Below are 70950 nucleotides of genomic sequence, written 5' to 3'. Positions count from 1 at the left end.
AGTCCCGGAATGGACCCATCCCCTCAATCCCGGACCCCTCCCCAATCCCAGCCCCTCCGCAGCCGCTGACCGGACCCTCCCTCAATCCCAGCCCGCCCCAATCCGGATCGGAGCCATTCCCGGACCGGACCCTTCAATCCCTTCTTGGGGCGGCTCCTGCCGCTTCCAGCCCATTTTTGGGACTCCCAAGCGGCTCCGGGGACCCTCCCCATTTTGGGGGTGTTGGGGTGGCCCCAAGGCCGCCCCGGGGGCCGAGGGGGGATGGAAACCCCCAAACCCGGGGGGCTCCTGGGGGTCCCCAGTTCCTCCCGGCCCCGCCCCGAAGCAGATCCTGGCCAATCAGAGCGCGCGGCGTTGATGACGATTCAGTTCCCAGGCAGGAACTCGGCGCTGGTCCCGCCTGGCGATTTTCAGCCAATCAGCGCCCGGGACGGCTCTGACTCATCAGTTGCCAGGCAGAGCCCAGCGCCTCTCGCAGCACCGGCCAATCTAAACATACAATCGAACACACCTGAGTAAAAGAATTCACACTACAAATATACTAAACACGAAACCAAACACCACTATAATGTCTCATACAATTTAACCAAACAATTAAACTTTAATAATACCCTTAAGTACTCTAAAAAAATTAAAGTTGTTTTAAAAAATATAATTGCAGATGGGTGGTGTTATATGGATATTAGTTTTTGGATTGTTTGGGCCAGCTGATTTTAAAAAAAAATTATTTTTATAGGAATTTAATCAGCTGAGAAGGAGCCACTCTAGAAACAGAACTGACTGAAAATGAAGGGGACATAAATCAGTAACTCTGAAAGTTTTCTTTGCTATCAAATACATCCCACCACTCCAAACTGGGATCCCACTTCTCCCAATCTCCTCCCAACCCCATCTCACCCTGGCAGCTGTGGAATCAAGTGAGCTTTCTGTGGGATTGAGTTTTTTTCAGGTCAAAACATGAAATTTGAGGTGGGATTGTGCCTTTATAGGTTAAAATTCAGTTGTTTTTAGTGGGATTGAGTGGTCTTGTGATGACAAATTCATTCCTCTTGGCTTTTGGAGTGCAAAGAGATGGATAACACTGCCCAAAATTCCCCCAGAACCCACAAATCCTCCAGAAGTTGAGTTCATGGTGTCCAGGGAGAGTGCAGCTGCGGGTGCCAGGAGCAAACGAGACGGGGCTTGGTTTCACAAAGCTCCGGAATCCATTTCTTACCCCCAAAAGACAGGGCAAAGGCAGGGCTGTGGGGTTTTTAGAGAAAACTGGCAGAGGGGCAGGGCAAGGGAGAAGCCTGTGAAGAGCAGGTTTGGCATCCACCTGGACCTGCAGAGACCAACCCAAGCACCTGCAGCAGCGTGTGTTACCCCCCTTTGGAGAGAGGGGTGAGGAGAAACATCTCTGTCCATCTGTGAGCCCCAAAGCTCTCTGTGGGAGCTGTGAATTAAAAGGCCTTTACACACTCACTTTTCACATCTTCCCTGTCTGCTGTGTTTCAACTCTTGGCAAGATGCATTTGCCTCCTGCTTGCTGGGAGCTGCTGTGGCCCAGGGCCAGCACAGAGCTGGGCTGGGTGGGCCAGGCAGCGTGGTGGAGAGTCTTGGCTGATCTTGGTGTGTGCCTGGCCTCAGAAAAGGCTTGGAAGGTTTGCCTCCCAAGTGCCCTGCTCACTGGCTCTCCCTGTGCATCTTGGAGAGCACAAGGGAGGCATTTCTGGCAGCTGGGCATCAGCAGGCCTTCCAATGGGGGCGTGTGGTGGAGCGAGCCCAGCTAAGATACCCTGAGAGGAGCCCAGGGCTCCTTGCTCCTCTCTGCTGGCCCGTGAGCGTCTGTCTGCTCTCGGGATGGCCCTGGCTGTGTCAGGGCTGCTGCGTGGGCACGAGACAGCCGGTCCTGTCCCGCTGGGTCCCAGCAGTGCCTGGCAGCCGTCCTGCATCCACGTCAGGATGCTGGCCAAGAGAGGCCCTGGAAGCTGAGGCAGCTGATTTGAAGCTTTTGCAGGTGCCAACAGGTCAAGGCCAACAGTGTTCCCTCAGGATACAGCATTCCTGAGGGGCTTCCCCGGAGCTGCCTGATGCCACCCACTCCTTCTGGCAGCAGTTGCTTTCCTGTGGAAGGTTCTACCTTCCCCAAGAGCACAGAGGGAGCTGGAGAAAGAGCTTGCCAGGCTGCTCTCCATCCTTTACCAGGAGCCCTGGGTGAGCGGAGTAGTCCCAGCTGAGCGCAGATGTGCCAATGGAAGAGCCGTGCCAATGGAAGGCTCGGTGGGAAGGATGATCCAGGATCCATAGGCCTGGCAGCCTGAGCTTGCTGCCGGGGAAGGCCTTGGAGCAGATCCTCCTGAGTGCCATCCCATGGCATGTCAGGGAACCAGGGGGTCTGCGGGAGGGAGGGAAACTCTGCGGAGGGATGGGGACAGCTGGGGGTCCTGGCGGGATGCTGAGGGCTTCTGTGCGGTGTTTGCAGGGTGTTGGTGTTGGAGGTGTGTTGGGGAAGGAGCTGTCTGGGAGGTGAGAGGTCTAGGCTGGAATTTGAGTCCATTTGAAGGCAGCATCTGTGACTTGGCACAGCTTTGCTTATGGGACGCAGAAGGAATATCTGTGACGGCTTCTGTTCATGGTCCTGATTCTGCTGCAGGGAACAAGAGGGGAGAGCTGTACTCTGTTGGCCACTTAGATCTCTATCCCGGGGCAGGGTTAACCATTTTGCCATCTACTCATTGTTGCCAGCAGTTGCTCCAGGTGTTCCTGCCAACAGCCCCTGCAAGACGGAGCACAGCCCCCAGTGCCCCTGGGCTTTGGCTCCCTCTGGCACAGAAGCCCCCAGGGGCACAGGTCTCTGGGGCAGGAGACGGCACCAGCCCTGCCAGGGCTTCGGGGGTGGCAGGTCTGCTTGGGCAGGGACTCTGCCTCACCTGCTGGTGCCAGCGCTCCCCAGGCCCCAGGGCTCAGAGCAGCATTCCTGCCCTGGCCCACACGTTCCTTGTCTGTGTCACACTTGTGGGTTTGGGATGGCCACGAGCCGGGATGTGTCCCGAGGAGGCCGTGGCAGCTTCTGTGGAAGACCCTGTGCCCTTCCCAGCACGGCTGTGTCGGCAGCCCTGGGGGCTCCTTCTGCTGCCCTGAGCCCACAGAACAGGGCAGCGTTTGCTGATGGGCTGAGCCCTTCCTAAAGATCCTGCTGGGCTGTCTCAGACACTTGAGGCCAGGGATTCCTTCCAACCTGGGCCACTTTGGGTGGGCAGGGGGCAGCCCCAGGGCAGGGGGCAGTGTTTCCAAGGGCCCTTTGTGACACGGTGCAGCATGGAATGGAGCCCGGTGTCCAAGGGCCCTTGCTGACACGGTTGTCTTGGTTCGACAAGACAGGAGTCTGCGAAGGAGGGCTAAAGCCTCCTGTGCAATGGAGAAGGTAAACCCCCTCCCTCTGAATTACTAGGAGTTTTAAATCAAAAGGCTCTCAGGCAAAGATGTGGGAATGGGAGTAACAATTCTTTACTAGGAGAAAACTAGACAACAATTTAAAAAGGCAAATGCAATCGGTACAAACAAAACCAGTGAAAAAGTCCAGAACCTGCGGAGTCGGGGTGCCAGTAGCAGTCCTGCTGGGATGATTGCTCCCCTTGCAGTGGTTGATGAATTGCAGCTGCAGTGGTGATCTTTAGAAGGGTATAGTTTTCCTCTGGAGATCTGGTGGCAGTGGGGCCGGTCTTCCTCTGCGCCGGGGTTGCCTCTGAGCTCTGCTGCCATCGCCTCAGCGTGCTCCGGCTGCTTCGCTGCGAGTGCCGCCGAAGAGAGCTGCTTCTCTGGGAATCCCGCGAAGAGAGAGCGCGAGCTGCCTCTCTCCCCAAAAGCTACCCCTTTATACCCCAATAAAAGAGTGCTTGGCTTCCCCCTCTGGGTGGAACATCTCACAATAGGATGGTGTTATGTTACCAGCCCTGCATTGAATCAGTCAATGGCCCACTAACAAACCATCACCTCTTAGGAGCAAAACCGGTTCTTGGAAAAGATAACAAAACCTGCCCAACAGGTTTGCCTTCAACAGATGGCAAATAGAATACAAGCTTATCTTACAACCCAGGACAACGGTGCAGCATGGAATGGAGCTGGGTTTCCAAGGGCCCTTTGTGACACGGTGCAGCATGGAACGGATCCAGGTCTCCAAGGGCCCTTTGTGACACGTGCTGACATAGGAGCTGGAAGTGGCAAGAGCACGCCACAGTGCTCGGAGCAGGTGATGGGACAGGACGGGACAGAGCGGTGCTGTGAGGAGCCCCCGCACAGCGCGCTCGTTCCTGCCCTACCCGGAGCTTTTCTGAGGCATTGTTCCTGCAGCTGACCTCGAGGCCAGACCGCAGGACTCTATGACCTGTGGCCTTCCAAGGCTTCAATTCTGAAGGTGCCCTCGAGGGCAGAGCGTGGGACTTGCTAGCCCAGAATTTTCCGAGGCATCTCTCCTGAGGGTAGCCAGAAATCCAGTCAGTGACATGGGGCAGGGAGCCCTGAGAGTGCCCAAGCTGACCTGGATGGAGGAGGAAGAAGGCGACCCTGCAGCTGCCCCAGCACAGGAGACTGAAGAGGTGGTGCTGTTCCATCCAGCACAGAAGGGTGAGTGGCAGAGCCAGGCCGCAGGTCTGGTGCCTTCAGCCAGCTTGGCCCCATCCCATCCCATCCCATCCCATCCCATCCCATCCCATCCCATCCCATCCCATCCCATCCCATCCCATCCCATCCCCTCCCATCCCATCCCATCCCCTGGGGCCATGCCCATGGACAGGATGGAATAGGGGCCGAGCAGACACCCCACAGCCGTGCTCCGTGCCCTGGGCCGTCGCGGGGCTGTCCCTGCCTGGGCAGCGCAGGGCTGGGCTGTGTTCTCCAGCCTCTCCCGCAGCCCCTCAGCTCGGGCTGCGCTCGCTCTTTGCCAGGTGCAGCCGTGCAGCACACACGAGAGCAGGAACACACCCGTGGCCGCTTCTGCAGAACAGCGCAGGTACCTGCAGCCATCCCCACCTGGGCTGGGCCTGCTGTCACTGCTCAGCCCAGCAGCACGCCTGCAGCACTCCATGGCTTCTTGCCCTTCTCCTACAGCTCATTTGCAAATTCATCAAGAGAATTTGGCAGGAAGAGACCAGCGCCATGGGCCCTGGGCTCCGAGCATACTCAGAGCTCCTCGGACATGAGACCAGTGCCGCCCTGCTGGATTTGCTTGTGCAGAGTGGTGTTTCCAGAGCAGAGCAAGTAGGCAGCTGTGGCCAGGCTTCAATTCCCCCATGAGTCACACGGCTTCCCAAGCCAAAGTTCTGGCCCCTGTGAGCCTTTGAGGCCATCGCAGTGCAGTGGGAAGGGAAACACTTCTCTGGGGACCCTGGGAACACTGCTCCCTCTGGCAGCTTTCCAAGTCTCCCTGTGCCTTCTCCAGGTGCCCGGCATGGTGAGATACATCCACCAGTGGCTCATGGCCAATGATTCTGTGGAGCACAGGCTGGACAACGCCCTGCTGTATCTCACAGAAGCGCAGCCAAATGACGCAGTAATGACACTCCTGCGTGTGGCCCCATCCTGTGACAGGTATGGGGCCCATCTGCCCAGAGGGCTCAGGGCTCACCCCAACCCATCGCCCTGTACAGCCTGTGCCAGGTTTCTGACCAACAGAGAGTCCCAGGGCCCTCTGGCTGCTCCCTCTGCCAGCCCTGGCACGTCATCCCCGAGCCTGCTGCCATTCTCCCTCGCTGCCCCACAGGGGCCTGTCCCCACAGGGCTGGGCTGCCTGGCTGCTGCTGGAGAGGGGCAGTGGGCAAAGGCAGAGCCGTCGGTCAACCCAGGCCCCTAGAGATGCCCAGGCCACGGTGCTGTGTCTGAGATCCCCTGAGACAGAGCTCTAACCCCACAGAGCTGCCATGGCCATGTGGAAGACCATCATGTGCACACCCTGGACTGCAGAGCTGGCACAGCAGATACTCCTAGATGTGCTGGGGAGCTGGCCAGAGCACAGCACGTGCACCTCCGATGGGGACAAAATGGGTGTCTTTGTTCTGGCTGTGAGTTTCTGCCTTTGCTGGCCCCAAGGCCACCTGTCCAGCAGTTCTCCATCCTCCTTCCCCTACTGCATCTCCCTGCCTCAGGCGCTGGACTAAAACCTGGCCTCGGGGCAGCTCCAGGGCCACCAGGCCCGCTGCTCCCCCTGTGGCTCTCCGGGCCTCTCCCTCCCGTGCTCGGGCCCTGCCACACAAACACCTCGGCACTGAGCCCTGTCTCAGGGGGCTTTGTCCTTTGCAGGCAACTGTGGTGATGTGGAAGATCCTCCAGGAGTCCTGTGTCCCAGATATAGTGATGGAACATTTCCCACAGTTATTTTTGCATCTGCTCTTCCAAGTGCTCTTCAGAACCAAAGAGATGCCAGAGGAGGTCGATACCTTCTGGAAGGGATGCCAGGAAGAACACGGCCTTGCCACTAGTCCCAAATAGTGCTCCATCCCAGTCCTTCTGTCCCTGCCACACAGCCAGGGCAGAAGCTAGTGTTCCCAGTGTGACCCGGGTTTTGATCTGCACTCAGGTTTGCAGTGAGGACCCTGAAGTCCCTGCTGTGCCGACTGCACTATGAGGATGTGGTGTTGTCAATGGAACGCAAGCGTGGCTGGGACACGCTGCTCTGTGCTGACACCCACATTTATGCCGTGGGTCTGCTGGCCAGGTGAGACCACCTTCTCCCCACTGCTCCCGGCATTTGTGCTCTGTGTCTGCGATATCCCACTCAGTCCCCATGGCCATGGGCCAGAGGGATGAGGGACAGCCTAGCAGACTGGGAAAGGCTGGGAGAGGAGGGTGCCCAGTAGCAGCCACATCTCAAAGGGCCCAAGTCCCCCTGCAGGGTGGGGAGTAGAGACAAGAACTGCATCAGTCTGTCCTGGGAGGGGCTTCCCCGCACCCTGGCTCAGGGTCTTAGTGTCATAGCAGCGGGCCCCCAGCCGGGTAATCATTATCACTGACTCCATGTATTGCAGAAGTCTGATCAATAATTAACTTTATTAGGAAACCTATTGTTCTTATAGATAGTTATGATATAGGTAGATTTAATTGGTTTTCTAGTCTAAACACTATCACCATTAGTTAATTAAGAAAGCACCCTTTGGTAGACAAATCTCCATAACATATACCACATGTTCACAATACGAGGTGCAGCATGTTAAGATAAGAATGTTTTTTCTTTCTTTCCTCTGATCTTCTCAGACTTTCTCAGGCGATGCCTGGGAAAGTTGTCTGTTTCTCTCTGAGGCCAGAGAGCTGCTGCCAAATCTTAGTGCCATTTTCCTCCTTGCAGAGAGATGCACAATGAATCCACCTGCTTGTGCAAAAGCATCTCATGCTGTCTCCTTGAGTTTCTCAGCAAAGAGATGCTGTACTGGCACTTCCCTGCCCTGGCATTCCTTGTGGAGGTGAGTCTGAAGGCCGGCGCTGCCTCCCAGCTCTCTGCCCTCTCGTAGCCGCAGCTGCCTGGGATGGTGCCCACGCCCTGCGCTGCTGCCTGGTCCCCGCCCTGTGCGGTTCTGGGCTCCTGCCGGCCGGGTTCCCTGTCACTGCCCTGTGCCTTTCAGGTCCTGCATTGCCTGGACTTGAGTGCATGCAGTGACAGCATCATGGATCTCTTGTCGAGGCACTTGCTGAGTGAGTGCACAGAGATGCGCCGCCAGGTTCTGAGGGCCCTCCTCTTGCTCAGGGATAATCCCTCGCTGGTAAGGAGGGGGCAGCAGCTGAAGCCGTGCAGGCAGCGTGGTGCTGGGGAACACAGTTTCTGGTCTTCAGGCACTGGGGCAGCCGCTCCCAGCTCTCCTGCCTCCCACTTCAGCTGCCCGAGGGCTGTGGGACAGGCCTTTGGCCTCTGGGCCCTGTGGCAGCAGGGTGGCCTTTCACACACCTTTGCTCCGCACAGGCCAAAAGAATGTGGAGCCTGACCGAAAGCCTCGGGGAGCTCCTGCAGGAAAATGATAGTGATATGGTCAGGATGGCCATTGTTCTAGTTAGTGATTTGTTCCTGGACAATGACGCCCCAATACCCAGCCTCATCACCCTGCAGCTGGCTAAGGTGCTCCTGCCACTCTTTGACCATGTAAGGCTCTGTGCCCTCAGCCACGGCCACTGGCTGCTGCCCAGACACTTGGTGCCCTGTGGAGATGCAGGCCTGCACCAACGTAGGCCAGAATCAGCTGATGCCAAGGTCTTGTTTCCTTCCTGTTCCACAGGATGATAGCCACGTGCAGCAGCTCTCCATGTTTGTCTTTCGAACCTTGCTGTCTGCTGTAGCAGAAGAAGGAAAAAAAGCCCCTGATGACACAAGTGTGTAAGAGCCTGCTGCCACTCTTCTTCCACTGCCATGATGAGAATCAGAGTGTGGCAGAGGTGAGGACTCGCGGGCTGCTGCTGTCGCCCTGGGAGGGGGCTCGGCTGCCTCCTGCCCTGGCGCCTGGCAGGCTGCATCCTCCTCCTGGCCCTGGCACAGGCATGATGATCCTGGGCTCTGGGCTGCGGGGACATTTCCATGTCTCTATTGCTCTCCAGTCTTCTCAGGAAACCCTGCTTTGTGTGGCCAAATTCCTGAATAGGAGAGACCTTGAAAAACCTGTAAAGAAGGAGAAAATGTGGAGGTTCATTGAGATCCTGGTAAGGAGGGCCGGGAAGCCGCAGCCCCAGCCTGGAGCAGCCCCTGAGCGCGGTGCTCGGTGTGTGGGCTGGCAGCTGTGCCCCTGCGCGCTGCTGCAGCCCGAGGCCACGCGGGCTCTGCTCCAGGCTGTGCTGTCAGTGTCACATCACAGACATGTCAGTGTCACATCACAGACATGTCAGTGTGACATCACAGAGATGACCGTGTGACATCACAGAGAGCTTCATGGTATCATTGAGATGTCAGTGTCACATCACAGAGAGCTGTGTGAAATCACAGAGATGTCTCTGTGACATCACAGGAGCTTGCATGACATCACAAAGATGTAAGTGTGACATCACAGAGATGTCAATGTGACATCACAGAGAGCTGTGTGACATCACAGGGATGTCGCAGCGACATCACAAAGATGTCTAGATGACATCAAGTGGAGCTTGTGTGACATCACAAAGATGACCTTGTGACATGACAGAGAACAGTGTGACATGACAGAGAGTTGTGTGATATCAAAGAGATGTCCGTGTGACATCACAAAAAATTCTGTGACATCACAGAAATGTCAGTGTGACATCACAGATGTGACCGCGTGACATGACAGAGAGATGTGTGACATCAAAGGGATGCCAATGTAATATCACAGTATTTTGTGCGACATCACGGATATGCCAGTGTTACATCACAGAGATGTCTGTGTGACATCACAAAAAGTTGTGTGACACCACAGAGCGCTGTGTGACATTAAAGAGAGTTGTGTGACATCACAGAAATGTCAGTGTGACATCAAAGAGAGTTGTGTGACATCAGAGAGATGTCTGTGTGACATCACAAAATACTGTGTGACATCACAGAGATGACTGTGTGACATCACAGGAGGTTGTGTGACATCACTGAGATCTCAGTGTGACATAACAGAGATGACCGTGTGACATCACAGAGAGCTGTGTGACATCACAGTGAGTCAATGTGACATCACAGAGATGTCCGTGTGACATCACAAAGAGCTGTGTGACATCACAGAGATCTCCATGTGACATCACAGAAATGTCTCTGTGACATCACAGTAGGTTGTGTGACATCACAAAGGTGTCCATGTGACATCACAGAGAGTGGTATGACATCACAGAGATGTCATTATGACATCACAGAGTGTGTGAAATCACAGGGAAGTCAATGTGACATCACAGAGAGCTGTGTGACATCACAGAGATGTCAGTGTGACATCACAGAGATGTCATTTTGACATCACAGAGATGTTCATGTGACATCACAGGAGGCTGTGTGACATCACAGAGATGTCCATGTGATGTCACAGAGAGCTATGTGACATCACAGATATGTCAGTGTGACCTCACAGATATGTCTCTGTGACATCACAGGAAGTTGTGTGACATCACAGAGATGTCAGTGTGACCTCACAGAGAGCTTTGTGACATCACAGGGTTAGTGTGAAATCACAGAGAGCTGTGCCACATCACAAAGGTTTCAGTGTGACATCATAGAGATGTAATTGTGACATCATAGGAGGTTGTATGACATCACTGAGCTGACCGTGTGGCATCACAGAGAGCTGTGTGACATCACAGAGATGTCAGAGTGACCTCACACAGATGTCTTTGTGACATCAAGTGGAGATTTGGTGACATCACAAAGATGATCTTGTGACATGACAGAGAGCAGTGTGACATCACAGAGATGTCCAAGTGATGTCACAAAAAGCTGTGTGACATCACAGAGAGCTATGTGACATTAAAGACAATTGTGTGACATCACAGAAATGTCAGTGTGACATCAAAGAGAGTTGTGTGGCTGTGTGACCTCACAAAAAGATGTGTGACATCACAGAGATGATTGTGTGACATCACAGAAGGTTGTGTGATATCACAGAGATCTCAGTGTGACATCACAAAGAGCTGTGTGACATCACAGACATGTCAGTGTGATAGCAAAGAGAGATGTGTGACATCACAGAGATGTCCGTGTGACATCACAGAGAGCTGTCTGACATTAGAGAGATGTCAGTGTGACATCACAAAAATCTCTCTGTGACATCAGAGGAGGATGTGTGAGAGCACAGCGATCACATAGAGCTTTGTGGCGTCACAGAGTTGTCTGTGTACATCACAAGAGATATTGTGACATCAGAAAGATGTCCCTGTGAAATCACAGAGAGCTGTGTGACATCACAGAGATGTCAGTGTGACATCACAGGAAGTTGTATGATATCACAGAAATGTTTGTGGGACATCACAGAGGGCTTTGTGACATCACATAGCTGTCACTGTGACATCACAAGCAGCTATGTGACCTCACAGTTTCAGTGTGACATCACAGAGATGTCTGTGTGACATCACAGAGAGGCCGAAGGCCTTTCCCAAAGCCCTGGGGCAGGTGAGGCAGGAGAGCTGGGAGCAGCTGCCTCAGCTCCTGAAGCCCTGACAGACCAAGGGGCTGCTTTGCCCAGCGCAGCTTCAGCCACTGCCCCCTTCTCACCATCCAAGGATCCTTGGTGAGCAGTGCGAGGTCTCAGTCAGGTTCCACATTCTTTTGGCCTGTGCGGAGCAAAGGTGTGTGAAAGGCCACCCTGCTGCCACAGGGCCCAGAGGCCAAAGGCGTGTCCTGCAGCACTCGGGCAGCTGAAGTGGGAGGCAGGAGAGCTGGGAGCAGCTGACCCAGTGCCTGAAGCCCAGCCAAGTTCGAGCGACTGCGTTCCCCAGCCCCACGCTGCCTGCACGGCTTCAGCTGATGCCCCTCCTTACCAGCGAGGGATTATCCCTGAGCAAGAGGAGGGCCCTCAGAACCTGGCGGCGCATCTCTGTGCACTCACTCAGCAAGTGCCTCGACAAGAGATCCATGATGCTGTCACTGCATGCACTCAAGTCCAGGCAATGCAGGACCTGAAAGGCACAGGGCAGTGACAGGGGACCCGGCCGGCAGGAGCCCAGAACCGCACAGGGCGGGGACCAGGCAGCAGCGCAGGGCGTGGGCACCATCCCAGGCAGCTGCGGCTACGAGAGGGCAGAGAGCTGGGAGGCAGCGCCGGCCTTCAGACTCACCTCCACAAGGAATGCCAGGGCAGGGAAGTTCCAGTATGGCATCTCTTTGCTGAGAAACTCAAGGAGACAGCATGAGATGCTTTTGCACAAGCAGGTGGATTCATTGCGCATCTCTCTGCAAGGAGGAAAATGGCACTAAGATGTGGCAGCAGCTCTCTGGCCTCAGAGAGAAACAGACAACTTTCCCAGGCATCGCCTGAGAAAGTCTGAGAAGATCAGAGGAAAGAATGAAAATCATTCTTATCTTAACATGCTGCACCTCGTATTGTGAACATCCGAATATGTTACGGAGATTTGTCTACCAAAGGGTGCTTTCTTAATTAACTAATGGTGATAGTGTTTAGACTAGAAAACCAATTAAATCTACCTATATCATAACTATCTATAAGAACAATAGGTTTCCTAATAAAGTTAATTATTGATCAGACTTCTGCAATACATGGAGTCAGTGATAATGATTACCCGGCTGGGGGCCTGCTCCTACGAAACTAAGACCCTGAGCCGGGGGGGGAAGCCCCTCCCAGGACAGACTGATGCAGTTCTTGTCTCTACCCCCCACCCTGCAGGGGGACCTGGGCCCTTTGAGATGTGGCTGCTACTGGGCACCCTCCTCTCCCAGCCTTTCCCAGTCTGCTTGGCCATCCCTCGTCCCTCTGGCCCACAGCCACGGGGACTGAGTGGGATACCCCAGACACAGAGCACAAATGCCGGGAGCAATGGGGAGAAGGGGGTCTCATCTAGCCTGCAGACCCACAGCATAAATGTGGGTGTCAGCACAGAGCAGCGTGTCCCAGCCACGCTTGCGCTCCATTGACAACACCACATCCTCATAGTCCATTCGGGACAGCAGGGACTTCAGGGTGCTCACTGCAAACCTGAGTGCAGAGCAAAGCCCGGGTCACACTGGGAGCACTGGCTCCTGCCCTGGCTGTGTGTCAGGGACAGAAGGACTGGGATGGAGCACTATTTGGGGCTGGTGGCAAGGCCATGTCCTTTGTGGCATCCCTTCCAGAAGGTATCGACCGCCTCTGGCATCTCTTTGGTGCTGAAGAACACTTGGAAGAGCAGATGCAAAAATAACTGTGGGAAATGCTCCATCACTATATCTGGGACACAGGGCTCCTGGAGGATCTTCCATATCACCACAGTTGCCTGCAAAGGACAAAGCCCCCTGAGACAGCGCTCAGTGCCGAGGTGTTTGTGTGGCAGAGCCCGAGCACGGGACGGAGAGGCCCAGAGAGCCACAGGGGGAGCAGCGGGCCTGGTGGCCCTGCAGCTGTCCCTAGGCCAGCTTTCAGGCCAGTGCCTGAGACAGGGAGACGCTGTGGGGGAGGGAGGATGGAGAACTGCTGGAGAGGTGGCCTTGGGGCCAGCAAAGTCCACTGGCAGAAACTCACAGCCAGGACAAAGACACCTTTTTTGTCCCCATCGGAGGTGCACGTGCTGTGCTCTGGCCAGCTCCCCAGCACATCTAGGAGTATCTGCTGTGCCAGCTCTGCAGTCCAGGGCATGCACATGATGGTCTTCCACATGGCCATGGCAGCTCTGCAGGGTTAGAGCTCTGTCTCAGGGGATCTCAGACACAGCACCGTGGCCTGGGCATCTCTAGGGGCCTGGGTTGACCGACGGCTCTGCCTCTGCCCACTGCCCCTCTCCAGCAGCAGCCAGGCAGCCCAGCCCTGTGGGGACAGGCCCCTGTGGCGCAGCGAGGGAGAATGGCAGCAGGCTCGGGGGCTGACGTGCCAGGGCTGGCAGAGGGAGCAGCCAGAGGGCCCTGGGACTCTCTGTGGGTCAAAAACCTGGCACAGGCTGTACAGGGCGATGGGTTGGGGTGAGCCCTGAGCCCTCTGGGCAGATGGGCCCCATACCTGTCACAGGATGGGGCCACACGCAGGAGTGTCATTACTGCGTCATTTGGCTGCGCTTCTGTGAGATACAGCAGGGCGTTGTCCAGCCTGTGCTCAGCAGAATCATTGGCCATGAGCCACTGGTGGATGTACCTCACCATGGCGGGCACCTGGAGAAGGCACAGGGAGACTTGGAAAGCTGTCAAAGGGAGCAGTGTTCCCAGGGTCCCCAGAGAAGTGCTTCCCTTCCCACCACACTGCGATGGCCTCAAAGGCTCACAGGGGCCAGCACTGTGGCTTGGGAAGCCGTGTGACTCATGGGGGAATTGAAGCCTGGCCACAGCTGCCTACTTGCTCTGCTCTGGAAACACCCCTCTGCACAAGCAAATCCAGCAGGGCGGCACTGGTCTCATGTCCAAGGAGCTCTGAGTATGCTCTGAGCCCAGGGCCCATGGCGCTGGTCTCTTCCTGCCAAATTCTCTTGATGTATTTGCAAATGAGCTGTAGGAGAAGGGCAAGAAGCCATGGAGTGCTGCAGGCGTGCTGCTGGGCTGAGCAGTGACAGCAGGCCCAGCCCAGGTGGGGATGGCTGCAGGTACCTGCACTGTTCTGTGGAAGCGGCCACGGGTGCGTTCCTGCTCTCGTGTGCGCTGCACGGCTGCACCTGGCAAAGAGCGAGCGCAGCCCGAGCTGAGGGGCTGCGGGAGAGGCCGGAGAACACAGCCCAGCCCTGCGCTGCCCAGGCAGGGACAGCCCCGCGACGGCCCAGGGCACGGAGCACGGCCACTGTGGGGTGTCTGCCCTGTAGTAGATAGGGACAGGCGAACGGAAGATTTCGGGATGTGACCGAAAGAAAGACCCCCATCCCCCTCTCACCCTGCAACACGTTATCCATTACCCCAAAGAATGTAACCACACCTAACCCAGTAGTTTTCCACTCCTGACTAACCCTAGAGACCCTGCCAACCCCCCCTGACGTAGCAGAGTCCCCCAAGACTATTTAAACCCATGAGATAAGATAATAAAGGCTTTTGACCGTTCACCACATTGGTGTCCAGCGCATGTTGTTAGCCCGAGTGGCCCAGGGGAGACTGGGCTGCCGTGCTCTTCCTTGAAACCAGGTCGCCTTGCCTTCCCCTGAAGGCAACATAACTGGTGCCGAAGCCCGGGAATAATTCGCTCGGGTAGCGGGTGTCGCCTGGACAAGAGCAGCGGCCAGACCGGTGAGACCATGTTCTCGGCGAGGGAGACGTCCCAGGACCCGCGATCGTCATAGACGCCATCGCCAGGGTCGTAAGTGAGGTTCGTAAGCAATGGGGAATTGAGTGTAAGCTCAAAATCTTTTATCTTGCTATAGCAAGGCTGCTTGAGCTTGGGGCAATTGAACGCCCTGTGGAGGTTTTGCATCCAGAAATATGGGAAAAATGCACAGCCGTGCTGGCCGAGGACACGAAATCCTCAGGCAGCGGCAAATGCCTTAAGGCGTAGGGCAAAGTAGAGAAAGCCCTGCGCAGAGCAATAGAAGAGCAAGAGACATGTAGCGCAGCGCGTACGTGTTTATTGGTTACACCCAAGCTAGGCGTAGGAGCGGCAACGCAAACCGCCCCTGAGGGTAATCCGCCCGGGAGCGGGGATCCGGGGGGGCCCAGCGCGTCACCCCCCTCCCCGGACCAGAGCCCAAATCCCCCCACAGAACCTTCCCAAAAATCCGCGGCTTCCCCGTCCGCCCCACCACCGCCGGTCGGTGGCCCGCTGCCAGAAGTGCAGCAGCGCGCAGAGCTCTGTTGGCAGAGGCTGGCGGGGGAAGCCAGAGGTGCGGAGGCCGTGGCTCAGGAGGAGATCCTGCTCACGCCACCTCCATATGCCTTTGAAAATGGCGCCGGCAGCCAAGGAGAGGGGCGGGGCGCGGGCAGTCTCGGCGCGAAGAGCCCAGAGGCGCGGAGTTTTGTAATGTGCGTGTGCGGGAGAAAGAGGAGGAGAGCGGCAGAGGGCTCGGAGCCAATTGGCAGCCGCGCCTGACGCCGCTACCATGTAAGGGAGAAACCCACCCCTGCAGGAGGCAGCGCGAGCCCGGGGGGCGGCAGCGGCGCCACCCCCGGGGGGAGGAGCGGGGTCAGAGCCGCACAAAACGGCACCGAGCCCCGGAAGTTTGCTGGCATTCGACTTCCAACTCGGAGTCCGGCAGCAGCTCCGGCAGCTCAGAAGAGCTGACGGAAGCCGGTTGGGACTCTGAGACGGAGGAAACAGAGCCAACGCAATTTAAAACAAAACCGAATAAAGCTTTAAGCCGCACCGAAAAGCAGCCACAATACGAACCAGCCCAGTTTACCGACTGGGGAGAAATAAAAATAGCCTGCGCTGAATGGTCCCCAGCCGGCATGGCAGCCCGCTGCGGCGCCTCCACCCCAAACACGCCCGAGAAGAGCCTGTTGGGGCTGCGGGAAGAAGGGGCACCTCACCAAAGACTGCAGGTCCCAGCCCCAGGGAAACAGGAGAGAGAAGGGGTGTGCGGGCCGCACTCAGCCTCCTCCCGCCGCGAATGCAAGGCAGCCCATCTATGCCAACCCCCAGTGGGACGGGGCGCCCTTATACTCCATACCCCCACAGGAGGCAGCCAGCTTCATACCCTCACCAGCGAATTTCGCAACACAGCCTGCGGTACCTTCGTACCCACTACCACCGCAAGCAGCGCCCGTGCCGCAGAGTCAGCAAGAGACGCCCCAGAATGGGACCCCTGGGTAGCCCTGGCCATGGAAATAGGAAAAGAGCCCCCGAAGGTGTGGGGGACGTGCCGCCTTTATGGCAGTCAGGACCCCCACGTCATAGGGCTTCAGTTTTAGGCAGACACAGGAGCAGACTGCTCGATTTTTCCCCAAGCACTGTAGCCCCGACACTGGCAATGCAAAGAAGTCCACCCAGTGAACGGAGTGAAAAAGCCGTCCCGAGCTTGGAAAAGCACCCAATTAGTAGCTATAACGCTTCATACAAAAAAAGAAAAAAACACAACCCACCCCAAAACCTTGCCCCCCAAAAGTCACTGACACCCCGGCTAGCCATACAGATGCCTTCCAGATAAGCTGCACAGCCAAGTCCGATCCAAACCCAATCTTTCGTATACTAAAAGCTACCTTTCTAACCCTAAACAAAACCAAACCGAACCTGACTAACTCCTGTTAGCTTTGTTATAATGTTAAACCCCCTTTCTACGAAGGCATTGCTTTAAACACCCCCTTCAGTTACTCCACAGCCGATGCCCCCCACCAGTGCAGATGGGACACTCCCCGCAGAAGAATCACCCTGAGTTAAATCACAGGACAGGGCAAATGTTTTGGCAATGCAACTTTAGCAAAGCAAAAAAGCAACTTCTGCACTAAAATTGTCAAGCCCACAGAAAGACCAATAAGTAGGTGGTCCCATCCGCATCTAGAATGTGGGTTTGCTAGCGATCCAGAGTGAGTCCTTGTGTGTTCCTTGCCAAATTTAATGACTCTATCGACTTCTGTGTCCAAGTTCTGATTGTTCCTAAGGTCCTGTACCACTCAGATAAAGAAGTGTACCACCTTTTCGAAGAACCTGACAAACTCCACAAAAGAGAAATAATCACAAGTATAACTATCGCAATGCTGCTCGGCCTGAGAGCAGCTAGCACAGCCACGAGTGTCTCAGCCATCGCAACCCAACAGCACAGACTCTCTCAGCTACAAATGACCATCAACGAAGACCTGTAGAAGATCAAGAAATCCATCTCCTATCTAGAAAAATCAGTCTCTTTGCTTTCAGAAATAATTTTACAGAATAAGCGAGGACTAGACCTCTTGTTCATGCAACAAGAAGGACTGTGTGCAGCTTTAAAAGAGGAATGCTGCTTTTATACAGATCATATGGGAGTCGTTAAAGACTCCATGGCAGAACTCCGAGATAGACTGGCTCAGAGAAAGAGAGACAGGGAAACCCAGCAGAGCTAGTTCAAATCTTGGTTCAATCAATCACCTTAGCTCACCACTTTAATTTCTGCCCTGGTAGGTCCACTGGCAATACTGCTTTTAGCTGTTACCATAAGACCATGCCTGCTGAACAAGCTAGTCTCGTTTGTTCAGGCCCGTCTAGAACGGGCGAACATTCTGTTCGTGGGCCAGCAACAAATGCTGTAAATCAAAAACTGCGAACACAGTCAGTTGCAAAAGCCTTCGAAACTCACCTTGCGAGAATTACTCAGGTTTACCAAACCCCTTTTTTCCTTACCAAGTTACAAGTTTGTACCTCACTCCAGTGCCTATATCTACAACTACCTCATTTTATTTATAAAAAGGAGGGGAGAGATGTAGTAGATAGGGACAGACGAACGGAAGATTTCGGGATGTGACAGAAAGAAAGACCCCCATCCCCCTCTCACCCTGCAACATGTTATCCATTACCCCAAAGAATGTAACCACACCTAACCCAGTAGTTTTCCACTCCTGACTAACCCTAGAGACCCTGCCAACCCCCCCCGACGTAGCAGAGTCCCCCAAGACTATTTAAACCCATGAGATAAGATAATAAACGCTTTCGACCGTCCACCACATTGGTGTCCTGCGTGTGTCGTTAGCCCGAGTGGCCCAGGGGAGACTGGGCTGCCGTGCTGTTCCTTGCAACCAGGTCGCCGTTGCCTCCCATGAAGGCAACACTGCCCGGGCCGCTCTTCCGTCCTATCCATGGACATGTCACCAGAGTATGGGATGTGACAGGATGGGATGGGATGGGATGGGATGGGATGGGATGGGATGGGATGGGATGGGATGGGATGGGATGGGATGGGGCCAAGCTGGCTGAAGGCACCGGCCTTGCAGCCTGGCTCTGCCACTCACCCTCCTGTGGTGGATGGAACAGCACCACCTCTTCAGTCTCCTGTGCTGGGGCAGCTGCAGGGTCGCCTTCTTCCTCCTCCATCCAGGTCAGCTTGGGCACTCTCAGGGCTCCCTGCCCCATGTCACTGACTGGATTTCTGGCTACCCTCAGGAGAGATGCCTTGGAAAACTCTGGGGTACCAAGTCCCACGCTCTGCCCTCAAGGGCACCTGCAGAATTGAAGTCTCGGAAGGCCGCAGGTTACTGAGTCCTGTGGTCTGGCCTCGAGGTCAGCTGCAGGAATAATGCCTCAGAAAAGCTCCGGGTAGGGCAGGAACGAGCGCGCTGTGCAGGGGCTCCTCACAGCACCGCTCTGTCCTGTCCTGTCCCGTCGCCTGCTCCGAGCACTGTGGCGTGCTCTTGCCACTTCCAGCTCCTATGTCAGCACGTGTCACAAAGGGCCCTTGGAGACCTGGATCCATTCCATGCTGCACCGTGGCACCAAGGGCCCTTGGAAACCCAGCTCCATTCCATGCTGCATGTGTCACAAAGGGCCCTTGGAAACACTGCCCCCTGCGCTGGGGCTGCCCCCTGCCCACCCAAAGTGGCCCAGGTTGGAAGGAATCCCTGGCCTCAAGTGTCTGAGACAGCCCAACAAGATCTTTAGGAAGGGCTCAGCCCATCAGCAAACGCTGCCCTGCTCTGTGGGCTCAGGGCAGCAGAAGGAGCCCCCAGGGCTGGCGACGCAGCCGCGCTGGGAAGGGCACAGGGCCTTCCACAGAAGCTGGCACGGCCTCCTCGGGACATGTCCTGGCTTGTGGCCATCCCAAACCCCCGGGTGTGACACGGACAAGGAACTGTGGGCCAGGGCAGGAATGCTGCTCTGAGCCCTGGGGCCCAGGGAGTGCTGACACCAGCAGGTGAGGCAGAGTCCCTGCCCAAGCAGACCTGCCACCCCCGAAGCCCTGGCAGGGCTGGTGCCATCTCCTGCCCCAGAGACCTGTGCCCCTGGGGGGCTTCTGTGCCAGAGGGAGCCAAAGCCCAGGGGCACTGGGGGCTGTGCTCGTGCCTGCAGGGGCTGTTGGCAGGAACACCTGGAGCAACTGCTGGCAACAATGAGTAGATGGCAAAATGGTTAACCCTGCCCCGGGATAGAGATCTAAGTGGCCATTAGAGTACAGCTCTCCCCTCTTGTTCCCTGCAGCAGAATCAGGACCATGAACAAAAGCAGTCACAGATATTCTTTCTGGGCCCTATAAGCAAAGCTGTGCCAAACCACAGATGCTGCCTTCAAACAGACTCAAAATCCAGCCTAGACCTCTCACCTCCCAGACAACTCATTCTCCAGCACACCTTCAACACCAACAGCCTGCAAACACCACACAGAAGCCCTCAACATCCCGCCAGGACCCCCAGCTGTCCCTGTTCCTGTCCCTGTCCCTGTCCCTGTCCCTGTCCTTGTCCCTGTCCCTGTCCTTGTCCCTGTCCCACCCTCCCACAGATGCCCTGGTTCCCTGATATGCCATGGGATGGCACTCAGGAGGATCTGCTCCAAGGCCTTCCCCAGCAGCAAGCTCAGGCTGCCAGGCCTATGGATCCTGGATCATCCTTCCCACCGAGCCTTCCATTGGCACGGCTCTTCCATTGGCACATCTGCGCTCAGCTGGGACTACTCCGCTCACCCAGGGCTCCTAGTAAAGGATGGAGAGCAGCCTGGCAAGCTCTTTCTCCAGCTCCCTCTGTGCTCTTGGGGAAGGTAGAACCTTCCACAGGAAAGCAACTACTGCCACAAGGAGTGGGTGGCATCAGGCACCTCTGGGGAAGCCCCTCAGGAATGCTGTATCCTGAGGGAACACTGTTGGCCTTGACCTGTTGGCACCTGCAAAAGCTTCAAATCAGCTGCCTCAGCTCCCAGGGCCTCTCTTGGCCAGCATCCGGACGTGGATGCAGGACGGCTGCCAGGCACTGCTGGGACCCAGCGGGACAGGACCGGCTGTCTCGTGCCCACGCAGCAGCCCTGACACAGCCAGGGCCATCCCGAGAGCAGACAGACTCTCACGGGCCAGCAGAGAGGAGCAAGGAGCCCTGGGCTCCTCTCAGGGTATCTCAGCTGGGCTCGCTCCACCACACGCCCCCCTTGGAAGGCCTGCTGATGCCCAGCTGCCAGAAATGCCTCCCTTGTGCTCTCCAAGATGCACAGGGAGAGCCAGTGAGTAGGGCACTTGGGAGGCAAACCTTCCAAGCCTTTTCTGAGGCCAGGCACACACCAAGATCAGCCAAGACTCTCCACCACACTGCCTGGCCAAAGGGGGACACTTGGATCTGCTTCACTGGGAGCTCTCTGGGAAGCACTTTACTTGAGAAGCAAGCCCCTGTCCTCCAAAGGCATTTCCCCAAATGTGCAGCTTTTCTGGCCAACACCAATACACCCTTAAGAAACGCTGGCAAGGCTGAAGGCCTTCATGTCCTTTCAGGACAGGCACTCCAGCTGTAGCTCCTATTCCCCCAAGTGTGTTTCCAGGTGGAGGTTCAGAGGTGCAGCCCCAGGCCCTCTACAAACACAAGCTGCTCACTGCCTCTTCACCTGCCCCAACTCCTGCCTGCACTCACGGCACCCAAACCAGGCTGTTCCCGACCAGACCTGTCTTGGTTTGAAAAGACAGGAGTCTGTGAAGGAAGGCAGAAGCCTCCCATGAAATTGAAAAGGTAAACCTCCTTGCTTCCGAATTACCACAATTTCAAAATTAAAAGGCTCTCAGGCAAAGATATGGGAATGGGATTAACAATTCTTTACTAGGAAAAAAACTACAAAAAAAAAAAATTTGTACAAACAAAACTACTGATAGAGTCAGAAACCTGACACGCTGAGGAGTCAGGGTACTGGTAATAGTCCAGTTAAATGATGGCTGCTCCTCCTAGAGTGGCAGATGAAATGCTGCTGGAGCGGGGATCTGCAGAAGGGTTTAGTTTTCTCTGAGGTCTGGTGCTGGAGTGGATGGGCCTGGTCTTCCTCTGGGAATCCAGCAGGGAAGAAGCTGCTCCTCTGGGAATCCAGCAAAGAGGCTGTTGTGATGGCCAAAAAAATTGTATGCATGTAGGGAGCCTTGGCTCCTCCCCCTGGGTGGAGCATCTCACAATGGCATGATGTAACTTTACCAGTCATGCAGTGAGTCATTCAATGGTCCATGAACAGAAGATATCTCCCCCGAGGGAGACATTGTTCTCTGAAGAGATAAGAAAACTGCCCAACCTCCAACAGATGGCAATAGAATACATGCTTATCTTGCAAATCAGGACATTATCCACCCCTTATTCTATTTCCATCTGCATCACAATGAAATCTTACACCCAGTTCTCACTTAAGACCAGGTTTCTCTGTGGTACACAACCAGTTTCCCCATCTTTCTGCATTACCCACCAAGTGTAACCAGGTCCTTGAGCAAAAACAATCCCACAGATGGGTTTGTCTTTGCCTGAGGTGCGATTAATCCAAACAGTTTTCCCTAAAATACCTTTCATATGTACTACAGGGACCTTATCTCCATCTACTGTGTATAAGGGTTCTGACTGGGCAGGACCAGCTCGATTGATGGACCCTTGGGTGTTGACTATCCAGGTTGCTTTTGCCAGGTTAATTTCCCAGTTTCTAAATGTTCCCCCACCAAGTGCCTTTAGGGTAGTCTTCAGGAGTCCGTTGCACCGTTCAACTTTGCCGGCAGCTGGAGCATGATAGGGAATATGATATATCCATTCGATACCATGTTCTCTGGCCCAGGTGTTGATAAGGCTGTTCTTGAAATGGGTGCCGTTGTCAGACTCAATTCTCTCAGGTGTGCCGCGTCTCCACAGGACTTGCTTTTCTATGCCTAAGATGGTGTTCCGGGCAGTGGCATGAGGTACAGGGAAAGTCTCCAGCCATCCAGTGGTGGCTTCCACCATGGTCAGCACATAGCGCTTGCCTTGGCGTGTCTGGGGCAGTGTGATGTAGTCAATCTGCCAGGCCTCCCCATACTTGTACTTGGACCACCGCCCACCATACCATAGGGGCTTTACCTGCTTCGCCTGTTTGATGGCAGCACAGTTCTCACAGTCATGGATATCCTGAGAAATATTGTCCATGGTTAGATCCACCCCTTGGTCTCGTGCCCACTTGTAGGTGGCATCTCTGCCCTGATGGCCTGAGGCATCATGAGCGCATCGAGTCAGGAACAACTCCCCCTTATGGTGCCAATCTAAGTCTATCTTTGACACCTCTATTCCTGCTGCCTGATCTACCTGCTCGTTGTTTCGGTGCTCCTCATTAGCCCGACTTTTGGGGACATGGGCATCTACATGACGGACTTTCACCATCAGCTTTTCCACCCGAGAGGCAATGTCTTTCCATATATCAGCAGCCCAGATTGGCTTTCCTCTACGTTGCCAGTTGGCCTTCCTCCACCTTCCCAGCCAGCCCCACAGAGCATTGGCTACCATCCATGAATCAGTATAAAGGTAGAGCTTTGGCCACTTCTCCCTTTCAGCAATGTCCAGAGCCAGCTGAACGGCCTTGAGCTGAGCGAGCTGGCTTGATCCACCTTCTCCTTCGGTAGCTTGTGCAACTTGGCGTGTGGGGCTCCATACGGCTGCTTTCCACTTCCGGTTCATCCCTACAATGTGACAGGAGCCGTCAGTGAAAAGAGCATAGCAGGTCTCCTCTGCTGGTAGTTGGTTGTATGGTGGAGCTTCTTCAGCTCTTGCCACTTGTACCTGCTCCTCATCATCAGTGAGACCAAAGTTTTCACCTTCTGGCCAGTTCGTAATTATCTCCAAAATCCCAGGGCGATTCAGGTTTCCAATACGGGCGCGTTGAGTGATGAGGGCAATCCATTTGCTCCATGTGGCGTCAGTGGCATGGTGGGTAGTAGGAACCTTTCCTTTAAACATCCACCCCAGCACCGGTAGTCGGGGTGCCAGGAGGAGTTGTGTTTCTGTGCCAATTACCTCCGAGGCGGCTTGAACTCCTTCAAAGGCAGCCAAGATTTCCTTCTCTGTGGGAGTGTAGTTGGCTTCAGACCCTCTGTAACTTCGGCTCCAGAATCCCAGTGGTCGGCCTCGAGTCTCCCCAGGCACTTTCTGCCAAAGGCTCCAGGACAACCCATGGTTCCCGGCTGCAGAGTAGAGCACATTCTTGACCTCTGGTCCCGTTCTGACTGGGCCAAGGGCTACAGCATGAGCGATCTCCTGCTTGATCTGGGTGAAGGCTTGTTGCTGCTCAGGGCCCCAGTGGAAATCATTCTTCTTTCGGGTAACCAGATAAAGAGGGCTCACAATCTGGCTATACTCAGGAATGTGCATTCTCCAGAAACCTATGGCACCCAGGAAAGCTTGTGTTTCCTTTTTGCTGGTTGGTGGGGACATAGCTGTGATCTTGTTGATGACCTCAGTGGGAATCTGGCGCCGTCCATCTTGCCATTTCACTCCCAGGAACTGGATCTCTCGGGCAGGTCCCTTGACTTTGCTCTTCTTGATGGCAAAGCCAGCTTCTAGTAGTATCTGGATGATCCTCTCACCTTTCTCAAACACTTCTGCTGCTGTGCTCCCCCACACAATGATGTCATCAATGTATTGCAGGTGTTCTGGAGCCTCACCCTTTTCTAGTGCAGCCTGGATCAGTCCATGGCAGATGGTGGGGCTGTGTTTCCACCCCTGGGGCAGTCGGTTCCAGGTGTACTGCACGCCCCTCCAGGTGAAAGCAAACTGAGGCCTGCATTCTGCTGCCAGAGGAATGGAGAAAAACGCATTAGCAATATCAATGGTGGCATACCACTTTGCTGCCTTGGACTCCAGCTCGTACTGGAGTTCCAGCATATCCGGTACAGCAGCGCTCAGTGGCGGAGTCACTTCATTTAAGCCACGATAGTCCACAGTCAATCTCCATTCTTTGTCAGATTTGCACACAGGCCAGATGGGGCTGTTGAAGGGTGAGTGGGTTTTGCTGACCACCCCTTGGCTCTCCAGCTCCCGAATCATTTTGTGGATGGGGATCACGGCATCTCGATCCGTCCGATACTGCCGGCGGTGCACTGTCGAGGTCGCAATTGGCATGCTTTGTTCTTCCACCCTTAGGAGTCCTACTGCAGAGGGGTTTCCTGACAGTCCAGGCAAGGCGTTCAATTGCTTAATGTCTTCTGCCTCTACAGCGGCTATTCCAAAAGCCCACCTGAGTCCCTTTGGGTCTTTGTAATATCCGTTCCGGAGGAAGTCTATGCCTAGGATACACGGAGCATCTGGGCCAGTCACTATAGGATGTTTCTTCCACTCCTTCCCAGTCAGGCTCACCTCGGCTTCCACCAGAGTCAATTGTTGTGATCCCCCTGTCACACCAGCAATGGAAACAGGCTCTGCCCCCACATGTCCCGATGGTATCAGAGTACACTGTGCACCAGTATCAACTAAAGCATCATATTTTTGTGGCTCTGATGTGCCAGGCCATCGGATCCACACTGTCCAGAAGATCCGGTTTTCCCGTGCCTCTCCCTGGCTAGAGACAGGGCCCCTCTAACACTGGTTATCATCCCTTTCCTGGGCATACATACTAGAGGTCCCTTCAAGGGGGTCTGACAGATCGTACCCACAAGCTTGGTCACGGGAGGTTGAGGCTACCTTCACTTCGGTGGAACACCCCCGGTTAAAGTTTCCCTCCTTAAGTTGACGGACCCATTGTCCTGGGTTGTAAGATAAGCTTGTATTCTATTTGCCATCTGTTGAAGGCAAACCTGTTGGACTGGTTTTGTTATCTTTTCCAAGAACCGGTTTTGCTCCTAAGAGGTAATGGTTTGTTATTGGGCCATTGACTGATTCAATGCAGGGCTGGTAACATAACACCATCCTATTGTGAGATGTTCCACCCAGAGGGGGAAGCCAAGCACTCTTTTATTGGGTATAAAGGGGTAGCTTTTGGGGAGAGAGGCAGCTCGCGCTCTCTCTTCGCGGGATTCCCAGAGAAGCAGCTCTCTTCGGCGGCACTCGCAGCGAAGCAGCCGGAGCGCGCTGAGGCGATGGCGGCGGAGCTCAGAGGCAACCCCGGCGCAGAGGAAGACCGGCCCCACTGCCACCAGATCTCCAGAGGAAAACTATACCCTTCTAAAGATCACCACTGCAGCTGCAATTCATCAACCACTGCAAGGGGAGCAATCATCCCAGCAGGACTGCTACTGGCACCCCGACTCCTCAGGTTCTGGACTTTTTCACTGGTTTTGTTTGTACCGATTGCATTTGCCTTTTTAAATTGTTGTCTAGTTTTCTCCTAGTAAAGAATTGTTACTCCCATTCCCATATCTTTGCCTGAGAGCCTTTTAATTTAAAGATCCTGGTAATTCAGAGGGAGGGGGGTTTGCCGTTCTCCATTGCACAGGAGGCTTTGCCCTCTTTCACAGACTCCTGTCTTGTCAAACCAAGACAACCATGCTGCCAGGACAGAAGTGGGTTTCCCATCCCACCTCCCCATGTCTTCCCCATGGTCACGCAGGAAGAACCACAGATTAGCCCTTGGGGTGTACCCTCTCTCTCTAGCTGGGGATTGTTGGGTGCTGATTCTGGGGCCTGTGACTCTCACGGGTGCTGTATTAACCTTCCTTATCTCCTCCCTCATCTCCTCTTTAAACTCCTTAATCACAGCTGAGATATGAGCCTGCATTGGGCCATTAATCATACTCTCATAATTCCTAAGTTTGTTGGCAACAGAACCTATTGTCTCCCGGTGGGCGTCAGCATTGATTGTTGCAATGAAGGTGGTGTATTGAGATGGCCCAAGATTTGCCAGACTCCACAGCATTTGTCCCGTACACCTGACCTTGTCAGGGTCATTATTGTGTCGTCCATCCCTCCCAAAGAGTACCTCCAATACTGCCACTTCCCTCAGCTGTTGGATCCCTTCCTCGAGGGTCTTCCAGCGCATTCTATGATGGTGCTCTTGCATTCTCTCTCTGTGGATGTCTTGGTTCGACAAGACAGGAGTCTGTGAAAGAGGGCAAAGCCTCCTGTGCAATGGAGAGCGGCAAACCCCCCTCCCTCTGAATTACCAGGATCTTTAAATTAAAAGGCTCTCAGGCAAAGATGTGGGAATGGGAGTAACAATTCTTTACTAGGAGAAAACTAGACAACAATTTAAAAAGGCAAATGCAATCGGTACAAACAAAACCAGTGAAAGAAAAAGTCCAGAACCTGAGGGATGCCAGTATCAGTTCTGCTGGGACAATTGCTTCCCTTGCAATAGTTGATGAATTGCAGCTGCAGTGGTGATCTTTAGAAGGGTATAGTTTTCCTCTGAAGATCTGGTGGCAGTGGGGCCGGTCTTCCTCTGCGCCGGGGTTGCCTCTGAGCTCCGCTGCCGTCGCCTCCGCGCGCCGGCTGCTTCGCTGTGAGTGCCGCCGAAGAGAGAGCGAGAGAGAGCTGCTTCCCCGGGAATCCCGCGAAGAGAGAGAGAGAGCTGCTTCTCTCGGAGTCCCGCCCAGAGAGCTGCCTCCTCTCCCCAAAAAGCTATCCCTTTTAAACAACAATAGAGTGCTTGGCTTCCCCCCTCTGGGTGGGACCCCTCACGGTGTTACATTTACCAGCCCTTCATTGAATCAGTCAATGGTGTATAAACAAACCATTGCCTCTACAGGGCAAACCATTGTCTCTGAGAGAGATAACAAAAACCTGTCCAACCGGTTCGCCTTCAACAGATGGCAAATGGAATACAAGCTTATCTTACAACCCAGGACATTATCCACCCCTTATTCTATTTCCATCTGCACACCATGAAATCTTACACCCAGTTCTCTCTTAAGACCAAGTTTCCCTGTGGTACACAGCGGGTCTCCCCATCTTCCTGCATTACCCACCAAGTGTAACCAGGTCCTTGAGCAAAGACAATCCCACGAATGGGTTGGTCTTTGCCTGAGGTGGGATTAATCCAAACAGTTTTCCCTAAAATACCTTTCATATGTACTACAGGGACCTTATCTCCATCTACTGCGTGTAAGGGTTCTGACTGAGCAGGGCCAGCTCGATTGACAGACCCCCGGGTGTTGACCATCCAGGTTGCTTTTTGCCAGGTTAATTTCCCAGTTTCTAAATGTTCCCCCACCAAGTGCCTTCAGGGTAGTCTTAAGGAGTCCGTTGCACCGTTCAAATTTGCCGGCAGCTGGAGCATGATAGGGAATATGATATATCCATTCGATACCATGTTCTCTGGCCCAGGTGTTGATAAGGCTGTTCTTGAAATGGGTGCCATTGTCAGACTCAATTTTCTCAGGGGTGCCGTGTCTCCACAGGACTTGCTTTTCCAAGCCTAAGATCGTGTTCCGGGCAGTGGCATGAGGTACAGGGAAAGTCTCTAGCCATCCAGTGGTGGCTTCCACCATGGTCAACACGTAGCGCTTGCCTTGGCGTGTCTGGGGCAGTGTGATGTAGTCAATCTGCCAGGCTTCCCCATACTTGTACTTGGACCACCGCCCACCATACCATAGGGGCTTCACTCTCTTGGCCTGTTTGATGGCAGCACACGTCTCACAGTCATGGATAACCTGGGAAACACTGTCCATGGTTAGATCCACCCCTCGGTCTCGTGCCCACTTGTAGGTGGCATCTCTGCCCTGATGACCTGAGGCATCATGAGCCCATCGAGCCAGGAACAACTCCCCCTTATGGTGCCAATCTAAGTCTATCTTTGACACCTCTATTTTTGCTGCCTGATCTACCTGCTCGTTGTTTCGGTGCTCCTCATTAGCCCGACTTTTGGGGACATGGGCATCTACATGACGGACTTTCACCGTCAGCTTTTCCACCCGAGAGGCAATGTCTTTCCATATATCAGCAGCCCAGATTGGCTTTCCTCTACGTTGCCAGTTGGCCTTCCTCCACCTTCCCAGCCAGCCCCACAGAGCATTGGCTACCATCCATGAATCAGTATAAAGGTAGAGCTTTGGCCACTTCTCCCTTTCAGCAATGTCCAGAGCCAGCTGAACGGCCTTGAGTTCGGTGAGTTGGCTCGATCCACCTTCTCCTTCGGTAGCTTGTGCAACTTGGCGTGTGGGGCTCCATACGGCTGCTTTCCACTTCCGGTTCATCCCTACGGTGCGACAGGAACCGTCAGTGAAAAGAGCGTAGCAGGTCTCCTCTGCTGGTAGTTGGTTGTATGGTGGAGCTTCTTCAGCCCTTGCCACTTGTACCTGCTCCTCATCATCAGTGAGACCAAAGTTTTCACCTTCTGGCCAGTTCGTAATTATCTCCAAAATCCCAGGGCGATTCAGGTTTCCAATACGGGCGCGTTGAGTGATGAGGGCAATCCATTTGCTCCATGTGGCGTCAGTGGCATGGTGGGTAGTAGGAACCTTTCCTTTAAACATCCACCCCAGCACCGGTAGTCGGGGTGCCAGGAGGAGTTGTATTTCTGTGCCAATTACCTCCGAGGCGGCTTGAACTCCTTCAAAGGCAGCCAAGATTTCCTTCTCTGTGGGAGTGTAGTTGGCTTCAGACCCTCTGTAACTTCGGCTCCAGAATCCCAGTGGTCGGCCTCGAGTCTCCCCAGGCACTTTCTGCCAAAGGCTCCAAGACAACCCATGGTTCCCGGCTGCAGAGTAGAGCACATTCTTGACGTCTGGTCCCGTTCTGACTGGGCCAAGGGCTACAGCATGAGCGATCTCCTGCTTGATCTGGGTGAAGGCTTGTTGCTGCTCAGGGCCCCAGTGGAAATCATTCTTCTTTCGGGTAACCAGATAAAGAGGGCTCACAATCTGGCTATACTCAGGAATGTGCATTCTCCAGAAACCTATGGCACCCAGGAAAGCTTGTGTTTCCTTTTTGCTGGTTGGTGGGGACATAGCTGTGATCTTGTTGATGACCTCAGTGGGAATCTGGCGCCGTCCATCTTGCCATTTCACTCCCAGGAACTGGATCTCTCGGGCAGGTCCCTTGACTTTGCTCTTCTTGATGGCAAAGCCAGCTTCTACTTGTATCTGGATGATCCTCTCACCTTTCTCAAACACTTCTGCCGCTGTGCTCCCCCACACAATGATGTCATCAATGTATTGCAGGTGTTCTGGAGCCTCACCCTTTTCTAGTGCAGCCTGGATCAGTCCATGGCAGATGGTGGGGCTGTGTTTCCACCCCTGGGGCAGTCGGTTCCAGGTGTACTGCACGCCCCTCCAGGTGAAAGCAAACTGAGGCCTGCATTCTGCTGCCAGAGGAATGGAGAAAAACGCATTAGCAATATCAATGGTGGCATACCACTTTGCTGCCTTGGACTCCAGCTCATACTGGAGTTCCAGCATGTCCGGCACAGCAGCGCTCAGCGGTGGAGTCACTTCATTTAAGCCACGATAGTCCACAGTCAATCTCCATTCTTTGTCAGATTTGCGCACAGGCCAGATGGGGCTGTTGAAGGGTGAGTGGGTTTTTCTGACCACCCCTTGGCTCTCCAGCTCCCGAATCATTTTGTGGATGGGGATCACGGCATCTCGATCTGTCCGATACTGCCGGCAGTGCACTGTCGAGGTCGCAATTGGCACGCGTTGTTCTTCCACCCTTAGGAGTCCTACTGCAGAGGGGTTTCCTGACAGTCCAGGCAAGGCGTTCAATTGCTTAATGTCTTCTGCCTCTACAGCGGCTATTCCAAAAGCCCACCTGAGTCCCTTTGGGTCTTTGTAATATCCGTTCCGGAGGAAGTCTATGCCTAGGATACACGGAGCATCTGAGCCAGTCACTATAGGGTGTTTCTTCCACTCCTTCCCAGTCAGGCTCACCTCAGCTTCCACCAGAGTCAATTGTTGTGATCCCCCTGTCACACCAGCAATGGAAACAGGCTCTGCCCCCACATGTCCCGATGGTATCAGAGTACACTGTGCACCAGTATCAACTAAAGCATCATATTTCTGTTGCTCTGATGTGCCAGGCCATCGGATCCACACTGTCCAGAAGATCCGGTTTTCCCGTGCCTCTCCCTGGCTAGAGACAAGGCCCCTCTAACACTGGTTATCATTCCTTCCCTGGGCATACATACTAGAGGTCCCTTCAAGGGGGTCTGACAGATCGTACCCACAAGCTTGGTCACGGGAGGTTGAGGCTACCTTCACTTTGGTGGAACTCCTCCGGTTAGAGTTTCCCTCCTTGAGTTGACGGACCCGTGCTGCCAGGACAGAAGTGGGTTTCCCATCCCACCTCCCCATGTCTTCCCCATGGTCACGCAGGAAGAACCACAGATTAGCCCTTGGGGTGTACCCTCTCTCTCTAGCTGGGGATTGTTGGGTGCTGATTCTGGGGCCTGTGACTCTCACGGGTGCTGTATTAACCTTCCTTATCTCCTCCCTCATCTCCTCTTTAAACTCCTTAATCACAGCTGAGATATGAGCCTGCATTGGGCCATTAATCATACTCTCATAATTCCTAAGTTTGTTGGCAACAGAACCTATTGTCTCCCGGTGGGTGTCAGCATTGATTGTTGCAATGAAGGTGGCGTATTGAGATGGCCCAAGATTTGCCAGACTCCACAGCATTTGTCCCGTACACCTGACCTTGTCAGGGTCATCATTGTGTCGTCCATCCCTCCCAAAGAGTACCTCCAATACTGCCACTTCCCTCAGCTGTTGGATCCCTTCCTCGAGGGTCTTCCAGCGCATTCTATGATGGTGCTCTTGCATTCTCTCTCTGTGGATAAACCTCTCCCTGACACTCATTAAGAGCCGCTCCCAGAGAGAAAGGGACCCTGGTTCCCTTACAAAAACCTGATTTATACCCGAGTCCTGGGTCAAGGGTCCCAAGTTCCTTGCCTCACCACCGTCCAGCTGCACGCCTGTACCCATAAGATCCCAAACCCGGAGTAGCCAGGTAGCATAAGCCTCACGCCCTCGTCGCACAATGTCTTTATGCAGATTGCGAAGACTTTCGTACGTCAGGGACTCGGTGATGATAGCAATCTCTGGCTCCCCTGTGGGTTGTGAGGTTCCTCCATTCCTGTCCCTATCTGCAGGGTGCTCTGCTTTTACCTTAGACTTCCTTGTTTCTACCGGGGCCACTGCTGCTGACCGTGACTGCCCTTGTGGTTCAGCTGGAACCTGGACAGTTGTAACATCTGTGGGTTCCACAGCTGTACTATTAGACTGTCCCTCCTCAAGGCAAAGGGCCGGTTTCTCACCAGCTGGGGAAATGCACTCCTTCAGCATCTCTCGTATCTCCTTAACCAGAACCCTCACCCAATCTGGGCGGTTCATTTCTGAGGTGGGCTGTGGGGCAGGGTCAGGCTCTGGAGCAGCAGCATCTCGAGTCTGTGGTGTAGGTGTGAGGGTAGTTATCCAGGTTAATCTTCCCTTATCTCTGAATGCTAAATATAACAGGACTATCAGCAACACTACCCATTGTATGGTATCATTAGCACTTATAAAGGATCTTAACCCTTTGAGAACTGGTGGAGCAGACCCAAAAAGATGGTTAAAAGGTTGAGAGAAAGTTTGCCCAGGTGCTATTTCCTTGCAGTAGGTACCGTTATTAAAATAACCCCAAAAACATACAGTTAACGTGTGATAGCTATGAATCCATGTACCTGCCTTCCAGAGGAAATTAAAGATCCATGAATTCCTCACCCAATTAACCCAGAAGCCAAACTTGATAACAGACACCGTAGCCTTAGTTATAGGACCCATTTTTAGATAAGGGTCTGCAAATGGGAAAAATATAGCTACGATCACATGCCACCCAAACCAAGGTAAACTAGACCACATGGTGATGCTGAAGATGTTTTTACACACAACAAAAAACCAAATTACTTAAGAACTGTTAATCCTTTTTCCCTCTCAATGCCCTCGAGCCCCACATTGATGCGCCAAATTCTGTCTTGGTTCGACAAGACAGGAGTCTGTGAAAGAGGGCAAAGCCTCCTGTGCAATGGAGAGCGGCAAACCCCCCTCCCTCTGAATTACCAGGATCTTTAAATTAAAAGGCTCTCAGGCAAAGATGTGGGAATGGGAGTAACAATTCTTTACTAGGAGAAAACTAGACAACAATTTAAAAAGGCAAATGCAATCGGTACAAACAAAACCAGTGAAAGAAAAAGTCCAGAACCTGAGGGATGCCAGTATCAGTTCTGCTGGGACAATTGCTTCCCTTGCAATAGTTGATGAATTGCAGCTGCAGTGGTGATCTTTAGAAGGGTATAGTTTTCCTCTGAAGATCTGGTGGCAGTGGGGCCGGTCTTCCTCTGCGCCGGGGTTGCCTCTGAGCTCCGCTGCTGTCGCCTCCGCGCGCCGGCTGCTTCGCTGTGAGTGCCGCCGAAGAGAGAGCGAGAGAGAGCTGCTTCCCCGGGAATCCCGCGAAGAGAGAGAGAGAGCTGCTTCTCTCGGAGTCCCGCCCAGAGAGCTGCCTCCTCTCCCCAAAAAGCTACCCCTTTTAAACAACAATAGAGTGCTTGGCTTCCCCCCTCTGGGTGGGACCCCTCACGGTGTTACATTTACCAGCCCTTCATTGAATCAGTCAATGGTGTATAAACAAACCATTGCCTCTACAGGGCAAACCATTGTCTCTGAGAGAGATAACAAAAACCTGTCCAACCGGTTCGCCTTCAACAGATGGCAAATGGAATACAAGCTTATCTTACAACCCAGGACAGTGGACAAACCTCTCCCTGACACTCATTAAGAGCTGCTCCCAGAGAGAAAGGGACCCTGGTTCCCTTACAAAAACCTGATTTATACCCGAGTCCTGGGTCAAGGGTCCCAAGTTCCTTGCCTCACCACTGTCCAGCTGCACGCCTGTACCCATAAGATCCCAAACCCGGAGTAGCCAGGTAGCATAAGCCTCACGCCCTCGTCACACAATGTCTTTATGCAGATTACAAAGACTTTCGTACGTCAGGGACTCGGTGATGATAGCAATCTCTGGCTCCCCTGTGGGTTGTGAGGTTCCTCCATTCCTGTCCCTATCTGCAGGGTGCTCTGCTTTTACCTTAGACTTCCTTGTTTCTACCGGGGCCACTGCTGCTGACCGTGACTGCCCTTGTGGTTCAGCTGGAACCTGGACAGTTGTAACATCTGTGGGTTCCACAGCTGTACTATTAGACTGTCCCTCCTCAAGGCAAAGGGCCGGTTTCTCACCAGCTGGGGAAATGCACTCCTTCAGCATCTCTCGTATCTCCTTAACCAGAACCCTCACCCAATCTGGGCGGTTCATTTCTGAGGTGGGCTGTGGGGCAGGGTCAGGCTCTGGAGCAGCAGCATCTCGAGTCTGTGGTGTAGGTGTGAGGGTAGTTATCCAGGTTAATCTTCCCTTATCTCTGAATGCTAAATATAACAGGACTATCAGCAACACCACCCATTGTATGGTATCATTAGCACTTAGAAAGGATCTTAACCCTTTGAGAACTGGTGGAGCAGACCCAAAAAGATGGTTAAAAGGTTGGGAGAAAGTTTGCCCAGGTGCTATTTCCTTGCAGTAGGTACCGTTATTAAAGTAACCCCAAAAACATACAGTTAATGTGTGATAGCTATGAATCCATGTACCTGCCTTCCAGAGGAAATTAAAGATCCATGAATTCCTCACCCAATTAACCCAGAAGCCAAACTTGATAACAGACACCGTAGCCTTAGTTATAGGACCCATTTTTAGATAAGGGTCTGCAAATGGGAAAAATATAGCTACGATCACATGCCACCCAAACCAAGGTAAACTAGACCACATGGTGATGCTGAAGATGTTTTTACACACAACAAAAAAACCAAATTACTTAAGAACTGTTAATCCTTTTTCCCTCTCAATGCCCTCGAGCCCCACGTTGATGAGCCAAAATCTGTCTACGTTCGACAAGACAGGAATCTGCGAAGGAGGGCTAAAGCCTCCTCTGCAATGGAGAAGGTAAACCCCCTCCCTCCGAATTACTAGGAGTTTTAAATCAAAAGGCTCTCAAGCAAAGATATGGGAATGGGAGTAACAATTCTTTACTAGGAGAAAACTAGACAACAATTTAAAAAGGCAAATGCAATCGGTACAAACAAAACCAGTGAAAAAGTCCAGAACCTGAGGATTCGGGGTGCCAGTAGCAGTCCTGCTGGGACGATTACTCCCCTTGCAGTGGTTGATGAATTGCAGCTGCAGTGATGATCTTTAGAAGGGTATAGTTTTCCTCTGGAGATCTGGTGGCAGTGGGGACGGTCTTCATCTGCGCCGGGGTTGCCTCCGAGCTCCGCCGCCACCGCCTCCCCGGCTGTTTTGCTGCGAGATCCCGTGAAGAAGAGAGAGAGAGCTGCTTCTCTGGGAATCCCGCGAAGAGAGAGAGAGCGAGCTGCTTCTCTGGCAATCCCCCAAAGTAAAGAGCTGCTCTGTCCCCAAAAAGGTACCCCCTTATATCCAATAAAAGAGTGCTTGGCTTCCCCCTCTGGGTGGAACATCTCACAATAGGATGGTGTTATGTTACCAGCCCTGCATTGAATCAGTCAATGGCCCACTAACAAACCTCTTAGGAGCAAAACCGGTTCTTGGAAAAGATAACAAAACCTGCCCAACAGGTTTGCCTTCAACAGATGGCAAATAGAATACAAGCTTATCTTACAACCCAGGACAGATGGACAAATCCTGGCTTGGGGGAAAAACAAAGGGTGAGCACCTTGGTCCTGCTGCCCAAGTCCAGCTCGAGAAGTCACCACCCTGTTCACAGTTGGATGGGCCCAGACTCTGCTCATCTCCAGAGTCCCCCACTCCTCCAGGCTGCTGGGATCCCCCAGCTCCAGGATTGGCCATTGCTGCTCTCCCCACTCCGATGCCAGTTGGAACCCCAAAACCAATGTCCCCCCCAAACTGTTACCACTGCCCCAGCCAGTACAGAGATCGCTACAGGAACCCTTCACAAGTCTCCAAAGGGGCATCTGCGTCTCACCTTTGGGGCAATGCAAGATCCAAATATCCCTTTCCCTGCAAAAAAAACTCCCAGAAATCCCCCAATGGATTTGGGTGAGCTCCCCCTCCCCACTTACCTGCAGGATCTGGGGGAGTAAATGCTGCCATGACCAGGGGAGCTGCAGACTCAGCAGAAGGGCAGGCAAACCGTGTGGATCTGCTGCGGTTCTTCCTCTTCCTCCTCCTGTTCCTGTTCCTTCTTTTCCCTAACCTCCTCCTCATCTCTCTCTCCTCTTCCTACTGCTCCTCCTCCCTGACCACCCCAGATCCCCCTTTCCTACCCACCTCTCCCCCATGGCTGCAGCACCAGCGTTTGGGTAGAGGGAACCTCCCATGAGCCCCCCAGGTATGGGCAGGGGGCTTGGGGACCCACCCAGTGCAGATCCATTCCCCCCTCCCAGAGCCTCACGGAAATCACTCCAGGGATCAAGTGATGGGGACACTAAGGGATCCCCATGGAACCACCCATTTTTGATCCCATCCCCACCCTTCCCTCCCCACTCCCATTGTTCCCCCAACCCAAAGACCCCTCCCAACTCAATCTGAGGGTCCCATTCCTCTCCTGGTCAGAATCCTCTTTTCCCCTGCTTTCCCACCCCTTCCCCATTGTGCCTCCAGCTCTACCTCTCACCCCTGGGCTTGGATTTGGGGATCCAGGCCCCTCCTGTTCAGTTTGGGGATCACATCCCCCCTTTCCCTCAATTCAGGCAGCTCCTGGCAGCTTTTTCCTGGGAGGAATCCCTGAGTTTTGGGACTTTTAGGATGTAGCTTAGGAGGAGGACAGCTCTGTTGGGCTTTCCCCTCCCTGTTGTGGCCCCTCAGCTGTTCCCGACACCCTGGGGGTGTTGGGATTTCCCTCCTAGGGACAAGGACGTTCATCCCCTTCCAGGAGCCCAGTGCCCAGCTGGGGCTCCAGGTCAGGGGTCCTTGAGCAGCTGCCCCAGAACCTCCACCAGGTTCTCCCAGCGCAGCCGGAGCCACTCGGCCTGGGCTCCCCAAAGGCCTCAGCAAGGTCCAAGTCCTGCCCAGGAACCCTCAACTCCCTCAAACCCAGCATCCCCCTCATCCCCTGCAAGTTCCTCCCATGGCACCGGCCATGGCCATGTCCCCACTTGTCACTGGCCATGTCCCTCCATGTCCTCACCCATGGCTGTCTCCCCACCATGTTTCCATCCCTGTCACTGTCCCCCATGTCTCCATCCATGCCTGTGTCTCCCCATGTTCCTAGGGATGGCCCTGTCCCCCTCCATGTCCATGCGTGCCCATGTCACTCTCCATGTCTAATGCTTTTTCTCTTTTTGAGCCTGGTCTTATAAGCTCTCAGAGATAAGCATTATACCCTTGATAGCTCAGCTACCTCAGGTGGCATAAAACAAGCAGGATGGCTCATGTGACAGTGTTGGGAATAAAAAGTTTTAATAAAAGGCAAAAATAAAAAAGCTTTTTACAGAGAAAAGCCAAGTCAGGGAAAGAGGTTCTTGCTCTTGCTAAAACACTTCACAAAAGCAATTAACTTCTTTTGTTCTCTTCTTTTCTAGGGAATTGCTTAGGTGGGACTTTTTGGCTCCTGTCCAATTAGCTACCCTTAAGTTTGAGGTGAAGTCCCAGAGGTCCTATGAGGTGTCTTTCAACCAAATTGAGGAGAGAAACACCTGGCCTTTTGTCCTTTTTAAGGGAACAAAAGGTAACTTGTCTACTCTGTCAACAGAGGGCACATTCTTACACGTGTCCCACCATGTCTGTGTCCTACCATGACCACATCCACTAACTTAGTTCAATGTCTATTTTTACTTCAATATTGGATATTTTAAAGGGATAAAGAGAAATGAAAACAAAATCAAGGCCAAAAGAAAAAGACTTCCATGTCCATGCCAGCTGAGGATCCACGTGCTTGGGTGGAGGGAAGAACCTTTTTGGTGGAGTTTCTACCCCATTGTCTCCAAAATCTTGGTCTTTTCCCCAGTTTTTCCACCATCTGGCTGCAGAAGACACCCTTGGGCAATAGGAAATCAAAATCGTGGAATCCCTGAAGTTGGAAAAGACCTTGTCCTGGTTCAGAGCAAATTTGGGAGAGAACCTCCAAAGGGATTCCTCTGGAAAGCAGATTCAATTGGCTCCTCCCCAAGCCAGTTTGGGAAAAATACCTCCTTGGAGAACACTGGAAAAAACTATTTTTTAAAGAATAAAACTTAAGCAATATTAAACAATAAAACCTCTTGCTGCTCTAAAAGAGAGACAAACTCAGGAAGTCCCTCCGTGGGTTGTAGCTCAGCTCACTCAGTCTCTTATCAGTCCCTCCGGTGCTGGAAATGCCACAGTCCAGGCCTGGCCCGCTGGGCCACAGGTGTGAGCTGCCGGTGCTCTTCTGGGTGTTCAGGCCAGAGCAGGTTTAAACAAGTCCAAAGAAAAGGGAAAAACAGCCACAGTCCAGGGAACTTCTCTGCCACAGCTAGCTAAAACTAATTAACAGCAAAGGAGAGCTCTGTACCTCTGTCTGTCCATCTGCAGACAACCTGGCCCAGGAGCAGGAATGTGGAGGAGTGAGTGCAGTTTCTGAAAATAAACTCTGCCCTTCTCTCCCTCCTTTGCTCTCGGAACAAGTCTTAAAGGTGCAAAAATTATAATTCACCATAAACACAACAAACAACTGGAGATACAAGCATCATATAGTCAACCTAGGACATACCTCCAAGACCATTCAGTATTCCTTGATGCCACCAGAAGATAGGATTGAGTGCAAAAGATTTTATGGAGTTGGAAGTCATTAAATCTGCTCTCCCCAAGGAATTCCCATTGTTGGTCTGTGCCCCAGTGGATGTTCCTGCCACTGGGTTTATCTAGGTGCCCACAGGGAATGAGGAAGATGTGGAGCCTCCCAGCCAAGTGTCTTCCCAACACAGATGACCAGGCCCATAGATCACCAAGACTACCCAATGAAGGTCACTGAGGATCATCCAACGTGGATCCTCCCATAGGGAATGGAGCTGGGAGGAGCATAAGAAGCTCTTCCCACCCTTGGGGAACTCACAGGGCTTCCCCCCTTAGTGGCGCCTCCTTTGGTGTTTGATCAAGGCTGATCTCTGTGAGAAGCTCTTCCCACACTTCCCACACTCGTAGGGCCTCTCCCCGGTGTGGATGCGCCGGTGCACAGTGAGATTGGAGTTGTGCTTGAAGCCCTTCTCGCAGTCGGGGCAGCGGAACGGCCTCTCCTCTGTGTGAATCCGCTCATGTAGGAGGAGACTGGAGCTGATCCAAAACCTCTTCCCACACTGGGGACACTCGTAGGGCTTCTCCCCGCTGTGGATGCGCTGGTGCTTTCTCAGGTCTGAGCGCCACCCATAGCTCTTCCCACATTCCAAGCAGGTGTAGGGCCGTTCCCCAGTGTGGATCACCTGGTGCCGAATCAGGGCTGAGCTTTCTCTGAAACTCTTCCCACATTCCCCACACTTGTAGGGCTTTTCCCCAGTATGGATCTTTTTGTGTTCCGTAAGCTGGGAGTTGAGGCTGAAGCTCATCCCACACACCCCACACTCGTAGGGCTTTTCTCCAGTGTGGATCCTCTCATGTTTCCTCAGGTCAGAGCTCTGCCTGAAGCTCTTCCCACATTCCCCACACTCAAAGGGCTTTTCCCCAGTGTGGATCCTCTGATGTTGGATCAGAATGAAGTTCCGGTTGAAGCTCCTCCCACACTCCCCACACTCAAAGGGCCTCTCCCCGGTGTGGATCCTCTGGGGATGTCTCAGGTTGGAGCTCCAGCGGAAACGCTTCCCACATTCCTCACACTCGTAGGGCCGTTCCCCAGTGTGGATCACCTGGTGCTGGATCAGATCCAAGCTCCGCCTGAAACCCTTCCCACATTCCAAGCACTTGTGGGGCTTCTCCCTGCCACGAGGCTTCTCCACCAGCTCTGAGCTCTGGCTGGATCTCTGCCCGCCTTCCTGGCTCAGGGGGGCTCTTTCCTCCCCACAGCTCCCTGGGCTGGGTTTGCTGCCACTCCTTGTGCGGGATCTCCAGGGCTTTTCCTCCTCCTCCATTTCCTCCATTTTCATTCCTCCCCGGGAATGAAAAATCCTGGTCTGGGGGAAAAAAAAAAGAACAGAGCATCTTGGACTGGGAGTTCCTCCTGTCCCCAATTCATCTCACAAAGTCATTGGGCATCGTGTGTCTATAAGAACCTCCAAAACACCAAGGTTCAGCATAAAAATCCTCCAAACTTTAAGACACAGATCAAAACCTCCCCAAACATCAAGATTCAGCAAAAAATTCCTCCAAAACATAAAGATTCAGCCCCTAAAAAAAAAAAATTACCAACATTTAACCCAATAAAGCTGAGGAATGCCATGATTCACCCCTGTGAAAATCGTGGAACCCCTCAACAGTCACCTGCTGCATGTGGGGTGGCAATGCTCCTGGGGCTGAGGGGAGGCTATAGATACAAGGAGGGATGGAACCTTGTGGTGATCCTTGTTTCTGCTCCTCCTCCTCCTGTGTCCCTATTCTTCCTCACACTCCTCTTCCTCCTGCTATTCCTCCTTCTCCTGCACAATCCCACCCTCTCCTGCCACCTGCATCCTTTGACCATTCTGTTCCTCAAGCCTGCTTCTCCTTCCCTTCTCCTCCTGCCTCCAGGCCCAGCACCCACTGCCGGCTCCCTCTTCCCCCCACACCCACAGCATCCCAGCGCAGGGGCAGGGATGGAGCTGGGGCAGGCCAGGCTGGGGCAGCGCTGGGCTCTCGGCCGCTCCCGCCCGCACTCGGTCCCCACTGCAGCCGCTCCCGCCAGGACAGCGCGGGGGGGCCCGGCCTTGGTGCTGCCCCACTCCCACCTCCCCAAATTCCCCTCGCGGGGCCATGGGGCCGAGGGGGGGCGCAGGTGGGTCCAGGTGGGGAACGCGGGGAGCTGCGAGTCTGCCTGGCAACTGGTGAGTCATCAGCGCCGCGGGCTCTGATTGGCTGAGCTCTGCCCGAGCCCTGGGGCTGCAGCACAGAGGGGACACCCTGCTCCAGGGGGGATGTCCCACAAACGGGGGACCCCATGGAAGGAACCACAGGAAAGTGTCTTTACTAACAGATGCTCTGAATCTGCTCGGAGATAGGGCCAGGGACCTGTACATAAGGAAGTGACAGGAGAAGCCATCAGTTTCAGAAAATGTTATTAATTGATGACACAAGCTGCTGCTCAGCCAAGGTCCTGCTCTATTCATGAACTTCCAGAGGAACAAAGACTTAACAGAGCCATGAATATCATCTGCTATACAAAAGCAGGGAGCATATAAAGGTGGGTATGTAGTAGGTGGATCGGGAAGTCTAGCTCTCAAGTACTTCAGCCAATGGGGAAAGCAGAGGGAGATGAGGCCAGGAGAATTAGGATGAAAAGGAGGCTGTGTCCTCCAACAATTGGAGAGATCACATGGGGAATATCCCTTGGCCTCTCCCATTTTTAGGGATGAAATTACTTTTACAGTACTCCTCTGTATTCTTTGTGGACAGAATCCTCTGCTGATGTCAATTTTCCTGCAAACCCAGGGGTTCATCCCGAATTCCTTCCACCATCCGGGGCGGCGGGCAGGGAGTGCAGCTGAAGGTGCCTCACCCACTTTGGGTGATCGGCTCCCTTGGCTGGCAGAGGCACCGGAGATTGATTGGGGACCCGGGAGTGACCAGGAGACAGACCAGTGACACATCAGGGGGGTCTGTGAAGAGTCATCAGAGAGAGAGCACTGAAAATCTCATCAGTGAGTGCCCTGGGATCTTTGGGAAGTGAACATGGCAGAGCACCCATGGAGGGGAGAAAAGGATAATCCAGGGAGGGGTCCTGGCCAAAGGGATGATGATCCCAAATTGTCTCTGAAGGGTCCCCTGGGAGAATGTTGAGGTAGTTTGCACATTCCCCCAGAGGTAATTAAGGACATGGACACCCAGTGGGGCAATGAGGGAAGGGGAGAAGGGATTTGGACAACAGGGCATGGATGGTGTTGGTATGCTGGGAAGGAATCAGGTGAAGGGGAGTGTGCAGCAATATGGCTCAGGCAAGAAGCAGCAGGAGGAATCTGTGTGGTAAGAAAAAGGATGATGGCAAAGAGGAGGAACAGAAAAATACTCAGGATTGGGATGTTTTCCAGCAGGGTCTTATCCTCACATTTGCCAGCTGATCCAGATGCTTTCCATCCCCGGTTTCCAGGAGAGGAAAAGCAGGAGGTCAGGATGCCAGGGGTTTCTCTGCGGTGGCAGCGGCAGCACCGGGCGCAGAGGTGCGGCACCGGGAGCACGGGCTGGGGCCTGTGGGGAGCTGCGGGGCCGGGCCGGGGCTGTGGGGCAGCCGGGGCTCAGCGCCGGGCGCTGCCTGACCCCACCAGCCCCGGGCAGGGCCGGCAGTGGCCCCCGGCCCCCAGGAGGCTGCGGGACGCCCCGGCCGCTGCCCGGCCCCGGGGAGCTGCCGGCCCTGCCCGCCGGGGGGGCCGCCTTTGGACACTGCGGCAGGACAGGCACCGGCTCTGCCACACGGGCTGGGCAGGGACCCTGAGCACAACGGGGAACACAAAGGAACAGCTGGGAAATGCAGAGTACTTGGTAAAATAAAAAGGCAAATGGTGGAGAAAAAGGTTAAAAATTTGGGATAGATTTTGACTGAAGGTTCGTGGTTGAATGACCCAGAGTGGGTGTGGGCAATCTCAGAAGTAACACTACCCACGAACAAAAAGGAGCTGTGACAATGCTGAGGAATAGAAGAGAATTACATAACCTGGACTGAGGAGTCTCTGTTCCAGCCAGAACACTGTAGGACTTTTTAACCCCAGACAGCCTCCATATTGTGGTATGGACAGGAGAAAGAGAGCAAAACTTGAGAAAATGAACAACCAAAAATATTGATGCCTCAGCTGTGGCTCTTCCAGACTCAGAAAAGTGTTGGGAAGGATGGAGAAATATAATTATTCATAATACAGCCAAGCTGAAAACAATCCTCCCTACTGGCTGGACAATACCGTTACCTACAGATAAGTCCAAAAGTCAAATAGACTGTTCCATCTTACCCCCCAAAATGTATGGTTCATCCCCTAAAACATCAAGTGCCTGTAACCCCATTGGCCCAAGTCTTGTTCCAGCCCACCTTGAAGCCCCTGATAAGGGGTCTCTGAGGGGCCAGACGCTCTCTTGGATCTTCCCCCTCTCAGGACCTCCACCCTGTCCTAGAGCATCCTCTTCTCTCTCCCCTCCCCCATCCCCTCAAGCTTGCCAGGTGCTGCATCTGGCAGCCCCAAGCAAGACCTTTCTCCATCCCTACTAAACCTCATATCCTAAGAGCAGCCTTCAGAGATCTCTCGTCTCTATTCACCTAAACCGTCCTGGAGCACAGCACTCCCTACAGAAAAGAAATTGGAATTGTAGGTGAATGTTAAACAGGGCCATGCCAAAGGAATTCTTGGGCCAAAATGTTTCACCCAGTGGCCACAGTGGCCTCATTGGCTGCAGAATTGTGCAGCCACAGCTTCCACGGGAACCGAGGCCCAAAAACTGATGACAACAGGATCTCCGACTGTTCCAGTCTGCCATCAAGTTCAAGCTTTGATCACCAAAAGAGCCTCGCAATGGATGAGCAGTGCTTGGTTACTACAGTGTGAAACTTGTTCAGTGGCACAGGAGGATTCAGAACTGAGGACAGGGGAAGGGTTTAACCCAGCCTCCTGTTTGAACAGCCCACAGAGGGGCTGGGAAGAAACCCAGCACTGCATTCAAGTGACACAGCTCCAGACCCAGCCTGGGGGAGATTCAGGAGACATTGCCTGGCCTGAGGCAGAAAATGTCTTTGTGGATGGCTCTTCAAGGGCAGCAGAATGGAAAAGAGTTCCAAGACACGCTGTTATTGAGGAAAGGGAATCAGACAAAGCGCAGGTTACCCCCCATGGTCAGCTCAACCAGCACAGCTGTGTGTGCTTGTAAGAGCCTGGCACTGAAATGCCCTGAGCAGGAAGGCTTCAATATCTTCTGGTGACACCATCTCACCTAACAGGGGGGCAAAAGCAATTCTGACTGCTCAGCAACCACTGGATCACTTATTAAGGTATTTCCAAAAGAAATAATTCCAATAAAAGGCATTGTGGAAGAAACAGACTCAGAGAGCAGAACTCATTTCACAGGAAAGATCCTCCAGGGGGTTATGGCAGCTTTAGGAATACAATGGGACCTCCATAATCCCTGGCACCCCCAGAGCTCAGGCTGGGTACAAAGAATGAATAGGGAAAGAAAGAAACACCTCTGGAAGCTGGGGATAGAAACCAAGATGCCATGGGTACGGCTTTTGCCATTGGCTTGGGTAAGAAGAAGAGCCAGACCTAGGGCAGATATTCAATTATTTCCCCTTGCAATTGATCTCAGGAATCCTTACCTAGGAATTCTCCACCTAGTGCAGGGTGGAGATAAGGGATGCACATTTAAAGCAGTCTGTGGCCAGAATCCTGTCTCTGGTGCAATCTCTCCCCCAGGAAGCTGGGCTGGCACAGAGCCTGCCTTGGCACTTTGCTGCTGCCAACATCCAAGCAGGACATGGGCTCTGCCTAAGGAGTGCAAAGCAGCACCACTGGTGGCCAAGTGGCGTGGCCCATGCCAAGGGGCCCCGAGGCCAGAAACAGCCGCCAGCACAGCTGAACACGGGGGGACCCCTCAGCCTGGGCTCCAGGTCTCTGCAGCCCCGGAGATTTGCACTTCCCGCCTGCAGCAGGAGGATGGGAGGCCCCCCTGAGCCTGCACTGAAGGCAGCGCAGCAGCAGCCAGGGCTCCACAGCGGGGCAAGGCCCTGGGCCTGCCCCACACATCCTCTGCTGAAATCCTCGGCCTGGCCACCCTCCTTGGGCAGCTCCAGCCACCGGGGCCAGCCCTTGCTGCCACTGCTGCAGCTTCAGTGCTCGCTGGGCCTGCACTGCCACAGCTGCTGGGGAGACACCGGGACAATTCCACTCTGGCTCTCACTCACACTCACACACTGCCCTGCCTGCCAGTGCATCCATGGAAAATAGACCAGCTCATAGACTTGAACATTGTTAACCTTTGATTTCTCTACTCAGGCTTGCTTTGCCTTGGCCTTGGGGAAACAAATGTTAAAGGTTTTGTTAAGGGATGTTACACCACTCAGTGGAGATGAGTTTAACATCTCAACACACTGGGAATGCCCCAAAAGAGACCCACAAAGACAACGACCAGCAGCAAAACATCAACCCCAGCAGCAAACAGCAACCAGCACCTACCCCAGACACTGCCCCGGGCAGGGCTGCAGACACCTGGTCTGCAAAAGGCTGAGAAGGAAATCCAGCACTTCCCACCTCATTAACAGCACAAGCAAAGAAATCCAGGCCCAATAGGAAACCAAATACTAAAAACTGCACAACTTGAAACTACAGAACATTAAACCAATCGATTTAGAGTCGTTCAGACTGTATCAAGTTTGGGAAAAATCAACTAAAACCCATGTGTCATGCAACGATTTTCTCTGCACACCTGGGCTATGTGGGGATGGAATGATTTTTGTTGCACATCCTGGCCAGAATCAAGGAATGCCTTGACTCTAACACTAAACATATTGGTGGAGTTTTTCTTTTTCCTGCAGTTTCAGTGCAAAGTTTAGAGAATTAGAGTATTTTTTGTATTACTCCTATTTCTATGTTGCCAGTTAGGTTTGGGTCAGGGATGTGAGAATGAGTTTTTACTTTGAAGAGAAGTAGAAACAACTGAATTGCCTTGGAATTTGTTTGTGTATGCTTGTGCATAGCTCTTAGAGATACCAAAATTTTGGTCCTGGCTTTTTAATACTCACCTTTAGGCTGCATTTTTGTGAAAAATGCGTATTTATGATTGGCTTTTTGCAAATGTTACAATGAATATTATATGTGTAATGTTAGAAAGTTATGCTGTATTAATTCCCTTACGTATTGTGTTAAGTGTAGTTTTAGGTTACAACATTATGTTAAAATAGAGATTATGTATGTGGGGGGAGTTTTCTTTTTAGGAATGAGATGCTCCCTTCGAAGAACACCTAAATCTTCCAAAGGAGAGGAATTTATGGCTTCTTATCAGGAGAAGCTAATTTCTTCAGGCCTTGCTCAGACTTGAAGACGCCAGGGGATTAAAGGGAACAGTTGACATACAACAGAGTTTCTTGTTTAGAACAGAATGTATGCATAACGATGAAGGATGTATGATTATGCAACAAGTGTCTTGGTTTAAGGGTGATTCCTTTGTTCACAAGTCAAGCTTTTCTTGACTTAGTGTCTGAGAGCATCCGGATGTCCATAATTCTTTGCTTTTTATTGTCTTGTAATTGTCCTAAATCTAAACTTTATTACTCTAATTGTATTATTATTTTTATAACCATTTTATTACTATTAAACTTTTAAAATTTTAATAACCAAGTGATTGGCGTTTTTCACAATTTTGGTAGCAGAGGATTGTTGCTAACACCTCTCTGCCGGTGCCTTAGGAGACTCAGTGAAGAGACGCATCCTGCCCTGGTTGGGCAGCTTCGCTCTGTTCCCCTGCTGTGTGACTGACAGACAGACACAGGTTTTGATCCAGGGACAAAAGGAGACAATAAAACAAAGAAAAGGGAAAGGATTCCCTAAAACCACGGTAATTAGTCCCTAAGATTAATGTGTACATGAAGAACAAAGACCTAAGGAAAGAAGATAGGTGAGTATTTGTTGGGATGGGGTGGATAAGGGGGGAATGAATGCGTGTGAATGAGAGGTGAGCTGGTTATCCCAGACTTGCCAAATGAGAGTGGAGTCTCCCATGCTGCCTTTCCGTCATTTTTGTGAGAAAAGCGGCCAGTAAAGAGACGAGGCATGTGAAAACAAGAGTGAGAGAAACCCCCCTGGGGAAACTGGGACTGGGTCTCCGGGAAGAAGTGGGACACCTTGGTGGGGGGGATAGAAAATTTAAAAAAAATAAAAGGGTAAAAAAGAGAGGGTCTTCCTTGGAGGGTCATTAATTTGCTCAGTTTAGGGATTAATATCCTGAGAGCACTCAGGGTTGCCGGATCGAAGGATATCCAAGAGAATCTGGGGTTGTGGCTGGATTGAGGGATATCCAAGAACACCGGAAACTGGCCAGTAACACCTAAAAGTGTAATAGGTGTGTTAAAATTCTGCAGAATCACCGGACATCTAGGATTAATAGACATCCAGGATGAAACCTGCTGGGTTGATGGATAAGGGTTACAGTCCAAGAGCACTCAGAATAAATGTAGATATGTAGATATGCAATATAAATTGTTTGAAAGTAAAAGGTACCTTGTTGTTGAACGTGAGAGTGAGTGAAAAATAAGAGTGAGCGTGAGCAAATGAAAAGTACATATAACACAATTGTGAAGTCAAGAAGTATGAATGAACAGGCTTGAGGGTGTCAATGTGTGTGAGAGTGAGAGATAAAGGTGAGTAAATGTAGATGAATGGAAGTATATGTAATGTAGATTGCTTATTTTCATCTCTACTTTATTTCCTTGAAGGAAGGTGGATGATTTTGAATGAGATTGTGTTAAATGATATTGTGAGAAAAAGGACTTTTTGTGTAGTTGAATGAGGGTGGTAATTCAGGTTGTTAGAGAAAGTGGGAAACAAAGGCATGGAATGACTAGGTAAGATTTTGGAAAATGGGACTAAAAACGTGTAAAAAAGAAGACAAAGGGAAAGAAAAGGGAGGGGAACAAGAGGGGAAAAGAGGAAAAGGAGTGGGATCCTTCACAGGTTTTGCCCCCTCCGCCCCTGTTCACGCCCGCTTCGGCCCCGCCTGCCCCGGTGCCGGCGCCTGTCCCGGCTCCCGGCTCGCCGCCCGCTCCTGCCCCGCTCCCGTCCCAGGCGCGGGTTCGCTGCTCTCAGCGGCTGCTCCTGCCCCGGTTCCCGTCCCGGCTGTGAGCCCACCGCCCACAGCGGCCGCTCTGCCGGTCCCGCCCCGCCGCAGCGCTCCCGGTCCCGCCCCGCCGCCCGCAGCCGCTGTGCCCGGCCCCGTCCCGCTGCTCGCGGCTGCCCGGCCGGCCCCGGCCCCGGCCCGCCCGGCTGCTCCGCCCGCCGGGCTCCCGGCGCTCCCGCCCGGCCCATCCCGGGGCTCCTCCCGCGGCTGATTTCTCTGCCCCAGCCCCGGCGACTCTGCCCGTCCCGGCTGCGCTGGGCACCGCCGCTGCTGCTTTGCCTCTGCCGGGAGCACCGGCCCAGCCGCCCCTAACCGCGGGCGGGCCGATCTCGCTCCCGGCTGGTACCCCCGGCACTGCCCCTCCTGCGGCGGCTCCGGCAGCACACCCTGTCCGGGCTCCGCCTTCGGAGGACCAGGGCTGGGCGCTGGGCCCTGCCCTCAGCCCCTTCCTGCCCGGAGCTCCGCTCCCCAGGAACCGCAGCCCCAGCTCCGAGAAACTCTTTCTGTCTGGAGGACGCCCCTTACAGGAACACAGGGAGTTCAGTTAGGAGGCAACATTCTCCGGACTCTTCCTCACAGCACGGGAGAAAGGCTATAGAAAGAGACTGGGATAAAGGCATGGATCTATTTCCACTAAGAGAGGTCCCGATGGGAGGGCGTGGAGCCGGCTTTGTGAATGCTCCTTTGACTTCTTCTGGGGTCAGGAATTTTAAAAAGGAAATCAAAGGGATTTTGGAGGATCTCATAAGCACTGCTGAACAATTAGACCAATTTTTAGGTTCAAACATTTATATTTGGGAAGAAATGTGGTCGATAATAAAGATACTATTTTCTTAAGAAGAAAGGCAAATGATCAGAATTGCAGGCATAAAAGTCTGGACTAAAGAAAATCCACAGGGCCCCCCGAGGAGGGCAAATGCCAACCACACCTCCTGAGTGGGGTCAAAATTATGAGGAGGGGAGAAAACATATGAATGAGTATCACATTTGATTGTCGGCAGAATAGGGGGGCAGCATCTCGAGGGCAAAGTGCTGAGGGGACTTTTGGGGCACAGCAGGGAAGGGGGGAGGCTCCAGCTGAGTGGTTGGACAGACTGGGGAGAAATAGGAGGCAGTGTTCCAGAGTGGATCCTGAGACTGATGTGAAAAAAGCTTTGTTAAGGATTAACTTTGTGCTTGGCCAGATAATGGAAAAAATTGAAGATTGGCAGGACAGATTATTAGATGATTCATTAAAGGAGGCTCAGAAAGTCTGTGGCCAAAGCCAAACTAAAAGCAAAGATTATGGCAGTCACCATGCGAGGAAACAATTGCAAGAAAGCAATAAAAAACCCACAGGCCCTATTCCTAGATATGATAGTGGTAGAGACAGGGGAACAGGAAAGAATAAAATCCCAATGCAAAGTTTCAGAAATATTGTAAGAATGTCTACTTTTACTGTAAGGGCAAAGGTCATTATAAGAGAGATTGTCCTAAGAGGGTAACAGATCTGAGAATTTGTAAAGAGATGGGCACCGAAGAAGAATAAGGATGTCAGAGCCTCTATTTTTTCAGGGAACAGATACCATGTAAAGCCTATGATAGCTTTAAAAGTCGTTCCCCAAGAAGAAAAATTGGAGTTTGTGGTAGACACAAGGGCAGAAATAACTTTTCTGTTAAATATTCCATAAGATTATAGTGTAAACATAGATACTGTAAAAGTAACAGGAGCAAAAGGAGAGAGTCCCACAGTACCCGTTATTAAAAATGTGGTAATAGAGGGAGAAACTAGATTTTGGATGAGGGATGTTTTCTTGGTCCCAGGGGCAGGTAGCAATTTATTGGGACGAGATTTACAAGTGAAATTAGGAATAGGGGTTGTTCCAAAAGAATGGAAGATGACAGCTAGACTTTTAAAACTAGGCCAGGAGGATGGAAGAAGAATTAACAAGGAAGTTTGGGCTGGGGAGGGAAATAGGGGAAGATTAAATATTGACCCAATAAAGATTACAACTGAGGAAAAAAAATTGTCCCATATGTGTACGGCAGTATCCTATATCTTTAGAAGGACGGGAATGTTTAAAGCCAGTAATAGAAGGACTAATAAAGGATGGGACATTAGAACCTTGTATGTCTCCCCATAATACCCCAATACTCCCAGTAAAGAAGCCTGATGGGAGCTATAGACTGGTACAAGACTTAAGGGAGGTTAACAAAGGAACTCAGACCCACTATCCAGTGGTACCAAATCCTTATACTCTTTTCAGTAAAGTTCCTCCCCAGCATCAGTGGTTTAGTGTAGTAGACCTTAAAGATGCCTTTTGGGCTTGCCCATTAGCCCAGGAGAGCAAGTTATCTTTGCTTTTGAATGGAAGGACTCACTAACTGGGAGAAAACAGAAATTAAGATGGACAAAACTACCACAGGGGCTTACAGAATCCCCAAACTTATTTGGACAAGCTTTAGAAACAATACTACAAACTTTCCCCACTCCCCCTGGAATACAAATTATCTAATATGTGGATAATCTTTTACTTTCTGGGGAAGCTGAAGCTGAAGTTAGAGAGGCTACTATAAAGCTTTTGAATTTTCTTGGGGAAAAAGGATTAAGGGTATCAAAAGGGAAGCTGCAATTTATAGAATCAGAGGTAAAATATCTTGGACACTTGAAGAGAGCCTGACAGAGGAATGGTTGAACGACAAGGGACATGGTACTGTAAAATTAATCCAAATAGGGAGGGCTATGTGACTGCTGCAAAGTTCGCATGGCTCTGAAGAGTAGATGGTGTGCAGAAAGCAGGATATTGAAACTGCTTGGTATGTAGAAGTAGATAGAGAAGAACAAAGGAGTACTAAGCTGTTCTAACTGCAAGGCCAGCTGGACAGGCATGTATCGATCATAAAGATACTTTTAAGATAATAGTACAAGTCACATAGCAACCAATCATGAGCTTGGCTTTTGCAATATGTATGAGCTAATTAACGAACATATATAAACTGTGTAATCTGTCACAATAAACTGAGACTTGATGATCATGATATCATGAGTCTTGTCTCCCGCGGCATCCCTCCAACAACTGGCTCCCGAAAGCAGGGACCTGATCCGAGCCTAAGGCGAGAGAGGTGCTGCGTTGGGGTTCGGGTCCTGCGGCTGGAAGGACGGCGAAAATAAAGAGAAGAGGCGAAACGCTCTGCTCCGCGCCCTGAGTGACCGTAGAAGCGGGCTCAGCCGATACGTGCTGCCGAAGCCTGAAGGAGCCAGCAACGGTACCGACGTAATCATGGAAAGGCAAGCAGCATATGATTTATTTAGTGCTTCTCTTAGAAAAAGGCAGATTAGGGGGATTGACTTAGATAAGGATCTCCCTTCGCTATTGCATCATGCTGAGTCTTACGGCTTTTTCATTAACCCCCATAGTGTTCATAAACTTTCAGAATGGAGAAGATATAGGGATAAGTTGTGGGAATTAGTGTTAGATGAGGATAAACCGGGCAAGAAAATGAGTAAACTTTGGAGAGTGGTTGATAACGAATTGTTAATGTGTCAGGCAGAAAAGAGGGCGGTGGAAGTGATACGGACAGCTCTGGAGAAAAATAAGGAATGGAAATCCTCGCTTCTCTCCAGTGAACCAAACCCTCCGGTTCTCACAAATTTTCCCATTCCCATCTCTGCTTCTGAAATGCCTGTACCTCCCATAGACACTAGTAGCATTGAGGTGCTGGAAATTGAGATCCAAATTGCTTTATGCAACGGGACTGGGATCCCAAATTCACTTTGTGTGAACGGGAATCAGGTAGAACGGAGCAGGCGCGGGGCCAGACAGAGTGGGGCCGGCCAGCACCGAGCCGGAGGCAAGCCCAGGGCGGAGCGGACATCAGCCGAGAGACGGAAGGCTCCTTGCTGCCGAGCAGCAGCGCAAGGGGGGAGAGGGGCGTTCCTGGGGCTCAGCCACGCTGGAGCCGGAGCAGGCGGGGCGCGGCCGTGGCGGGGGTGTCTCTTCTCCCATCCACAAGGTGACACAACAAGGACGGGAGCGAGGCGGCGCCGCCCCTCATCGCCCCGCAGCGCCCAGCAATGGCGGCGGAGATGGCGGCACAGTCCTGGTTGCCATGGCAGCGACAACGCCGAGAGCAGCAGCGCCGCCGATGGCGGGATCGCAACACTACAGCAAAAATTTCAACAGCATCTTCCCAATTTCTTACAAGAGTCAGAAGACGTAATGAAAAAGTACAGCAGGACCGAGTGTTTTCCAAGATACCAAGAAGGATGAACATTATGTGAATCAATGTTATTTCAAATATGATATAGATAAAAATCACTGTATAAAGATAGAAATTTTAGTAATGATTTAATTACCAAAAATGTCTCTGAAAACAAAGAGTTGAGAAAATGTCATCTGATGGAATTTTAGTATTGAGTTTGTAATCTCCGTCTTTGGGTTTTTATAGATAATAATCTAAGTAATAGTGATTTTTAAGTTTTATAGATAATACGATCAATAGTGATTGTTAAGTTTTTGTAAGTAATGATAAGTAGTGATTGTTACTAATGTTATATGAGTGCTTTAAAAGGATTGTCTTAAACTATTTTAAACATTTCTTGTTAATAGGTTGATCATAAAATGCGAGTTGTCTGATTTTTGTGATAAGAATTATTATTAAGGTATTAAGGTATTAAGGTGTTGTTATAGTATTTACAGTCAGTTTTCATATGTTTTATTGTCTCTTTAGGTGATTGATTACAAGATATTTTTTCAGGATCCTGTGTTTTTGATTTTTTAACTACTCATGTGTTTTCTTTATCCAATCTTTTATGCAGCTGCAATTCATCTTCCTTTAAAAATTCATTGTCCAAATTTTAGTTCAAGATTTCAGACTTCAAATTTTCAGATTTCTGAAGAAAGGGTTTGTTGTATTTAGAGAATTTTTGTCTTGAAAGAGATTTTAGACAGGTTCAATTATTTGATAGTTTGATAAAGTTTTAATAATAAGGTTTTTTACTTATAACTGTTATTTCTAGGACTTTTGTTTTATAATGTGTTAAAACATATCCTCCAATTAGAGTTTGAGCTCTGGCCAAGCTCTGGCTCTACGTGGATGGTGTGATTGACCCAGGTGTTTTCTGCATCAAAAAGTATTCAAGTCCTTTTGGCTTGACAATTTGACCATGTAGGGCAGCTGAGCCTCAAAGGGAGTTTTGGAGAGACATGATCCGGACATGTTTTATCCAAATCTCTGTTGTTTTAAGGTTTATCAGCTGCTGCAGACTCTGGGATGACAATTTGATAGTGTAGCACTTGGTAACTGTGATTTTATATGTAATATTAATTGTGTATTATCTGATTGATTTTTATTTGTTGTTAGTTTCTTTACTATATGCATTGTTTTGTTCTTGATGTTTTTTCATGTTTATTATAAAGATGTTGATATTTCCATTTCTTCATGCAAATTTTAGGAAACAGAATTGAGAGAGGACCCTCCAGTCCCTGTGGGGAGTGTTGAGTTTGTTTGTGTTTTAGCAGGTGCAGAATCTGGATAGATTTCATTGAAGAATGTTAAACTTATCAATTTCAAGAGAACACTAATCTCTCCACAAGTAAATCAGAGGATGCACAGCAAAAGTGGATTGTGCAAAGATTTGTGTTTCACCCACAGAAGATTGTAGACTTTGGGTTTTTTCATAGGTGTGTTTTTAATTATGTTATAGACTTTTTTTACTAAGTTTTAATGAGTTTTAGTAATGCCTGTGATTTTTCTGTTCATTTTACCATTGCTTTTCAATGGCAAAAGAAAAAGAGGGACAATCAATTAGATAATCAAAAGCATAACATTAAGTTTATCATAAATATAGTTTGTATTTAGAATTAAGTTTGTTCCTTTCATGTTAAACAGAACAATCAAAACCATGAGAAATATGAAGTGGGGTGCACTTCTGTAATACTAACCTCATTTTTCACCCCACGAGTTGCTTCAGTGCAAGCTCTCACACAATTAAAAATCCTAGCCTACTGGACAGAAAAATAAATTAATATTTCATCTAAAATGTTAAGTGAGCTTGCCACAAATATAGGTAGTATCTGTCATGCAGTTCTGCAAAACAGAGCAGCTGCCACTAATTTACTTCTTCTAGCCCAAGGTCATAGTTGTGAAGAATTTGAAGGAATGTGCTGTATGAACTTATCTGATCACGCTACATCTATCCATAAGCAAATACGAAAATTGACCGAGCTAACTCAACAGTTAAAGGTAGAGGATAGATTAGGTTTAAAAAGATAGCTAAAACGATTGGGGATCGGACCATAGTTAAGAGACATTATCAAATACGGCATAATAGTTCTAAGCATAATTGTGATACTTTTGTTTGTTTTGCCCTGTGTGTTTACTTGCTTGCAAGGCTTGATGCAGCAGCTTTTGCAGAAAATGCTGAATGCACACCTTCTTGTACAAAAGGAAAACGGGGGAGATGAAGAGAGCCTGACAGAGGAATGGTTGAACGACAAGGGACATGATACTGTAAAATTAATCCAAATAGGGAGGGCTACGTGACTGCTGCAAAGTTCGCATGGCCCTGAAGAGTAGATGGTGTGCAGAAAGCAGGATATTGAAACTGCTTGGTATGTAGAAGTAGATAGAGAAGAACAAAGGAGTACTAAGCTGTTCTAACTGCAAGGCCAGCTGGACAGGCATGTATCGATCATAAAGATACTTTTAAGATAATAGTACAAGTCACATAGCAACCAATCATGAGCTTGGCTTTTGCAATATGTATGAGCTAATTAACGAACATATATAAACTGTGTAATCTGTCACAATAAACTGAGACTTGATGATCATGATATCATGAGTCTTGTCTCCCGCGGCATTCCCTCTAACAGACACTTGCTTAGAAAGGGTAGTTGGAAGCTCAACCCAGACTGAAACACAGGGATTCTATCCCTTCCCCCTCCCTCTTCAAAGGGGGAAATCAGAAAGATACTCAGATTATTGGGATATTATAGATTGTGGATTGAAGGATATACACAGGCAGTAAAATTTTTGAATAAAAAAAATTGTCAGAGGGAGATGATATAAAACGGATCAAAAAGGATAATGAAAAATTAAGAAAAAATAAGTTAAAACTAACCCCCATATCAACTTTAAGCTCACCTTCACTAGCAAAACCCTTTCATTTATATGTAAATGAAAAAAAAGGGGTAGCTCATAGGGTTTTGTTTCAAGAGTGGGGAGGAGTAAAGAGACCCGTGGCTTATTTATCAAAGATGTGGGATCCAGTAAATCAAGGCTGGCCAGTGTGTATTCAAGCTGTAGCAGCTACTGCAATCCTAGTAGAGGAAAGTCATAAACTGACTTCTAGAGGTAAATTAATTGTGTGCACACCTCATGCAGTACTAAATTTCTTCCAATTTGCATTGTGATTTTTATCTTGAAAGACATAACTTACTGTACTCTAGGATTGAAAAACTAGTTTACAGCTGTGACATAGCAAAACCTGCTATTAATTTGAGTCAATGCAGGCTGTTCAATCAAGTGTTCTCAGTGTGTAAAGTTAAACTAAAGGTAACACCAGCTGCTTGGTAGGTCAAGCAAACAATTTTCCTTCCAACCAGTCCTTTTTCATGTACCCAAATGTGTTTTGCTTTCTTAGTTTTTTTGTTTTGTTTGTTTGCTAGTTTTTCTGGAAGTGCTAACTACTTGCAGTGTATCTAGAACAGCAAATAAAATTGTGCATACAAAACACTTGTCAAAAACATAGGGCTCATTTTTTCCCACAATGGGAGGTGGCTACATATAGAAAAGGGAAACTACAAAGCTAAATGAAGAAAAAGTTTGAGTATCTTTTAATGTAAACAATTTGTTACTTCCAGCATCACAGTGGGTGTGTGACACACACATATGAAAAAGATGGTGAGGGAGATCTCTGTTTACTACAGTTTCCTATTTCTTGAATGAGTTAGAGAGCTATGAAGCAATTGTGATTCCTTGTATGGATTACCCAGGCCTGCGGGGAGGGCTTGGCCATGGTTCCCTCTGTGCTGCAGGCAGCCCTGCAGCGTGGCAGCAGTGGCTTGCCTCTGGTGAGTTTGCAGGCAGGGTGCTCCAGCACTGCAGTGCTCAGGGGCAGTTTCCTACTTTGACACCAAAGCTTAAATTCAAGAGTGCCTCTTCCCATCCAGTTATTGTTTGTACTGTAAGAACCTCTTCAGAGAGTGTCTCCTGGCAGTCAAAAAGAGAGTATTGCAGAGATAAATTCCTTACTTGCTGTCTCCCCCACTGTATCCACATTTTGTCTATTCCCTCTTCAAATTATAGATTTGTAAAACTCATGCTCTGTGTCCTCAGATGCCCTTCCCAAATCAAACCTTGGCTTCTTTGCAAATTATATTGCACTAACAAGCATTGCCTTAAATTTTTTATTGCAGGCAAGATCACTTCAGAAGTAAGTTTTTGTTTACCTTGTTCCTACAACCCTTTCAAGCTTGTGAATGGAAAATTGTGACAGCAAAATAAGTCTTTAGTTTTAGCACTGTCAGCTGTGGGTAGCTGGTAGCCCTTGGTGGAGGGTGCCGTGAATTAAAGGCCTGCAGAACACACATAACAAAAGTAATTAAATTTGTAAGGAAGTTGAAAAAGGAGGGAGAGGTGATTGGCAGACTCACCTCTCCAGGATGTAGGACTAATGTTAGAAAGTGGACTGATATTGGAATGTGGATGTTGAAATGTGAAGAGAGAAAAAGAGGGCAAAAGAGAGAGAAAGGGAGAAGAGAGAAGAAGAGAGAAAAAGAGAAAGAGAGAGAAAGGGAAAGAGAAAGAAAGAGAAAGAGTGAAATACACCCCAAAGTCCCCATACCGTCGCTATTTGTAAGTTCTCCCCCATTCCTGCTAGACAGAGTGACAACAAGGGGAGAGGAGTGAGGAAGTACAGTCAAAGGCAAAGCTGTGAAAAAGAGGGAGAGCTGGACCACCAATAGAGATAAGATCAAAGCAGAGATAGTTGACTCTCACAATGTGCTTTATTTTTTTAAACAAGACTTCTTTTTTTTCCTTCTGATTTTTGTTGTTAAGGAAAGGAGGCTTTTGTTCTGAAGAATGGGTCTGTAAGACTAAAACAGTTGGATGTTGCCTAAAAAGCAAAAAACCAAGAGATGTGATACATCTTGTGTTAAATTTGGGCTAGTCTTTTTTTATTTAACTAATTATAGCTCACAAGAAGAAGAATTGGCCTCTGCAGCAATTAGCACAGCTGGATACAAGAAGAAGAAGCAGCTACAGAAAAAGTTTTTAGTTAAACCCAGAAAGTTTTGAAGAAAACTAATGGTGAAAGTTAATGCAGTATTGTTTTTCTTTTAACACTGTGTTATTAAGAAGTCCTTTCCAGGTACTACTAAAGCAGCAATCCCAACCATGGAAAAGAGGGTGAATTCATGCCAGCAAAATAGAAGAATTTGTGAAGAAACGTGAGGAATGGACTATCACATCTAAACTGGGTGATACCAAATTGACTTTCAACCAGGACTGGGTGGTAATGGTTTGGGGAGAGCCAAATGATCCAAGGCAGGTACAAAGAATAACACCTAACTGAGAAATAAGGCAAAGCTTGCATCACTGGTTCTAAGCCCTGCCTGAATAAGCCCTGAGATGTCTCTGACACCTCCTTGGCAGAGGAACACTGCCACTTCAAACAGGAGGATCAGGAGTGTTTGAGTCAAAGAGTTCTGATAGTCTGGCCTTAGCCTGTGGCTTGTACAGGCAAGAAGGGAAATTGCCATTAATACTATGCTGTATACTTTATTTGATTCATCCCCATATTGGACATGGCAGCTGGGTTATAAGTGAATGTTTAAATTATGAGAATAATTGGCATTGTAGCTCACAAAATCTATGTTCTCGTGGCAAGAAGTATTGAGTACTGAATCAATCCCCTATACAGAAAGACCTCAAAAACTGAAGTAATAAATTGCTTTTGTAGATGGGGATTATCAATGCCTGTGGACTGAGAGATACCTGAGGAATGGTGGAAAACCACAGTTAAAAGGTGTCAAAAACAATTTGCCTGGAAATGAGTAAAAAAGGAGTGACAAGGGAAACAGAGGGCAAGCCTGGATTGAGCACTGTACTCACCAGCGAGAAGATCACACGTACCTGCTGTGGGCAGCAGCCCACCAGGCAGGGGAGGTGGGGGTATAAGCCAAGCCAGACCTCTGTCATTCCTGTTTCTGTCCCTCATTTGTTGTCTTTTCCCTTCTGAGATAGCAGCAAGATCGTGTCACAAATGCTACAGAAAGTATCACATGGAAAGAAACCAAAGTTCCTTTTTGGTACACACACCCATGTCAACAGCCACTGTTATAACCCATCCAAATTAAGTACCTGCAGGAAAAAGGGGGAAAATTATCACATTACAAAGAACTTAGGAAAAAGTAGTAATACTTGGGGCATGGAATGTCCAAAAGGAGAGAGATGGATTTGTTTTACATTTGATCTTAGAAATATAGTCCAAGATTCGGTAAAGAGACAGTTAGTAAAAAAAAAAGGTAAAACAAGCACAGCAGTCTAGCTCTGTGTTAACCCCAAATTATATCCTGAGTCATATTAAATTACTCCAAGCAGTTATAGAGAAGATAATAAACAAAGCTGCTCAGGCATTGGAATTAATATGGAGTCTGCAAAGCCAAACATCACCTGCAGTGCATTAAAATAGGTTGGCTTTACACTATTTATTGGCTAAAGAATGGGGTGTACAGATTGTTGAAAATAGATGGCAATGAGGATGTCATCCTGGAAAAAACAAAGGATATCAGAAAAAAATTATGACCCAGGTATCAGTCCAAAAATGGGAAAATAACGTTAAAAACTAGCAGGTGGGGTAATGTATTGAGAATGGGATGGTGGAAGAAATTAGGATTCTTCCTTTTATGTGTTACAAGTGTTTTGACATTTCTTCTTTGTTTAATCCCATGTTTTATTTGATTACCAACAGAGTCCAAAGAATGCAAGAGGACAGGAAATATTCTTTATAAATCATTTGGCTTGAGCAGTAAGAGGTGGGATTGTGAAAAATGCATATTTATGATTGGCTTTTTGCAAATGTTACAATGAATATTATATGTGTAATGTTAGAAAGTTATGCTGTATTAATTCCCTTGCATATTGTGTTAAGTGTAGTTTTAGGTTACAACATTATGTTAAAATAGAGATTATGTATGTGGGGGGAGTTTTCTTTTTAGGAATGAGATGCTCCCTTCGAAGAACACCTAAACCTTCCAAAGGAGAGGAATTTATGGCTTCTTATCAGGAGAAGCTAATTTCTTCAGGCCTTGCTCAGACTTGAAGACGCCAGGGGATTAAAGGGAACAGTTGACATACAACAGAGTTTCTTGTTTAGAACAGAATGTATGCATAACGATGAAGGATGTATGAATATGCAACAAGTGTCTTGGTTTAAGGGTGATTCCTTTGTTCACAAGTCAAGCTTCTCTTGACTTAGGGTCCGAGAGCATCTGGACATCCATAATTCTTTGCTCTTTTTGTCTTGTAATTGTCCTAATTCTAATTGTATTATTATTTTTATAACCATTTTATTATTATTAAACTTTTAAAATTTTAAAAACCAAGTGATTAGAGTTTTTCAAAATTTTCAAAACTAGATGAGATTTAAAGGTGACCCTTTAACTCATGAACAATAAATAGATGATTTGAAGGAAAAAAAAAAGCATCAGATTGTGGGGGGGGGCACAACTGAGGCTGCTGAAGGCTGCTGTGGAAGAGAAGCTGCATTCCAGGCACCCAGGAGGAGCTTCAGAAATGCAAATTTAACACTGCTGGGGCAAACTGGGGACAATGTACCTGGCTCTTCTTGCCTGGGGCAGGAATTGGCTGATTCCCTCTGCCCCTCACCCCAAGCTCTGCCTGCTTGCACAGATGGAATCTGCACAGCTGAAGGCAGAGCCCATGCTGAGGATCTCTGACTCTGCAACAGAAATGGCTGAAGCTGCAAAGGGAAACAGCAAATGGAGAATGTTGTGAAAACTTCACTAAAATAAGGGGGGGATCATCCCTCTGCCCACTCCAACATCTGCTGTCACTGTCTGTGCTGTACAGGGTGTATCAGAGCACTGGGGGTTTTGCTAGAACAAGTTCAGGGAAATCAGTTGGAATTCAAGTATATGATGAAGGATTAAGAAAAAAATGGTAAATTGATGCAACTTCAGCTGCAGGGAGCACTCAAAAATGGGGAAAAAGATAAAGGGCCAACAGAACAAATCCTACAACACCATGGACCAGCCCCTGGGAACCAAAAAAATTTTGTGAAAAATGCATGTTATCTGGCTCCACGCAGATAGTTACTATATGTATTATATTACATTGATAAGTTGTGCTGTATTAACATTTTAATAGTATGGTAAATGTATCTTTGAAGATAAAATGAAGCTTTAGTAGTTAAAAGAGAAAATATGCATTGCGGGGGGGGGGGGGGGGGTTAAGGAATGAGAACACCTAAATTCACTCAAGGAACACCTAAATTCTCCAGACAAGAGCAATTTATTGTTTTCTTACTAGAAGAAGCTAATTTCTTCAGGCCTTGCTCAGACTGAAGCACGCCGTGGGGATTAAAAAAACAGCTGACATACAACAACAGACAGAGTTTCTTGTTTTAAATAAAATGTATGCATAACCATGAAGGATATATGAATATGCAACAGTGTATTTTTTTAGGGGTGATTCCTTTATTCACAAGGTATGCTTGTTGTGGCTTAAGTGCCCAAGAGAGCATCCTGACATCTGTAAGTCTTTGTTTTTATTGTCTTGTAATCATCCTAACTCTAAATTTTAATTAGTCTAATTGTATTCCTACTTTTTGAACCATTTCACTATTATTAAACTTCTAACATTTAAAAACCAAGTGATTGGCATTTCTCACAAATTCATATCAGGAGACAGAGAACCATTTATCATTTCAATGGCATCATTAGATTACAAGCTGTCCTCAGAATAAGAACCAACCAGACAGCTCCAGCTCCTGACCTTCCTGCCGACCAAGCCACTGAAATGAGGAACACAACATTTCACCAGGGGATGGGATCAGATTATCTGTTAGCAGAAAAAGCAGGAGTTTGTGGAAAACTAAATGACTCAAACTGCTGCTGGTAAAGAGATGACAAGGGAAAAGTGGTGAAAAGGATAACAAATGAAATAGGAGAGCAGTTTATGTATTGGTCAAACACAGAAAGGATGGGAATGGGACACGGTTTCCTGGCTCCCCAGCACACCAGGGGTTAAACGAATGCTGCTTCTCCTCTTCTGTGCTGCAGCAACTCTCATCTTTTTACCATGCTCCACACCTTGGCAGTGCAGCTCATCCAGCAGCTGAGCCAGGGCATGCAGGTGGCAGCCAGGCCTCCTGACCCACAAACGGCTACAAAAGGACAGGGAATGAGGGCACCGAGAATAATCCCAAAACCAAAGAGGACCCGGGAAGGACAAAACAGAGTCAAGGAGTGAATCTCCCTGGAGATAGAGCCAGGGAGTTGTAGAGAAGGAAGTAACGGGAGAAACCATCAGTTCCAATAAATGGTACAAATTGACCCAGACAGCTGCTCAAAGTCCCGCTACATTCCCGAAATTCGCCGAGAAGAACAAAGACTTAACAGAGCCATGAATATCGGCTGTTCTACAAATGGAGGGTGCACATTAACGAGGACAGGCTCCAGGCGCATCGGGAAGTCGGAACCTTCCAAGGAACTCAGCCAGTGGGCAAAGGCAGAGGGAGATGCGGCCGGGAAAATGAGGATAAAAAGGAGGCTGCGGACTACAGCCACGGCAGAGAGCGCACGGCAAATGCCCCACGGCCTCTGCCCCTGCTCGGCAATAAAGTCACTTTGACAGGACTCCTCGCTCTCCCCCGGGCACACGAACCTCCGGCGACGGGAATTTCCCCGCCCGCTCCCGGCCGCGGGGCAGCCCCTCTGTCCTACCCACAGCAGCCGGGCCGAGCCAGCGCTGCTCCGGCAGCGGCTCCTGCCCGGCCCCGGCGGGAAGGAGACCGCGGGCAGCCGCTCCCGCAGCGCCCTCAGCCCGGGGCCGGCACGGGCCGGACACGGCACCGGCGAGCCGCCGGAGCCCCCTGCCGCCCCCTCCGCCCGCAGCCGGCCCCGAGCCCCCGCAGAGCCCAGCGCGGCTCCCACCTGCGCCGGGGCCGCCTCCGAGCTCCGCCGCCGCCGCCTCACCGCGCTCCGGCCGCTGCCGCCGCTGCCGGGCCCGCACAGCCGCTCGGCCAATGGCGGCGCTGCGCGGCCACGGCCGCCCTCAGCCCGCCGCCGGGGCCGCGCCGCGCCCCGCTCCCACCAATCAGCGCGCCGCAACCGCGACTGACGGCACCGGCGGCCAATGGCAGCGAGCTCGGGGCGGGCTCTGCGCACGGCCCCGCCTCGCCCCGCGCTCTCGGCGCCCCCGGGCTGCGTGAGGGGAAAGCCGGAGATGAGGAACAGCCCCGGCACGGGCCCGGGCCGAGCCGGGATTGAGCTGCCCGCACAAACAAACTTCTCCGCGCCTCCCGCCACGGCTTTCCCGGCCCTGCGCCTCCCGTGCCTCCGCCTCTGCGGGAAGCCCAGGAGCCTCACTTCTCCTGCCCCTCGTTAGCGCATCAGTGCTTCGCTTTGATTTCCCCCGAAAAGGGAAACCTGCCCCAAGCCCTGTGGGTGGGTGGGGCAGGGGAGAGATTTCTGGCAGAAAACTCCAAAGACGCGGAGCAGGAGAAGGAGAAGTCAGTGCAGAGCCTTAAATGCAGCTTTCCCCACGCCTCCCTGCTCCCAGCTGCACCTCCTCCCCCGGCAGGGCAGGAGACAGGGAACGAGGCCATGCTCAGCTCATCCCCCGGGGCTTCTCCCTCTGCTCAGGGACAGGAGTCGTTCCCTGCTGCACCCTGCGCTCTCTCCCGGCGGAGACTTCTCCAGGAACTTCTCGGAGCGGAGTCCATCCCCTGGGCACAGCCCCCTCCGAGTGCTGCAGCGTGAGTCACTGTGCCACGGGCTCAGTCCTGCCAGGACAGGCTGCTCCAGCGGGGCCCCTCTGCCCGCGGGCTCACAGCCTCCTCTCAGGCATCGCCGAGCTCCAGCCCGGCTCCTCCAGGGGCTGCAGGGGATCTCTGCATCCCCATGGACCTGCAGGGGATCTCTGCATCCCCATGGACCTGCAGGGGGATCTCTGCATCCCCATGGACCTGCAGGGGATCTCCGCAGCTCCATTGTAATATATGTTATGGAATAATTTGTGCTTGTGTAAAATATACATCAAGTCAGTTGTGCTTGTAGAAAAAGATTCTTAAAGTTTTATATGACCAGTGGCTGCAGCCGGGGCTGGAGAAACCAGTTGGCAGAGAAAGAAAGACCTAATTTCCAAATGAAAAAAGGTAGCTGGGTGCAGAGATGGGCTCTTTCCGGGGACAATCCAGGAGACACCCAACGTTTAACCCCTGGTCTGCCGGGGAGCCAGGAAACTAGGCACACGGGCATCCCGCCCTTGCAGCTGCTGAGGAGGCTGCTGGGCTGTGCTTCAGCAGAGGAGATGGAATGTGGCTTACCACTCTGCCCTTGTCTAAAAACGGAGAATGGGTCAGGAGGTTTGGGCTCTGAGCACACAGCAGCCTGGCCCAGGCACAGGCCATGGTGGGACAGGGGCACAGGAGCCTTCTGTGACTGACCGTGGCTCTCTGGTTTCTCTCTGCAGGCTGCCAGCTCCTCATGCCATGGAAACGGCCCCAATCGGCCTGCCAGTCTGGGAGGGCTGGAGGGCTGTGGGTATTCATTTGCTGTCAAAAATAAATTGTGTTTTTTTGTCATTGTCATCATAAGAACATTTCTTTTATCCTTTTCCAAGCTTTTGGCCCCACTTTCTCCAGGGTAATATTTTTGTGTCCTTCCTCAGACAGTTGATGGCATTTGGATGGGGGGGGGGTAAGCAATGTGAAAAGTTCAACAACAGCTCCAGTTGCCAACTGCAGCAGCCCCTTCAGGAGCCCTGAGCTACCAGCGAGGTCCACGTGTGCCTTGCAAAAGGGAGTGGTTTGCAGCGATGGGGTTGTTGCCCTGCTGCAAAAGCTGGGAGAAGATTAGAAGTGGCAAAATGCCATTTTGGCTCAACCCCCACCCAGGTTCTTTATCTTTTCCCTCTGCTCGGTGATAGGCAGACAGGGCTGGATCCAGAGAGGTTCAAGTTCTGGCTGCTCCCTGGCATCAAAGGGATCAATTAAACTCTTGTATGCAGTGACTGCAATAGGGCTACTGAAGGAAAAAAGGGAATGTCATGAGATGGGGAATCCTTCTTGTCTCCTTTGTCTCCCCAGGAGCCCCTTGGAAAGGGAAATACGCACTGGGTTTATCTGACTCCCCAGCCAGCCCTTCCCTCGCTCCCGGGTCTCATTTGCTCCGCAGGATTCACCAGCTCGCTCAGCTCAGAGGAGCTCTCAGAGGAGAAAACGCTGCCTGGCGTGGGGCTGCCTGATCCCTGTCTCACCTTGATTCCATTTGCCCCCTCTCTGCCCCATCCAAGAGACCGAAGGATCCCCCACAGCCCCACGGTCCTGCAGCAGATCCCGGCACGTTCCCTGCTCCGCTCCTTGGTGGCCCTGGGAGGCTCCAGAGCCCTCCCTGTGTGCAGGACAGCGGCTGCAGCACCGCTGCGCCCGCGGGCGAGCAGCGCCCAGGAGCAGCTGCGCCAGCTCCGAGCCTGAAGGGAATCCTCAGCGCACACAAATGACAGCTGGCACTTCAGGGGCTGGCAGGAGAAGCTCAACGCATCTGCTCGCTGCCCTTCCCAGCCATGGCCACGCTGATGCAATTGGAAGAGTCGCCCCTGCCCAGGAATCTCTCAGGTCGAAGAGAGGAGCAAAAGCCACGGGTTTCTGAGGTGTTAGCTGCCACTGCCTCTGGTTTTCCTTCCAATTCCTAAGGGGTTTTGACTGGTTTTACCATTTCAACACTTTCTGTGTAGAATGCTTATTTTATGATTGGCTTTTCACAAATGTTACAATGAATATTATATGTGTAATGTTAGAAAGTTATGCTGTATTAATTCTCTTAAGTAGTGTGTTAAATAGAGTTTTAGGTAACAACATAATATTAAAATAGAAACTCTGCAATGTAGGATTTTTTTACTTGCCCAAGCAAGAGATGAGATAATCAATAAACTCTTCACACAGGGATGGCGGTGACTTGGGGCACATAAAGAGTTACAACCTCCTTATCAGAAAAGACAAACATTCTTCCATCTTGTCTCCATCTTTATGGAAGCACCAGGATTAAGGGAAAGAAGTTGACAAAATCCAGAAAAGTTCCTAGTTTGCAAGTAATTTATGCATCATGTATGAGATACATGAATATGCAATAGGCTATTGCTTTAAAGATTATTCCTTTGTTCACAAGGCATGCTTGTCCTGGCTTAAGTGTCCGAGAGCATCTGGACGTCTATAATTTTTTGCTTTTTATTGTCTTGTAATTGTCCTAACTCTAAATTTGATTACTCTAATTGTGTTACTATTTTTATAACCATTTTATTATTATTAAACGTTTAAAATTTTAAAAACCAAGTGATTAGCGTTTTTCACAACGTTCCAGGCTCCCGGGGACCCCCTTATCGGTATGTCCGACCCCGCAGGCTGCAGAGGGTCCCCCCACTCCGGTGCCGCCCTTCTCCGCTCCCCAGCCCCGCCCCGCCGGTACCGGGCGATCCCCGGTGGCTCCGGGCTGACGATGCGGCGCCTGCCCCGGGCAGCCCAACCCCACCGCGGGAGGGTCCCACGCATCCCCGGCCCAGCGCCGGGGCTCTGCCGGCAGCCAGCACCGGGACCCCAAAATTCTGCTGTCCCGGGGCCACCGAGCGGGCACCCGGCCCTTGGCCCTGTTATAGATACATATTATAATATTGGCTTTTTGCAAATATTCCATTGGATTTTATATGTGTGGTGTTACAATAACTTTGTTATATAGTTTTTATTTCTGTTGTTCATTGATTACGTTCAGACATAGTAGTGCCATAGCTGATAGAAGCATGCTTGTGTTAAAATTCCTGCTTGGATGGGATAACATCCAGTGAGCACAGGATGAGGACACCTGTACAGATCTGCCAACCGTCAGCACTCACCGTCTGAAGGCAGTGTGGGCCGGGGCCAAAACTGAAGATGAGATAAAAAAGGACCAAAACCACAACCAAGGAATACACATGCCCTAAAAAGGTGGAACCGAGGAGGAGCCATGCTGAAGAGTTCTTGGAATATGTAAACTAGCTTGGGAAAAAGTTTACTATGCATAAGGGACTATGAATATGCAACCGGCTGGTGTAGGGGAAAAGGTATTCAAGGGGTATCTCCGGAGATAACCGTGTGCTCTTGGCTCAGTGCCGAGATGCACCCGGCCGCAACAACCTTTGCTCTATGGCCCTTGTCTCCTCTTGCCCTGTATTAAACTTTTTAAATGTTCCCAGGGCAGTGAAGGTGTTTTTCCCAGCCCCGAGCAGAGAGCTCTGCCCGGCGGCTCCCGGGAAAGGCGGCGGCGCTCGGCAGCGGCCCCGGCCCGCCCGGCCCGCGGGAATTCCCCGCAGCGGGACAAAATCCTGCCCCGAAGGAGCGCTCGGAACGCCGCCTGCGGCTCCTCCGTGCCCCGCAGGTGCCGCAGCTGCCCCGCTGCGGCAGGCGCGGCTCTGGAGCAGGGAGGCTCTGCGGGACCCCCGGGCTGTGCCCCCTCCCGGGCCGTGCCCCGGGGCTGATGCTCGGCCCGGGCTCTCTCGCTGTCCCGGCTCCCGCAGGCTCCCGGCGGGAGCGGCACCGCCCGCCCGGCGCCGCAGGGCCGAGCCCTGCCCAGCAAAGGCTCCGTGTCCACGGCCGGGCCCTGCCGGGGCTGCGGCCGCTGCCCGGCCCGGCACAACCCGCAGCGCCCGGCGCGGCTCCCTCCAGCCGGGCACTGCGGCTCCAACCAGGCGGAATATTCAGCGCACGGAATCTCTGTCAGCGCTGCTCACATTGCAAAACCAGCTGCTGCCGAGGCAATCCCAGCTCCCACTGAAGCCTCCCACCCAAAATGCTGCCTTCAGCTCGGACACACCGGTAAGAAACCCAAGAGCAAACTGGAAACTGATTAGAGAATCTTGCACAATCACATCCAAGAACATTTTGTTATAAAATCACAAATATTAACAGAAGCTGAGAAAGTCGACAATGTTAGAAAACAAGCTTCCAACAGTGGGACTCAAAGAGCTAAGGGCATGCGTTTGAATGGAATGAGCTTTCTCTTTCTGACATGTGAGCAATGCCATGGAATTTCCCAAACCAGAGAAATAGGGAGGCCTGGCAGCAGTAGCTTCACACACAGACACAGCAATGACACAGAACAGGGCAGGGCAAGAGGCTGACAGAACTCTAACCGTTACTTGCAATGAAGTACCTTTGTTTCCAGTTCTAATCTAGCCACTATTAATACAGAGTCCAAAAGACTAAAAATACTAGTAATAATAATAACAACTGTACCATTAATAGCAAAAATAGAGGTAATAGAAATAATAAGAATTAATAGTGGTAATAAAAACTCTACCATACTTATACCAGGTTTGCATGGCCAGGTTTTGGTAAGGGAGGAGCTCTAGGAGCAGCTTCTGTGAGAGCAGCTGCTCCTCCATGTCCCACAGAGTCAATTCCAGCTGGCTCCAGGACAGACTGGCTGCTGGCCAAGGCTGGCCCAGTTAGAAATGGTGGTAACACCTTTGGAATAAGAGATTTAAGGAAATGGGTGATGCTGGAGTTGTGACTGTGAGCAGGGAGGAGCAGGGTGAGGACCTGTGAGGGGAACAGCTCTGCACACCCCCAGGGCAGGGCAGGGCAGGAGGGGCAGGAGCTGCTCCAGCTGCTGGAGCTGATTGCCCTGAGATTCCCTGGTCAGACCCTGGTGAGGCAGCTGGGCCCTGCAGCCCGTGGAGGGCACGGAGGGCAGAGATGCACCTGCAGCGCCTGGAGGAGCCCGTGCTGGAGCAGGGGGATGACTGAGCGGAGGCTGTGACCCCATGAGAAATTTGTGCTGGAGCAGGGACCTGGCAGGGACCTGCAAACCCCTGGAGAGGAGCCCACACTGGAGCAGGGCCCTGCCAGGACTTGTGAGCCCATGGAGGAGCGAGCCACGCTGCAGCAGCTTGTGGAGAACTGCTGTCCGTGGGATGAACTCACCGTGGAGAAGTTCATGGAGAAGTGTCTCCAGAAGGGACCCCTGGCACAGCAGGGGAACGACTCCTCCCCCCGAGCAGCAGGAGAAACAATAGGGGATGAACTGACCAGAGCCCCCATTCCCTGTCTCCCTGCACCCACTGGGGGGGGAGGTAGAGCTGGGAAGGAGGGAGGGAAGGGCAGAAGGTGTTTTTAAAGCTTGGTTTTACTCCTCACTATCCTGCCCTGATCCAGATAGCAATAAATTCCATTAATATCTACAATTTTGGAAATGTTTTGCCCATAATGGTATTTGCTGAGTGATCTGTCCCAGTCCATAGCTCAACCCATAAAGCCTTCATTCTGTTTTCTCTCTGCTGTCCATCTCTGGAGGGGAGTGAGAGAGCAGCTTTGGTGGGTGCCTGACATCCAGCCAGGGTGAACAGCCAACACTTCCTTTCCTTCATTCATTCTTTCTTTCCAGAGGTCACTGTGAAGGGGTTGAGTGGGGCTTTGAAGGAGGGAGTGAAGGCGGTGGGGAGTGGTGGGGACAGGAGCCACAGGGACGAGGGACAGGCATCAGAGGGGCTTGGGCAGCTGGCAGGGGGCACGGCCTGTCCCCCTGGCCCAGCAGCAGGGGACAGGGGGCACGGCCTGTCCCCCTGGCCCAGCAGCAGGGGACAGGGGGCACGGCCTGTCCCCCTGGCCCAGCAGCAGCCCCGTACCCTGCCCAAGGCGCTCCCAGCAGGGGCTGGGCCTCAGAGGCAGGGGGAGACCCCAGTCCCGGGGCAGTGTTTCTGCCCCGTCCCCTGTCCAGCCCAGCCTGCCCCGTGTGCGCAGTGACCGCTGGCACGGGCTGCCCTGGACACTGTGACCTGCTGGGGACACTGAGAGCTGCCCCGCTGTGACACTGCCCTTGGGATTGCACAGGCACCAAACAAACCCCAGCCAGCACCGCCCCTTGTCATGTCCCAGGCACTGGAGAGCATCAGAGCCAGCCCTGCTCCTGGTGATGTCCCAGGCACCAGGGCACATCCCAGCCCCGCTCCTGGTGATGTCCCAGGCACCAGAGCACATCCCAGCCCTGCTCCTGGTGATGTCCAGGCACCAGAGCACATCCCAGCCCCGCTCCTGATGATGTCCCAGGCACCAGGGCACATCCCAGCCCCAATCCTGCTGATAAACAGATTTCAGGGGCACAAAAACAGTTGCAGACTTCCCATACTTTAGGGATCCATTAAGCACAGGAAAACGGCAAAGATTCATTTGTCACGTATGCATAGGAAAGGCAGAAATGTCAGAACGAGGAAGACTTATTTTACTTCCTCATTTTGGAGACTCCTCCCCAAAATGGCCCCGGGAACAGAACCACACATGCTTAATAGCCTTTTTGCCAATTAGCATATGAAGCGGAGCAGAGGAAGTGACAGGGATATGAATATGCATTCATATTTTGTGTATTCAAGACCTCTGTAAATAAAAAAGCTTTGTAATACCTGTGATTTTTGCAGTGTGCATTAGGGAATTATCCCACGTACTGCCCAGCTGTCTCAATAAACATACACTTTCTAACTTTAAACTCTTAGAGAGTTTTTGTCTGTCTCAGTTGGATATCGATATTAGATTGATATTCATATTTTAGTAAATCATTGTCTTAAAGAAGTCCTAGTATGTGTATTAACATGCCTTTTCTTAATATTCTAATAATTATTGTTGCATTGCTTCAAGATAAACTGGTATGATTCAAGGAATATCCACTGAGGTACACACAGAGATTGGATTTTTCATAAGCAAAGTGCAGTTGTAAAGTTTTTTCACTGAATTCTGCCACTTGTCATCATTTTAAAAGTTAAAAGTCAGCTATTAAAGTCAATAAAAAATTTCTAACTTCTAACAAAGGGAAAAAAGTATATGGTTTGCACTAGATAAAATATAAATACAGAAAATATCTCCCAACCGAGTTCCTTGCCCTTATCAAAACATCTCCCAATCAAGTTCTTTGCCCTGAACCTGGCTGGTAAAGAAAAATATTATCAGTAAACCTGGATGAAAGTTTGCATAAGTTAATAGTATTCAAAATACATGTGCTGTTCCTATTATTATTTCTTAGACAAAGAAAAAAGGGGAAAGGGGTTGGATTGAGGGCACACCCTCCTCCCCTCTGAGTCTGTTCTCATGTTTTACAATAAATCCTACAACAGTACAATGCAGCTGCCTAAAATATGGACACTGGAAACCACAGACAGCATTAAAAATGATCACCTGCCTCATGGACAGTTCATAGAAGGACTTGATTTCTTTACAAATTATTTCTCATGTTTGCAAACAGTTTTTCTGTTTACAGACTCTTTTCTGGGAGTTCGGTTTTTTTCCAAGGGATCAAGTGCTGAAAGGTTGTTTTATAAAATTGGGTTTTTCTCTAAGGGTTAAATGGGCTCAGGGTTAAATACTTTCTGCTTTTAGAGATAAGTTCAATTTGTAACCAAGAAGCATTATGCCTGTGGCCTGAGTTCTCCCCTAACAGTTCCTGAAGGGGAATGCTGCAGCTGCAGTGTAAATTAGATGCATGCTGTCCTCTGTCCCCATGTTTGCAAAGGGCCCTTGCAGATGGGTGACAGAGAACAATACACAGAATTTGATAAAGAAAAGAAGGGTGAGGTGTTCCCATGATTGACAGGGGTCTTGACCAATCAAATATCTCCCAAAACTGCAGGCACCTCACAGGCCAGAACCTGAAGGGGCGTGGAGCTCAAACCAATGAGAGCTTCCAGGCCTGGTCTTTCAAATGCCCTGTCTAAGGGGGGGCTTGGGAAATAAAATCTCTCTGTTGCCCCATGAACTCGGGAGGAGCAGTCTTTGTCTCCTGTGCCCTCGCTGCCCCATGAGACCAAAGAGATGTTCACCAGGGCCCTCCCTATTTGTGGCCGTCCATTGCCCAGCTGAGCAGGCAGCCAGTTGTGTTTGCAGTGAGCTGCCACAGGAAGACACACAGCAGCTGGAGATTTGAATAGCAGGGCTTGGGCCAATTCTTCTTCTTTCAGAGTGCAAGAAAGACGCAAAAGCACAAGGAAACATGGCAGTGTTTCGGTGGAGTCTCTTTGTCCTGTGAAGTTCAGTAGTTGTTGGTGTTTCTGTTCTGCTGCTAATCCCTTCCATGAAAAAATCATCCCAGGAAGGAGCAACAACATCTGACACGCACCAAGTGTTGCCCCCAGTTGCTCCAGGTGCTGCTACCAACAGCCCCTGTAGGACGGAGCACAGCCCCCAGTACACACCAGCTTTGGCTGCCCTCTGGCAGAGAAGCCCTTTTGGGGCACAGGTTTCTGGGCAGGAGACGGGCACCGGTGCTGCCAGGGCTCGGGGGAACTCTGCTTGGGCAGGGACTGTGCCTCACCAGCTGCTGTCAGCGCTGCCCGGGCCCCAGGGCTCAGAGCAGCATTCCTGCCCTGGCCCACACGTTCCTGGTCTGTGTCCCATGGCCGTGCTTATGATGGCCACCATGTGGGACGTGTCCCGAGGAGGCCGTGCCAGCTTCTGTGGAGGCCCCGTGCCCTTCCCGCCGCGGCTGCGTCGGCAGCTGCGGGGGCTCCTGCTGCTCTGAGCCCGCAGAGCAGGG

General features: G+C 51.1%; 1 protein-coding gene and 1 long non-coding RNA gene across 2 annotated transcripts; both read right to left on the bottom strand.

Annotated features, from left to right (window-relative positions):
* Window positions 1-36680: 36680 nt before the first annotated feature.
* LOC144247141 (uncharacterized) lies at window positions 36681-61429 on the bottom strand. The gene is made up of 2 exons (XM_085591059.1): window positions 61339-61429; window positions 36681-39357 (listed from the first exon to the last, which is right to left on the bottom strand). The coding sequence occupies exon 2, from the start codon at window positions 39328-39330 to the stop codon at window positions 38323-38325; it is 1008 nt and encodes a 335-aa protein (XP_085447185.1). The 5' UTR covers window positions 39331-39357; window positions 61339-61429; the 3' UTR covers window positions 36681-38322.
* LOC146766103 (uncharacterized) lies at window positions 56148-61159 on the bottom strand. Its single transcript, XR_014958240.1, has 2 exons — window positions 57296-61159; window positions 56148-56276 (listed from the first exon to the last, which is right to left on the bottom strand). It is a non-coding gene; the product is annotated as an uncharacterized LOC146766103 (long non-coding RNA).
* Window positions 61430-70950: the final 9521 nt, after the last annotated feature.

This window comes from Lonchura striata, chromosome 13 (genome assembly GCF_050655825.1).
Source record: "Lonchura striata isolate lonStrDom1 chromosome 13, ASM5065582v1, whole genome shotgun sequence".
Classification (NCBI taxonomy): domain Eukaryota; kingdom Metazoa; phylum Chordata; class Aves; order Passeriformes; family Estrildidae; genus Lonchura; species Lonchura striata.
Note: the sequence above shows the minus strand (reverse complement) of the source record. Positions and strands in the feature narration are given on the sequence as shown.

Bases quoted from the DNA above. Each gene is read 5' to 3' on its own strand.
- LOC144247141 (XM_085591059.1), bottom strand. From the start codon at position 39,330: ATGAAAATGGAGGAAATGGAGGAGGAGGAAAAGCCCTGGAGATCCCGC.